The sequence below is a fragment of the Manihot esculenta genome, chromosome 13 (genome assembly GCF_001659605.2).
Source record: "Manihot esculenta cultivar AM560-2 chromosome 13, M.esculenta_v8, whole genome shotgun sequence".
NCBI classification, from domain to species: domain Eukaryota; kingdom Viridiplantae; phylum Streptophyta; class Magnoliopsida; order Malpighiales; family Euphorbiaceae; genus Manihot; species Manihot esculenta.
Genome location: NC_035173.2, coordinates 4,687,630 through 4,739,583, shown reverse-complemented (window position 1 = coordinate 4,739,583; position 51,954 = coordinate 4,687,630). Strand labels below are relative to the sequence as shown.

The window sequence follows — 51,954 nt, the reverse complement described above, 5'->3', positions numbered from 1 at the left end:
TTAAATCTAATATACTTGCATTACTTTTAAAACTATTATTAAGAAAATAATATTATTAAATACATTAATTATGAAATATTAAAAAAATAAAATAATATTTAATATAAATCAATTTAAAAATATTAAAAATAATAAAATACTTTTTTAAATTATTTTTTTAACTCTCAAATATAATATTAATTTATTTTTTTAAAACTATACTAATATTTAGAGTAAACTTCAAAATAATTAATAATCTATAAATTCAGTATTTGATAGTTTATAATTTTATGGCTAAAAGAATATATAATTCATCTGAAATTATAAATTCAATTTTTATTTCTTTATCTCTTAAAAAATATTAATAAAATAAATAATTATAAAAATTTTATATTTTTAATTTTTGATAATATGAAATCCAAAAACTAAAATTTTATAAGGATTTTGTAAATTTAAAAAAACTTGACCCTAGATAAAAATATTTCCTCCCTTTTATCCTCTTTCCTTTCTGTCACGCGAGATGATCTTTCTGCTATAGGACCACCTATCCCTGGTGCAGATCCGTACGTACGGACAATTCCAGAACCATCCCTGTGTTAAGTAAGCATTTAATTCCCTTTGAAGTGCGAGAGGATATGACTGTGAAATGACTGGACCGCAGTCTTTTCTTCTTGTGATCGAGTTTGAGAAAAAAAGAACCAGAATCTAGGAAATGACTGACTTTAAGGCTGAAATGGGCTGAGTCGATCTGATTGAGTGACTTAAATAGGAGTCTGATCGGGAGGATGGACGGGTTGGACCTGACTTATTTGGAGGCTTAGGAGCCTTCTGATTGTGAGCTGCTACTGTCGGTCCGGCTTCATAATGGGATGGAGAAATCCAGCGGTCATCAATTTTATTATAATTCAATTCTAATTTTTAAATTATTATTAATTTTATTTTAAAATTTATTCACGTAATATATTACACTAATAATTTTATTAGTGTATAAATAATAATAATTTTAAAAAATTTAAAAAATACAGATTATATTTATAATAAAATAAAAAATACAAACTTATTTTAGCCATTAATCCTAAAAATTATACGCACGTCTTTTGAAAAAAAAAAAATCAACTGGACTCATATTTATATGATAAAGTCGGTGGCTGTATTTCCTAGTCATTCAAAGACGTCTTGGAATAAAAAACTGGAAGAGGAGGAAAATATGGACACAAAAAGTAGAAATTCTTAGACTAGACTAGCTGGGATCAAACTAAATGTTTCTTTCCACGTTGTCCCATTTTAGAATACCAGCCCAATTTAATTTTAAAATCTTTTTATTTGTACTAATATATATAAAAATAGTAAACTGTGGATACATTTTTATAAGTAATTTAAATATGATCTTAATATATATAATATATTTTAATTAATTCAATATACATCTAAATACAGTATAAATCGAGATATCGACTCACACTTAGTTTAGTCATCTAAGTAAATTTGAGAGATCTCAAATTTTATTGTCTTAATTTTATTTTAAAAAAAATATAAATACAAATATAAATAAATCAAACTATATTAATTACTCAAAATTAAGTTTCATAAAAATTAGACATAACTTAACTTAATTTCTAAATAAGATATATTTAAATTTAATTTTTAGACTAATTTAATAAATAAGTTAAATTTAAATTCCTTAAAATTCATGAATTAAATAAATTCACGAGTAAAATGGTTAACAGACAGGTAAATAATCTCATTAAACAGAATAACATTAATATCATGAGAGAATTAAGTTCAAATCCTACATATATGTTTTACATGTCAAATCTAAATTTTATAAAGTTTAGGTTTATATGATTTAATTATATTATTAAATTTTACAGATATTTAGATTTTTAGAATTTAAGAGTTTATTCTATAATTTACGAGTTAATTTATATATATATTTATATAATTAAAATTACTTAATTTTAAATTAAAATTTATTACATATATAAATAAATTCGATAAAAAACTTGATCCATTTAAATTTATTTACTAAATAAATTAAATTTAAATTTATTAATACACCACTTAAATTTAAAATAAATAAAATTTTAACAAATTAAACTCGAATAAGAACACTCATATAAAACTATTATGCTATATTGTAAGTTTTTATTAAATCAGATTATTAACAGCTCTAGTTTATCTGTTTGTAGATCAACTAGAAAAGAGATTGGTGGGTGGACTATTCCTATACGGAATTTCAATTAAAAAAAAAAAAAGAAATTCAATCCTTCAAACCTAAGAAAATTTTCCTTTTAATACAATTGGAAGGCAGGAAGCTTAATCTAATTAATAATTGTTTGAAATAAGATATTATTTTATTAAAAAAAATGAAAAAGAAATTTTATTTTGTCAAAAGCCTACTTGGAAAATTTTAAATACTACTAATAATAGAAATTCACGTATTGTCCCATCAATACCAACTTGACTGTTACCCACCACTAAGCTCCTACCTCTGGCCATTTTTAAATAATAATAATAATAATAATAATAATAAATTAGGAGTGTTATTAAAATGGTAAGATTAAAAATTCAAAATAAATCTTTCAAAAGGTTTATACAATGAAATAATTTATATGTAAAAAAATTTAAAAATAAATATTTTTATTATTCAATTACAATATAAAAAAATGTATGATATTAATAAGATTAATGTATAAAAAGTTTATCCATATTGATAAAACTGTTCAAATTTAGAGAAATATTTCTTCCTTTTCTTATTTTTTTAAAAAATTTAATATCATTGTGAAAGCTGTATTTATATAATATTATAGCACTTGGTTGAAATATATAGATGAATTTAGACTATGTGATTTAATTTTATATTAATAAAGTATTTTATGATATTAATAAATAATTATAATTAATGATAATTTTTAGATTTTACATTAATATAAAACTCATATTATAAAATATTAGTTTGATATAAAATTAAATCACATAGGTTGAAATAAACTATAAATTTTGAAAAAATGAATGACGTTAAAAAATAAATTTTTTTCTGAATTTTAATATAATTAATAAATCAGTTTTTATATTTTTAAAATTAAATATTTAAATATTTATATAATCAATACGTTTAAATTGGATATTATTTCATTTATAATTTCATTAATTAATCGATTAAAGGGAAATAAATATTTAAAATATTTAAAATATTTTTATAAACACTTAAATTTTTTTAATATAAACGAAATATTTTATATTATATAAATTACACTATAATCTTAATATTTTAATATAATTAATGAATTAATTTTTATATTTTTAAAATAAAAATTTTAAATTCCTTATATTTAATTCGCCTAGATTTTCATCTATATAAATATTAGCTCAAAACTAATGGATGATCAAATATTTAAAAATATAATTTATTTTTAAATAAAAATTTATAAATTATTTAAAGTATTTTCTAAAAAATTTCAATTATAAATATTAAAATATTTTAATAAATAAAAATTAAATAATAAAAAGTGCTAAAATTTAATTAAATATGATATTATAAATAAAAATTAATAAAAATTTAAGTGTTTTTTTTAATAAAAGCTAAAAAATTTTAATATAAAATTTGATATTCCTCTCATAAATACTAGAAAATATAAGTATTTAAAAAAAATTAGATATTAAAATAGAGCAATAAATTTTATTTTTTAAAAAATAAGAATTTTATTAATAAATATAAATATTAAAGAAAAAGAATCCTTCCCTCCGGCCTTCATCCATTTTCCTCCTCTTACACACAGAGAGATTTCCAATAACCATGTAAGTGACTCGGTCTTCGATCCGACTCATGACTCACGTCTCTTTTCCTATTCTCTCATCCTTTAGTTGACCGCCGGCCTCTTTCTCGAGAAAATTCTCAGTTTTCCCGCAAACTTGGACCTTTTCATTGCCGCTTTTTCTTTCCCATTTTTTTTTATATAAATCTCTACCAACCTATCCGTAAGCGACAATTCCTTTACCAACTTACCCTTTTTCTCTTTTTTTCAACTTTCCCTTTTTCTCGTTTTTTTCTTCCTTTCTGTTTCTTAGTCCAAATCTTCACACGCCATCTTTTCCTTTTTAGTTGCGTTAAATCCAAATTAAATTTTCTCTTCTCCGATTACTAGAGGAGAGATCCGTCGTCCATTGTTCAGTCACAAAGTCGCCGTTTTTGGGTTTAACGGAGAGATATCCCGGAGATGGGAGCAGTAGACCAAGAAGGAATCGCTCGGCGTTTCTGGATCAAGTCGAAGAGCGATTGGACTTTTGCCATGTACAGTCCTTTCTTTGTTAGCTTGGCCTCTGGTAATTTGGATACTCACACTTTCCTCAATTGTATCTCCCAAGATGTCCATTTCTTCAAAGCATTCGCTCAGGCGTAAGGATGATCATTCTTCGTCGTCTTCTTTGTTTTTCATTTATCGATCATGATTTTAGTTTTGTAAATAATAAGATTCGAAGAGTTGCTTCATGTATTTTTGGTGGATTTTCTGATTGAGTTTTCCATTTTCAGATACGAACTGGCAGAAGAATGTGCAGATGATGATGAAGACAAGAGCGCAATTCGCAAGTTGAGAAAACGCGTCAAAGACAAGCTTAAAAACTACGAAGCCATTGTGCATGTACGATTCCTAATATCAATCCCCACCCTTTTGTTTTGCATCATCTTCTATTTTCTATGTTTTTTTTTCTGTAGTTCTAAGCTTTCTTCAATAGAGGTCTTATCTTTTACACTTAAGGATTTTAAAGTAATAATCACACTTTCTCATGTTAGGATCAGTTTTTGTCTTTTACAATGAGCATCCTTTGTATCTTTTTGTTGTACTGAAAGTGGCAATATCTGCCAGGATGGTCTGGCTTGTGATGAACAAGTGGATGGTTGTGTAATGAGTATGTAACCTTGTCTAGATGGGTGATTGTATTTGTTGAGTTTTGATTGGTCGCATCTCCATTTGGAACACTTTCAAGTTTGTTTGTTTGTCACGTACTTTGATAATTTCCAATAATTCAACGAGATTTAGTGGCAGAACCACATTTAAGGATTTCTCGTAGTTGAGCTTTTGGGTGGGTGCAACTGATAAAATGCAGTCCTTGTTGTCCTTTGTTTATGTTGAGAGACAGGCAAGCTTCTTATGTTGATGGAGAAACAGTGCTCATGGTTATTTAATAAAAAATGTGCCATCAAACCTGTGGATTTTTACTGGGTTCCTTTGTCACTGAGGCTAGTGATTGCTTAGATTACATAAATATTGAACTGTTAGTGTCTTCTAATTTCCCTTCATTATAGTATTCTAGTCAGTTTGCGTGATGTAGTCTCAAGCAAATTTGAAATTACCATACAGGAATGGGGCTTTGAATTTCCAGCAGAGGGCACTCCCATTGTTGCAACTGCCAAATATACGGATTTCTTGCTAGCAACAGCCTCGGGGAAAGTTGAAGGAGAAAAAGTTCCTGGTAAAATTGCAACACCTTTTGAGAGGATAAAACTTGCTGCCTACACACTTGGTGCTATGGCACCATGCATGAGAATCTTTGCTCATATATGCAAAGAGATACATCATCTTCTTGATCCAGACGATAGCAGTCACATTTACAAGAGGTGGATTGATAATTATTGCTCTGAAAACTTTGAGGTTTGTCAGATTACCGTGATATAGCTTTCTTCTTGGTTTTCTCTATAATTTTTCTGTCCTAAGGAGAGTACTTACTCTAGGTGATTGGGGAAAATTTTCCAACTACTTGCCCATTTTCTTTCTGAATTCAGGCATCAACTCTGCAAATAGAAGACATGCTGGATAAACTAAGCATCTCTTTGACAGGCGGAGAACTTGAGGTCTTAGAAAAGCTATATCTTCAAGCTGTGAAACTTAGAGTAGATTTTTTCTCTATTCAACCAATTGGCCAGCAAACAGTAATGCCTTTGTCTCGGGTGCAAAGTCCTGCTGTCCGCCTCACTATGTTTTGTGATTTTGACATGACATGCACTGCTGTTGATTCCTCTGCTGTTTTAGCTGAAATTGCAATAATAACAGCTTCAAAGGTGGATTTAAACGGATCTGAAACCAAACTCACTCAGATGTCATCAGCTGATTTGAGGAGTACATGGGGTGTTCTTTCAGCTCAATATGTTGAAGAACATGATCAATGCATAGAAAGCATCGTTTCTAGTGAAACAGGTTCGTCAGCTGTATGGCTTGATTATTTTAGTTTTATGCTTTGTGGATTGCACATGGTGCAGTACTGAGATCAACCTTTTCTTGGGTTGCTTTCTTTTTGTTTCAGTGGAAAAATTTAATTACGAAGATCTGTGTAAGGCTCTTGAACAACTTGCTGACTTTGAGAAAAGGGCAAATACAAGAGTGATTCAGTCAGGAGTATTGAAGGGTTTAAATCTGGAGGATATAAAACGTGCTGGTCAGCAACTGGTTTTTCAAGATGGTTGTCCAGGCTTTTTCCAAAAGATTGTGAGAAATGAAAATTCAAAAACTGATGTGCACATCCTTTCATACTGCTGGTGTGGTGATCTCATTAGATCAGCATTTTCATCAGGTATTCCTTCTTGAAACATCATTTTCCCCCCATGTCACTTGTGTTTAATCGTCATCAGTTTGTTTACAGGTGTTTGCAAATGTGTCAATTCTCAATCCATGTTTAAAAGTGAAAAACATATTTAAGTTTTCAACGGTTCTGATCAACTTCTGCATTTCCAAATCCTATATATTCATCCTTCTCACCGACACTAAGATGAATGCAATTCTATCCTAAAGCTGTAGATAAACTGTTGGACATAGCAAAAGGGCAAGGAGTTACTATGTGTTTTTTTTTGGGAATTGTTAGTTACATTTTAATTGTATATCAGATTTTAAGGTGGATAAGTCTAGCCAAAAAGCAATTGTTCAGGTAGTTATTTGCATTGCACTTCATATTGCTGTAGGTGATTTCCTTGGTTTGATCTCACTCGAAAATTAAGCATTCACCATAAGATAAGAAGAATTTTAAATATGGCATCTGCTCTAGTAAAATCAAAACTGATTCTAACACTGCTCTCGTCAACCCTTAGCTAACATGAACAGTTTGGCTCTGCCAAAAAAAAAACTCTACTCCTGAGTTTCAATTCTTGTTTCTGTATGATTTATAATTTATTCTTTGTTGTTTAATTGGTGATTTAACTGCAATCACATGCAGCGTATTTTTCTGTTTGCCCCTGTTCAAGATATCAGGTCTGACATGCTATATTTTTTAGCTACAATCCTATTTTATTATTTGCCAGAATTTTCCATGATTTCAGACTGTTTAGTTGAAGTTTATGCTATGTTTGGATAAAATTGTGGAGAGAAAGGAAACTAAAGGGAGGAAAATATATTTTCCTTTTTTATTTTCCCTTCTCATATTTGAATGCGTGGAAAATAAAAGATAATGAAAGGGAAATAGATTTATTTTTTTATTTGAAAATGAAAGAAAAGATAAAAGAAAACAAGTGAAAATACTAATATGCTCTTATTGTGTAAATTACATTTTTGCTAATAGTAATAGAATCTAATCTATTAAATAATAGTAAATTTCACTTAAATCATCCATTCATATCTTCTATAAGGTTGGAATAAATTATATACATATATATCTTTAACAAACAAACTTTATTTTTATTTTTATATCATTTTATTTTACGAAAAAATGTGGAATCCAACCATCCTTATATTTTTTTAACCTCAGAATATTATCATAAAATTGGACACAAATAAGTATGGTGTTATAAAGACAATCTAAAAAAAGACTTGTCTTGTATTAATTAATGGTAGGAAAATAAATTGAAATAGATAATAGGGGCATAAGGGTAATTTCACAGCAAACAGTAGACTCACATTTTTCTCACTTTATTTTCCTCCTGATATTTTTTCTTTCCTCTCCTCTTTCCACCAATCAAACAACCTGTTAAGGTCATAATGGCTCATAATTAGTAAAATGAGTTTATGTTGAGCTAGGTATCTTTGATTCTTTTTTCCCCTTGTGCTTTGTCTATAAATTAATTAGTAAAAGATAATGTTGATGCAATATTTGCTTTTCCCTAATTGTTTTTAAGGTAAAAATCTTTCTTTTAAACATAATCTTGAGTTTGTTTCCTATGAACAGGAGATCTAAATGTTCCCCAAATATATTCAAATGAGTTGGCTTATGAAGAAACTTTTTCAACGGGTGAAATTGTTAGGAGAGTGGAGTGCCCAATGGAAAAGCTTCAAGCTTTCAATGACATCTTGAAGGACCGGAATTCGGATGATGTTCAGCAGTTAACTGTCTATGTTGGAGGATCAGTGGGTGATTTGCTTTGCCTACTCAAGGCTGATATAGGTATTGTGATTGGTTCAAGCCCAAGCCTAAGGAGACTGGGAGATCATTTTGGCATCTCCTTTGTTCCATTATTCGCTGGTATGGTGAAGAAGCAGAAGGAACTTGTTGAAGGCGGCTCTCCTAATTGGAAGGGCCAGCCAGGCGTTCTATATACAGTATCTACTTGGGCTGAGATACATGCATTTATTTTGGGATCATAATTTATGATCTCTTTGTCATCGTCGCATTAGAATAAACACCAAGAAAAATGCATATACGTAGGATATAGACTACAGATGGTGGCTAAATTTTTTTACCACAGGGCCACGGGCGAAGCCCTTATATTTTTTCCACTTTAGGGATTGCCATCCAGATATACAGGTACGTTGTAGTTAGTTTCACAAGAGTCAGGTTGTTATAAGAAGCCCTCTCTTTCTAATGCCTTGTTACAATTTGCTTTTGAAGCTTCTAACCACTGAACTTCAAAATTCGAAGTTGTTCAGTCTGGGAGATTTTCACTGGTAAATTTTCATGGGGGGAAAGAGAAAGAGGTTGAATTGTCGTTGCAATCTTTGAAAGACACAAAAAAAAAAGATTGCAGAAGTTTATGGTTGTATTAGAAAGTTGATATATTAATGCAATATCTCTGTGTGTGTTTCTTGTGAATTGTATATGAACTCTGAAATTTTTTAGTTTTTAGAATTTTGTAAATTGTATATGAATATTATTACAAAAATGTGTATCATCATGTGAGAATGTTCAAATCAATAAATGAGTCTTCAGAAAAAAAGCAAATTTTTTGATGGCAAATGATAGATTTATGAATTAATAATCCATTGGTATTGTTTGTGGTCCTTAGGGTCCCATCTAAGAATGTTGTAATTTTTATTTTTCTAAAAATGAAAAAAAACATGAAAATTTGCTTCTTTTTAATATGTGTTATTTATTTTATAATAATACAATTTTTTTTATAATAATACAATTTTTTTTATCATTGTAAATACATATTTTGTTAAATAATCTGTCAATTCCAGGTTATAAATTTAGTTTGAGAAAAGTTATTATTTATTAAAAATAATTTTAAAAAAAGGGACACAAGAACTCTTAAGTTATTTTTGTCAATCAGTTTTGGTGAATAAACCTAATCTCTCAAAAATATTATAATAATTGTGATGAAAATATATAAACAAAAATTCATATATTAAAAATGTTTTAAGAGATTTGCCTTATTTATAAAGTGATTATACTTTTTTATTATTGATTATATATGTTCTGTGATTATTTCATTAGCTCATAGGGAAAGAAAATAATATAAAATAGAAGAAAATAAAAAGAAAATGAGAGACAAAGGAGTAAAGATTCAAAAAAAAGTTAGAGAAAAAAAAATCTAATTGATTTTTGTTTTAAGATAATTGATTTTTAAGATAATTATAAATTAAATATTAAAATATATAAAAATCTAATTAGCATTTAGATTACCAATAATGATATTTATTTTAAGATAATTGATTCTCTCTCTATTAAAATTAAATTAATTAACTTATCTCAATAATCAAACAATATTTTAATTAATTTCTCAAATTATTTTGTTTAAACTACACATTTTTATTTCCAATCCAATTAATATTGTCAATTTCCTATTCAGTTTTAAAATATTTTTTTAACTCAAATAAATTAAATTAAAGAGGATTAATAATTTAAGTTACATAATCAATAATTCAATTTAATAAGTCCTCTACTAAAAAAATTTAGTTCCTCATAATCAATAATTCAAAAATAAACTCAATTGATAAATTATACAGAATCATTTTAAATAATTATGAACACCAAATCCAAAAAATAAATGAAAAAAACTCTATGGATGTTAATTTTTCTTTTTAAATATTTCAAATCTTTCTTATTAAGTCTATTGTGATTGCTTCTACTGCGAGTGCTGTTGCGTAAAAAATTCTTAAATAATAGAATAGAATTAAAAATAAAAATTTAATAAATTTAAAAAAGTTAATGAAAATATATGAATATAATTATAAAAATATATGTATTTATAATTTATTATTAATTTTAAATAATAAACGGTTTATTTTTCTTTTGAAAATTGCCAATTGATTTCAAAATTTATTGATAAAGAAAAAAGGTGGGGTTCTTAAATAAAATAACGAGAATATTCATCTTAAATTTAGCAATAGATTTTAATTTATAAGTAAAAAAATTAACTACTAAAATCATTATTAAATTTTAAAATATGTTCATAATTTAACAATAATTTTTTTTCCATCTCACAAATTACCATTATAATAGAAGCTTATGATGGTAAGTGTTATGGTTGTGTTTATTCTGCATGAAGTAGAAGGGAAGGGAAGGGAAGACGCAATATTCTTAGTATACAGAAAATTCAATTTAAATAATAATAATAATAAAGAAGAGAAAATTCAATTTAAATAATAATAATAATAATAAAACATATGCATGCATGTGGAATCAAACCCTTGACTGATGGGAGGATGATTTGATTTTTTTTTTTTTTTTTTTTAGGGGTCGGCCATGTGGGCCACCTCATATATCCCAACATACCCTTGCCCTAAATGGTCAATTCTCTTTAATTTTTGTTTTTTTTCCTCTCTCTAATAATACAAATCCTGAAAGCAGTTCCTTAGGAAGCTGCCCTTTCACATGGCCCCCATCATCTTCTCTTCTATTAAGCAGAAAAATTGAAATTTTTTTTTTTAAAAAAAATGCAACCTTTCACATGAGTGCATGTGTATTTTTCTTTTAAATATTTCATATAAAAAATGTAAATGTTTTGGCCCATTTCCTCTTGTTTCCTCCCCTTATTTACTGAGAAATAGTTTTTCCTTTTTTTTCAAAGAAAAGGAAAATTAGGGCAATATAAATAATTTCAATGGACAATTACCTTAACTTAAAGGGTGCCCTACACATAAAAAATTGATCCAAAGATGAAGGAAAATGGAGAAGAACTTGGACTTGTTTGTGTTTTAGGGTTACCAAAGAACATGGAAAGATTCCATCTTACTCAATCATCATAACGAACAACTAATTACCTACTCTCTCACAATAATCCCCACTTAATTAATTTATTAATTATATTGTTGTCTGCCATCGTTTTTTTTCCTAAATTAGGGCAGACTAGACGCGAGTTGTATTTGATTTAAATCGAACAAATCGATATCATTAAATTAATTTGATATTTTAATTTTTTTTATTTATTTTAATTCAGTTCGATTTTTAATTTTAAAAATTTCAATTATTTTGATTCGATTCAATTTTAATAAAAAAAATAAAAAATTAAATCGAACCGATTAATAATAATAATATATTATTTTTAATAATACGAAGAGATTAAATTATATTAAAATTAAAATATTTTAATTAAATTTTAAAATATTAAAAATAAAGTATAAAAAATAAAAAATTTATTAAAAATTAAAATTAACCTACCTGCATATAATCAAATAAAATCAATTCGATTCAATTTAATTTCTAATTAAAATTAATTTATTTAATTTTTATAAATATTAAAATTTTAATTTTCAATTTATTCAGTAGCCGTGAACGGACTCTATATACCTACGGACTTTAGTGAAAATTGTCACAGCTACCAACGCCAATCTAATAACCCAAATTCTTGTCATATTTATTAAAAATTAAAGAAAAAAAAACATATTATCATGCTTAGAAGTTACCCTTCACTTCAGTATTTAATCCAAAAATAATAATTTTTCTATATATATATATATATATATACATGCAACTTCGGGTTCCTCGCTTATTCCATAGTTGTCAATCCAGATTTCTACATACATTCCATAATTTTTTGATAAATAAGGTAATTAAATTATATTTTTATTACATCATATAGAATGTAGCCTTAATACCATAAGAAAAAAGAAAATGAAGAATTATTATTTAGTAAAGAAAAAGAAAAGAATGGAATAAAATGGAGAATTACTATCTTAATTTTGAAAAAATTTATAATAATTTATCTAAAATGTCATATTTTTTTATGATTTGAAATATATAAAAATAAAATCTCTAAGAAACACATTACAGTAACAGAAGAAGTAGAAAGAATGGAAAAGTGAGTAATAAGAAACATTCTCTAGCCATGTTTAATGTCTAAGAAACTTCCAATGAGTCCAAAAGCTTCCCCTTCATTTGCTGCTGATTAACAGCTGAGCTGTTGCATTTGCAGAATCCAAGACCTCACGAGCTCTCCATAATTAATCTAATCATCATTTCTTTATTACTTATATACCTACTCTTCCTGCTTTCGCCATTCTTTTCTGTCGCTTGCTCTCTCTCTCTCTCGCTGTCTCTTTCCACTGAGAAAAACAATGGCAGATTACTGAGGGACTGAACTCAATACCCAATGAGGAAGAAGAACATGAAGTTGAAAATCTTGATTTTCTTCTTCTGTTGTTGCGTTGGTTTTCATTCTTTTGTTTCTGCTGCTTCGAATGAAGAAGTATCAGCTCTGCTATCCATTAAAGCTGGTCTTTTAGATCCCCTGAATAAGCTTCAAGATTGGAAATTGTCCAACAATACAACAGCTCACTGTAACTGGACTGGAGTGTGGTGCAATTCCCATGGAGCTGTTGAAAAGCTTGATCTCTCCCACATGAATCTCAGTGGTCGTGTATCAGATGATATTGGAAAGCTACAGAGTCTTACTTCTCTCAACTTGTGCTGCAATGGGTTGTCTTCTTCATTGACAAAAGCTTTATCAAATCTCACTTTGCTGATAAGCATTGATGTGAGCCAGAACCTTTTTGTTGGTAGCTTTCCTTTTGGTCTTGGAAGAGCAGCTGGTTTAACTTTGCTAAATGCTTCAAGCAATGACTTCTCAGGATTTATTCCGGAGGATATTGGCAATGCCACTTTGCTGCAGAAGCTTGATCTCAGAGGGAATTTTTTAGAAGGCTTCGTTCCGAAATCTTTCAAGAACTTGCAAAAGTTGAAGTTTCTTGGACTTTCTGGGAATAATCTCACCGGTGAAATACCGCCGGAGCTGGGGCAGCTTTCATCATTGGAGAGAATGATAATTGGATACAATGAGTTCGAAGGTGGGATTCCAGCAGAGTTTGGAAACCTCACCAATCTGAAGTATCTTGATTTGGCTGTTGGCAATCTTGGTGGTGAGGTTCCAGCTGAACTGGGGAGGCTTAGGGATCTTGAGACAGTGTTCTTGTATCAGAACGAGTTTGAAGGCGAGATTCCTGCTGCGATTGGCAACATGACTTCTCTGCAGCTGCTGGATCTCTCTGATAATATGTTATCAGGAGAAATTCCAGCGGCAATTACTGAGTTGAAAAATTTAAAGCTATTGAATCTGATGTGCAACCAGTTATCAGGTGCAGTTCCTGCTAGACTTGGAGGGCTTACTCAATTACAGATTCTTGAGCTGTGGAACAATTCACTAGCAGGGCCCTTGCCTATTGATCTGGGCAAGAATTCAGCATTACAGTGGTTGGATGTATCATCAAATTCATTCTCTGGTGAGATTCCAGCAGGCTTGTGCACTGTTGGCAATCTCACCAAGCTCATTCTCTTCAACAATGCCTTCTCAGGTCCAATCCCTCCCAGCTTGTCCACATGTCCTTCGCTGGTTCGTGTTCGTGTGCAGAACAATTTTCTTTCTGGGACAATTCCAGTAGGACTTGGGAAACTTGAGAAGCTTCAAAGATTAGAGTTGGCAAACAATAGCCTTACTGGTCAAATCCCTAGTGACCTTGCTTCATCTTTTTCGCTTTCTTTCATTGATCTCTCTAGAAACCACCTTAGATCTTCTCTTCCTTCCACAATTCTAGCGATTCCAAAACTTCAGAACTTTGTGGCCTCAAATAACAACTTAGATGGTGAAATCCCAGATCAATTCCAGGACTGTCCTTCACTTTCTGTGCTTGATCTCTCATCAAACCATTTCTCTGGAAGCATTCCAGCTAGCATTTCTTCATGTCAGAAATTGGTAAATTTGAATCTTAAGAACAATCATTTGACTGGAGAAATCCCAAAAGCAATTGCAATAATGCCCACATTGGCAATTCTTGATCTGTCTAATAACTCTTTAACTGGCCGAATACCCGAAAGTTTCGGTACCTCACCTGCCTTAGAAGTGCTAAATGTTTCATACAACAACCTAGAAGGTCCAATCCCTGCAAATGGTGTTTTGAAAACAATCAATCCAAATGATTTTATTGGCAATGCAGGTCTTTGTGGCGGTGTTCTTACTCCCTGCAGCCACAATTTACTTGCTGAAACAAAGCAGAAGAGCTTGCACACAAAGCGCATTGTTTCTAGGTGGATAATTGGAATTTCATCAGTTTTAGCAGTTATAATTGCGCTTATTGGCGCAAGATCTCTCTACAAGAGATGGTATTCAAATGGAAGTTGCTTTGAAGAAAGTTTCAAAACGGGCAATGGAGAATGGCCTTGGAGATTGATCGCATTCCAGAGGCTTGGTTTCACTAGTTCAGACATTCTAGCTTGTGTGAAGGAATCAAATGTGATTGGAATGGGAGCAACTGGGACTGTTTACAAGGCAGAGATGCCTTGGTTAAACACAGTTGTGGCAGTTAAGAAGTTATGGAGATCAGCAACAGACATTGAAACAGGAAGCAGTGATGATTTTGTTGGAGAAGTCAATCTCCTGGGGAAGCTAAGGCATCGAAATATCGTTCGATTACTAGGCTTTCTTTATAATGATACTGACATGATGATAGCATATGAATATATGCACAACGGCAACCTGGGAGATGCCTTGCATGGTAATCAAGCAGGTAGATTGCTGGTGGACTGGGTTTCTAGATATAATGTAGCAGTTGGAGTTGCACAAGGACTCGCTTATCTACACCATGATTGTCACCCTCTAGTCATTCATCGCGACATCAAGTCGAATAACATTCTGCTTGATGCAAACCTTGAGGCAAGAATTGCCGATTTTGGATTGGCAAGAATGATGATTCGGAAGAATGCAACAGTTTCCATGGTCGCCGGATCGTACGGGTACATTGCACCAGGTAATTTTCTAGCCAAAGCCTTCATTCATAAGATGTAGTTCTCTTTCACTTGCAGAACAATGTGCTATATTATCTGATATTAATTTGCCAAATCAAATCTCCTATAAAAGATGAGGATAAAGCACCTAGATCCTAGAAGTACCCAAGGAATAAGCAATTGCCACCTATGGGTTGATGCTTGAGATGCAGAGCAACCCCTTTTCTTTTTAATCCTAGTAGCTTGAACAAAGTCATTCTAGCACTTGGTCCATAGATCATGATGTTTTTGTTTCTATCATTTGGCAGAATGTGGATACTCATTGAAGGTGGACGAGAAGCTAGATGTTTACAGCTATGGTGTAGTTCTACTAGAACTTCTCACCGGAAAGCGACCGTTGGATCCTGAGTTTGGAGAATCTGTAGACATAGTTGAATGGATTCGAAGAAAGATTAGGGACAACAGACCTTTAGAAGAGGCACTAGACAACAGTGTAGGCAATTGCAGGCATGTCCAAGAAGAGATGCTGTTAGTCCTTAGGATAGCACTTCTTTGCACAGCTAAGCTCCCCAAGGACAGACCATCCATGAGAGATGTGTTAACAATGCTTGGAGAGGCTAAGCCTCGGAGAAAAAGTAGCAGCAACATAGAGAAACCTGTCTTTACCACCTCACCTGTAAATGGCCTTGTATAGGGACATAAAAGATGAGGTCCCTCGGCCATCATTTTGTCTAATTCTTCTTTTGTATGTAGTCTCTGTTCATGTTTCTAATCAATGGTTCTAAGCATTGTCCAAAAAATTAATGGGTATATGAAATTTGATTCACCAAGCATAAAATGCTCATTCTTCTGTTGTAAGTGATGCATTAGACATATCAAAATCTGCAGACATTAATATGAGATGATGTAGTAACAGATAGATTCAGCAAGTCCACAATAATAATAATGTGTGAATTTACATATTAATTCCAGGTGATCAAGGACAATTCGGCATGTATGGTTAAGCAAAGATCATTTTCATAGGAGTCAACTGGCAAATTAAGAACAATTAAGAACATCTACAGAACAAATAATTTCCTTTTTGCATTCACAAGGATGAAAAAGCAATTGAGCACTCTGGAATTTACAATATCTGTAGACAAACATGCACTGAACTATGCACGTATGGATGAGTATAATACACCCAACCTTAACGTAGTTGTATCATTCAAAAAAGTGGGGCGAGTATTTTCGAACATAAAACAAGAATGAACAAATATCACGATAAGAAAATATAGCAACCCAAAACCAACTCCATGCCGCAGAAAATCAGTCATTACTATTTCAAAATGCTTTCATTATTCTCTTTCTCCTTTGTATATCACTCTTCAAGCCATAGATTGTCTTCATCTTACTCAAGTTTAAGGGGAAAAGCCTATATAGGCTTGTTTCTTTGTCTCCCATTCCTTTCTTGCAACCTTGGAGCTACAAATTAGAAAATTAACCTAACATAATTAGTGCATTAAGTGCAGGTGCAGCTTCAGGGGTGAATCAGAATGTTGATTTCATGTTTGTTTACCAAGTCCAGTTGCTTCAGACCTCCTCATGATTCTAAGCCTCTTCACAGAGCTAAGGAACATCCTGAAAGCAAAATTCAAATTGAAAAAGAAAAAAAGATAATGTGAACATGCCAAACAAAATGTCTCGAACATAGATAAAATGCTAAAGCTTTAAACTGCCAAGAAAGCATGAGAAAGTAAAAGAGCATCAAAAGTATTAACCACTTCCTTTTCGTCCCTTATTCTTTTTCTTTTATTTATTCCTTTGCTATGCATTTCCTAATTCCTTGTGCAATTTTTCCCTATTGTAAACAAAATGAATCAAAAGAAGCTGAAAATGTAGAAGTACAAAAGCAAAATCAAAAGTAAGCAACTATATTCTTTATATTCTTCTCCCCTTTTCTTTTTCTTTCATCTATTCCTTTGTTCTGTGTCTCCCAATTCCATATTTCCCTGACTACTTTTCTCCATTGTGTGCCTCTTGCTCTCTCTGCTTTTTCCATCAAACATGTCTCCTTATAGCATCTTTGTTTTCATGGTACTGAGTCTAATGATGAATAGCACCTGCTCTACAAGTTGGTAACCAGAAAAATGTAATTTTCTGCCATCATAATCTGCAAACAATCGGAACCATCTACTAGCTCTAATTTTCTTGCTTGTGCACATGGCCTTAGCTTCCAGGCTTTGGAAATATATACAAGATTTTATTTTGTCATGTACTAGCATAAACACAGAGATGCACATGTTAAATGGATGATACATACCCCCAAGGAACATCTCCAACAAGCATCCAATCCCCATCCTTGTCCTCATAAGTGAGCACAAACTCAGATGAACCATCCAGCAATTTTGGGCATCTTGTTGCTTTTACCATCAGATTATGCTCTGGTACATTTGATCCTATTTACACATATAATGCCACCATCAGTTAAATTATAATTGTACTAGGGATAGATCATAGAACACAATGACAGGCCTCAGCCCCCGACTACTGACATCACGCCTGCAAACAATTAACACAACTGAATTCCAGGATACAGGATTTTTTTTTTTTTTTTTTTTAAAAGCTAAGGGTTTGTTTAAAAAATTTTACCAGAATACTAATATATTCATGCAATTCTCAAGAAACAATATTTTTACCGTGATTTTTGAGATCAGAAATTACAGAAGCTTATAAATGAAGATTAATCAATATTTTTACCAAGTACGAAAACTAATCAGATGGATCAGTTACAGTTCCTATAAATAATTATATCAAGAATTGCATTGTTATTTATCAAAACTATTATTAAAAATATCAAAGCATACAAATTTAAGAACATACAAAAACTTCTTGGAAGATAAAATGACACTAAGATCCCACTTGCATGGCCTATAAAACTCTTAAAACAATCCTAAAACAGGTCAACCACTTCGGGACTGAAGTGAAAAGATAGGAAAAAGCTTACGTAATGCATTGATTGTTGGGTTAGGTCGAAGGAACATGTCTTCCAAGGTTTGGGCTAAGGTCTCATAACATCCATGAGCATTGAGATCAACCTTTCTTCCTATAGCAATCCCATCCATATTCACCTTGACATAGAGCGAATTCCTGACCTTGGCATTATTGATTGTACTTCCATTGTTAGTCTTCTCCAGCACAGCAGTCTTGCTTTTATTTTTTCCAATTATTGAATTATATTCTTCAGTTGCCACCGATTTGGCCTGGTTGACCATACTGTTCATTCTATAAGCTCTTATTGGCGGCCAACCAACAACTTGACTGATTCAAGGTTGGAGACAAAAACAAAAAGAAGAAAAAAAAAATTCAATCCCATGAATGAAGGAAAGCATATTTCAAACGTTGACAATGAAACAATAAAGGCCACTTTACCAAAAAGAATGATCCTATATCATAAGGTCGCAAAATACCAGAATAAGAAGAAAAAACTTTTCATTCAACATTCATAGTCATGCCAAAGGCCTTAGCTCAGCTAATGAGGGGGGTGCAGTGGACTGAGGTTACACATAAATGCTATTCATAAAAAGGGAGAAAGAAGAGGAGGACAATAAAGAGGACTAATTACAAGGATCAACTTTTGGATTTCCTACAAATAATTGACAGTATTTAATCAAGCAATGCTCTCTATAGTGCAACATGAGGTATTTAACCGTGTGGAAGACTATAATAGGACCTCAAGTTACAACACATGTACAGAGAAGAATATAAAAGCAAAAAAATCAAGCAAAGTGTTACCACCTGAAAAAGGCCAACAAGCAATTATTGGTGGTCAGAAACTACAACAAACACCAACTTAGGTTATCAGTATTCAGTATCACCACAGCATAAGAACCTACTTCAAATAAGAGTGCAGCGCATTCTGTGAGAGGATAGGGATGGGGAAGCAAGAACAAATTCACATAGACAATCAATAAAGCTAGACCACTCTCGTTGTGAGATGGGACAAGATGTCATATGAACCACAAGTTCAGAATTTAGAATTGGTTTAAACAAATAACAAAGGATTTCCATGTTGTTGCCTAATGCAGGATGTTTTGCAGTTGTTGTTGCCTAATGCAGGATGTTTTGCAGTTGTTTATCATACCAGCATCAATTACCATCAGAAATTCAGAATACAGTAGAACTTTTGTTAATTTCTGGCTCTATGGTCCTATTAAACTATTTATCTAAGCCAGTAAGTAAAGAACTGCTCCAGAACAAAACTTTCACGATCATAGGCAGAGAGTAGATGGAACCTGGCAGTACTGGCACTTGAGTTTTTAAACATGGTCATGGTCATAGTCACAGAGAACAAAGAAAAAGAACAATCAAACAAACACACAGAATTTTGCATGAGTCGATAATATACCTATGTCCACGGGGCCGCTGAACTCTGTTTACTACTAGAAAAATCCAATTACATCATAGTAGTGTTACCTTTACATAGCTAGCATCTCTATTACCAAAATACAATAATGCCCCTGCCCCCATAATAAAATTATGGGCCAACTCAAAATATTGAACCGTACCAAAAGGCTTGCATGTCCTCTTCATTTCTTGGGTCTTTAAGCGTCTATTAATTTTCCTAATAATAATATGAGCCACTTTGACTCAAGAAACACCCCTCCCATCCTTCTGGTGACTGAAATTTCAGTGGTTCCATTTATAACTTACACAATTTATTGGATCATCCTGTCCACATCTAGGAGTGATACCTTTTCAGTTTATTGGGTTAAGGACCATAATAATAACCATTTCAATTGGGGATCTTATATTATCATCATTGGACTGATTCTAAATCTTGATAACCATCTCCATATTCAAACTTGTTATTGAAAAAAAGGGGGAATATGCTAACTTGCAATTCACCATTTACCAATCCTTCTAACATTGTAATATTTGTTTCTATATTTTGCTTTATATCTTTTTTTTGTTATATTATTGAATAAATTTTCATTTTTAATTCCATGATACTTAATTTACAATGTGATAATATCAGTAGACTTGTTTGAAATTATATAAACAAGAAAGGCAAACATTCCATTCAAGTTCTAGATCAGATAGTTAATTTATTTAAGGCGTCCTCCACATCAAATTAAATTAGTGATTTGCAGAACTATTCAGTTCTGCATTTGAAAGGGTCAGACTGAGCCTAGAGGAACTGGGGCGAGGCAGCTAAAGATTGCTTTTACATAATAGATCTCTTCAATTTCAAACTTATATCTACCATATATGATCTAATAGTTCTTCATTCAATTAGTTGGAACACAAAATGGAATAAATTGCAAACTGAAAGCATAAGAAAACCAAAGCATACATATTCAAGGGGCTTTGGCTAAAAACATAGATTTGAGCCATCATGGTGTTCTCACGTGCAAAGGGGTGAGAGGTAAAATATTCATATAAATATTTAATTGAAAGGCGGAGATAAGAGAGCCACAGAGGTAGGCACACCTTAAAAAAGCAAATAAAGAGGTTTCCCTGGTGGGTAAACACCCATTGAAAACTTGCTTTCTATTAATGATCATTTTTCATTTGGCATACAACTTCAGCTGTAGCTAATGATAAATCTCCACCATTTTTACAATTTTTTTAGGAGGAAATTCAGGAGATTGATTAGGTTAGATCCACCAAATACCAAAATTAGATCATCAAAACCTAACTGGCTTTGATTCATGCCAACAAGACGAGTGAAAGTAAACACATTAGTGAATGCATTTGTTTATTACCAAAATAATTAAGACAAAACAAGGGATCAATAGAAGCTATTATGATCAATTCGGGGATAAAAAGTCCTACAATATGAAAAAGAAACCCACAAAAATAAGAAAAAACAAGGGAAGCAGTTAAAAATAAAGATCGAGAATTGAAGGCGAAATGACCGTATTTATACCTGGAAGCACCATTAGTGGTGGAGACAGAATCAGCACTCCGCTTAGTCCCAGCCGTAGCGTTGGCTCTACTCAAAGTGGAAGAGAACGACGACGTAGAGGAAGAAGAAGAAGAAGCAGAAACACAAGAAGGCAAATCCTGGGCAGTCAAAATCCTAGCATAATGACTCTTAACTGCTATTTGCTTGCTCTTGAAACCACCACCAAGACTCAAGCCAAGACCAAGCTCGAGTTCAGCATCATCAGGGCTGGAAGAATCCTCAGATGACATAGCAGCGTTGTCATCCCTGGACACCGTCGACATGGCCTCAGTCGCACCACCACCAGCGCCGCCGCAGAAAACAAGTTGCATGAAAAAGGAATAAAGAGGAAGAAGACAAGGAGGAGGGTGGTTGATAATGGAGATGGTTGAGTTCGGTGGGTTCTGGGGAAAGTGCAGTAAATGGGAATGAGAAAGGAAGGATTCAGAAAAGAGAGAAAAGGATTTTGATGTGTGGATTGGGGCCCACCTGTCTGGTTCTTTTTCATGGTTTTGGTTTTGCCTTCTGATTTTCCAATATCTCTGCTTCTCTTCCCGATATTTTCAATTTCTTTTTTCTTTAAAAATGTATTATTATCTTCCTTTCATAATACCTATTCTTTAAAATTTATTTATTTAAATCTATAAAAATAATTAATATTTTAATTTTAAAAATATTTTTAATAATTTATCTAAAATATTCTTTAAGTTATTAATTTTTTATATATTAATATTAAAAAATTTAAAGACTAATAAAGTACATATAAAAATTAATAAACATTATTATTTTGAAATGATAAATAATATGAGATAAAAAATATTTAAAACCACAATTATTATAAGACATAAATAGTAATATTCGACATTAATATATATAATCTCGGGAGAAATATAAAAACAAGAGTGAAGAGAAGAGAAGAAACAGAAAAAGAAAAGTATTAAAAATAAAAAAACTGGAAACTTCCACGTTCAGAAGTGGGACCCAACTATTTGCCTTGGGTAAAGAAAAGGGGGTCCCATTACTACGAGGTCCAAACGACAAGCCGACAAGAGTGGGACCGGACATGACACGGGTGGGCAAGTAGGAGTTAGGAGCTAATGGGAGCCGCACAGGTGAGGTAATCAAGTATGCTTGTAATAACCGACCGGCATTGACCCTTCCTCCTCCATTTTAATGGTCACGCCAAATCAACCAACCCAAATTATATTATTCATTTATTCGGAGTCCGCAATTAATTCAGCGTTTTTGAGTTAATAGAAAAAATTAGGAAAAATAATTATTTAATTTTTCAAATTTAATTAAATTTATTAATTAATTTATTATTTTAACAAAATCATTAAAATATTTAAAAATATGAAAAAATTTACTGAATTTTTTTATTAACTTTACATATTAAATTTTATAATTTTATTATAAATAAAATTTATTAATTAATCTCTTAATTTTATAAAAATTAAATTAATTAGTCTTTTTAATTTATAATATTTTAAATTTTTTTAATATTTAATAATTAAAATTAATAAAATAATTCATTAGTAAATTATTTAATAATTAAAATATATTTTTAAAATAAAAAAAATTAATTAATAAATTTTATTATATTACAGAAACTAATTAATAATTCTCTTAAAAAATTAATATTATTCCATTTGATCATAATTTTTATCTATTTTTTTAATCATTTCAAAATTATCCTTCACTTTTATTTTTAAATATAATAATATATAAATTAACTATTTTATTTTATTTTTAAAAAATTTTGAAAATATTTTTAATATTTAATAAAATTTAATATATTTAAAATATATAATTAAAAATTAATAAAAAAAATATATTTTTTTATAAAAAATAAAGTGGATAAAAATTATAACAAGTTGAAAATATTTTTTTAATTTAAATTATATAAAAATTATGCGGATGGAAGAAAATTTAGAATAAAAATCAAAATATTTTTCTTTTATTTTATTTAGATTGGAGGAAAATAGATAGGAAGAAAAATAAGGGTAAAAAATAATATATTAAAATTATTATTTACTTTTTTAAAATTAGAGAGAAAATGAATGGAAAGTGAATATAATTATTTTTTATTTTAAAAATTATTTATTTTAATTATAAAAAAGTAAAATAATTATTTTATTATTAAAAAATTATTTTCCTTTCTTATTTTCACCTATAACATTCATTGAAAATGAGAAGAAAATTGTAATTTTTTATTTTCTATATCTAAACAAAGTGCTTAACATATCTTTTAAATTTTAATATTTAGCAATCTATTTTTTATTTTTACTTGTTTAATTGAAATCTTTCAATTTATGTTATTTCCTGTTTTTTATTTGCTATTTTAAGAGTTTTTTTTAGTAAGTATTTTTTTTATTTTAATATTTCATTATATATTTTTTCTTTAATAAGTGGGATATTTTAAAAATATTAATTAATTTTATTTAATTTATATAGGTTTCTTAATTGGAGGGTAATATAATTTTTTATTTATATTTTTATTGAAATATAATATATTTATTAATTTTAAAAATAATTAATAATAAAAAATACAAGTGAATAATATATTAAAAATACAATATATTTTAATAATACTAATTATATTTATATTAATATATAAAAAATAAATAAATTTATTTTCATAAAATGAAAGGAATATTCATATATTTGAAAATTTTTACTAAAATTAAATATAAAGATGAAAGTATTATTTTTTAAAAATTGAAAAAAACATATATAGATATATTATTTAGAATAAAAAATTATTAATCAAAAGAAAAAGAAAAAGAAAAAACAGGGAAATATTTCGGGTATGAGATGAGCTGCGCTTTCTTTTCTCGTGTGGCACGTGCACTAGACAGAGTTTCGACATGGACGGATTGTCCGGAGACGGGGGGACAGAGTCCGCGTTTGACGTCTTTTTCGTAATTAGAGAAAAATTGTGGGGGCAAAAATAGAATTTTGTATTTAGTGTAGGCGCTACGATTAGATACGGGCGAATCATTATATGTTTCCACGCTTCCTCTGCTGATTCGCTGACACATGACAGTTTCATGGTTTCCACCACTGTTGATTTTTCTTCACTTGGAAGCTTTTGTGCTTTTCTCTGGCTTCTGCCTGTCACAGTTTTTTTGCCGTCCTTCTTTAAAAATAAAATTTTCGTTTTTTACAAATTTTAAAAAATATAATAAATAATAAATTTTGGTAATTATTTTTTTAATTAATAATTACTATAAATTTAATAAAAAGATTATTTTATTAATAAAATAAAAATTTAAAGATTAAATTATTAACTATTAAAAAAATATGAATTAAAATGTAAATTTTACCTACATCCTTTTTCAAAACTTATTATTATACTAAAAAACATAATTAATATTTATTAAATTGTTTTTAAAATTAACAAATTTATTCATAAATAATCTAAAATAAATGGGAAAATTTTATTTTTACAAAATGCAAATAACAATTTATTATTATTATTTTTTACAATTTATAAATCAGTAAGTAGCCAGAAGAGAAGGGCACACAATTCATGAATACAATTTATTTTCACTCTGACCGTCCTTTCTCCCTGTGTTTAAAAATAAACTTTCCAAGCACTTCAAAATGCTGCAATGTCTGTATGTCTCTGCTTTTCCTTCTTCCATGGTCCTTTCAGATGATGCCATGATGATGACACTGATCTCTCTCCAATCCCAATAAAATTGGGAAAAATAAAATAAAATTAATGTTTAGGGTTTTCAACTTTTACCCATTTGACCATTTTTTTAAATGATTAAAAAAAAAAGAGCTTCTAAACTTCTCTCCCTGTGCTGCAACATCAAAATGTTCAGAGGCTTTTACATGGGGCTAACAGTGTTGAGCCCAAAAAGCAATTGATAAGGTACTCTGTAAGAAACAGGGTACTTCCTCAATTGCTTGATCTTCAATGTATCCAAACAACACTGCAAATTTAAACCCCATGACTAAAATGAATCTACCGGATTGGACGCCGGAGAACCTGGTCTCTTAATGCTGGAAGAAGAAGGACTTGTGTGGAATGCCAAACGAAAATCAAAAAGATGATCCGACATACTTGATCGTATGCAACTTTTCATTTGTTCTCCAGCTTTTAAGACTCTGGATATTGAATCGTATAAAGGTATTGTAGTTCGCTAATATTTGGAACGGTTCAATCTTATCTCATATGGATACTCCTTTTGTCACTTTCATTAGATACTCAACGTTTCTAACAACCGGTCTAAATTTATTCAAATAACTTTTGAATCAATTTTTCACTTACCTAATATAATTAAATCACATTAAATTATTTAATAATTTCATACTGATTATTATATATAATTTTAATTTTTTGTATTTCGTCAAATTTGGGACGTGAAAACAGCTCAATATCACAAGATAATTGGAGACATTACTTTTAGATCAATGCAAAATGATGGTGCTACCTATGGACCAAGTGGCCACTGCTTCCTTGGAGGTGGGGCTGAGGAATTAGGTTGCCCATCTTAGGGTGTGGACCAAAGGAGACATTCACATGCAAGAGAGAGGGTGGAAGGATGGAGATAAAATGAAAATCTGATCATACCAAGCCAAAGCTGTTACGAAGAAAGGCGACGAAAAAAGGAATTTACACATCAGCACATGTTTCTTTGAGAGGCTATAAATTTAAACCTAATTGATGTAGCAAATTTAGAGAGCTCAAAGAAGAAATGAAAGCATATAAAATTGCAATGAGTAGACAAATACACAAACCTCCATTACTGGCTTTTTCCATTGCTTTGCTGGAATCTGAAATGAATGATAAACTAGTTGACCATAATATTATCCTAACTAAAGAAAACGAAAGAAAGGTAGTCTTCGTTTTGGCTCTCTCTTTCTCAGATGTCTTCCACATGAATCCAGGAAGCATAAATCCAGGCAGGAAGAAGAAAAGGAAAAACATGCTTAGCTGATCATCCTGCCTCATTTCCTTGTGAGCATGACTAATACCTCCCATATACATCATAAATGATTATCTGCCAGTTTATCTAAGCAACCAGACTTGCAATACAGACTTATCAGCATCCTGTTAGTGTCTGAACGAGAACTTGTCCCCACAAGCTAGCTTTGAGGGGGATTAGCCGAGGCCCCATCTACCCACATCAAGTTCCAAATAACCAATTAATAATAATAAACTATAAAGTTAAATAAAATTCATTTCTTTTGCCTTCCCAACAACTATGTTACAAGTGAAGACATACACATATGACTAAAATCACTAATGGGGCTGAAAAACCAGCAACTAGATAAATAAATGGCTATCCAAGGATCTTCTTCAGCTTCCATATACTATCCAGCAACCATACATAATTTGCTACCTTCTTTTTCCTATCAGAAAGACCATTAGCTAGAAGGAAACCAATGCACTCATATCATAAACATTCCTATACAAGAATGAGACATGTACATATATTATACACACCGTGGAATTCAATGATTCCCTAACTGTGTAACATGAGCAGTGAAAGAACAAACCTACCCTCTTTCATCTCCCACCCAGTTATTCTTTTCCTTGGGTCCAGTAGGACCTTCTTCCCCATGAAGCTCCCCTGGAAGCTTAAAAAATATGTTTTCCACAGGATATCTAAGCATCATGGACAAACGGTTAATGATTTGATTCCTTGATTTGTAGACAATTCTTGGACCCCACTTCCTCATATATTGCAACCAAATAGGCTCAATGAAATTGCCACCTCCTATACACTCTGCTGCAATAATTTCATAATGGGTGCTTGAATCTATATATAAATTACTACGAGCCGCATCGTTCCTTATTCCAATCCCAAGTTTTGCAGATCCCTGGATGTAAGTCCCAGGATGAGGATAGCTTGCATGTCCACTTTTCGATGAATAAACAATAGGTTTGTTGCCCTCCATGTACTCCAAATCATAAGCTTCAATCCATTTGCCACCGCTGTGCTGAGAGAAATACACACTCCATAGCTCACCAGTACAGTTGCATACACGAAGAGTGAAATGCTCCCAGTCACACAGATGCTGCCCAATCTTGGTAAGGGCAACATTTACAGGTCCAACCTTAAGAGTAGCTGGTCCATTGAAAGGGAAAAATAACCACATTGCTATATCAGTGAAAGCCCCACCATGTGCAGGCTTCACATGAACATATAGTTTTGCACTTTCCAATTTTCCAAATTTGACGGTGTTTCTGTGGTCATCACTAGGCATGTCTATCCAAAATGCTTCGTCATTCATTTCCCCGACTGGCAAATTAGAGCCACCAACATCGATGGGTTCGCCAGTCGAGTCACCAGCTTTGTATAACTGTGCTCCATTTTTGAAAAACCATGAAACAGAAGATGGTAAGTAGACCTCATCAGGATGAAAGAAAACTCTTGGCCCATAGTGATTGATGAGTACATGGATCTGTTCAACATTTGGCATGCTGTGTAGTTCAGGATTTAAATTCCTCAAGCACACAATACTTAGTTCCTCTCCAGATGTCCAGTGGCTACTGCAGAAAAATGTGCCAACTGAAACACCTTTCCCCAGCATTCCTCGATGACTGGGTCTTGTGCTCCAAACTTGAAATGGAGAAGCTGAAAATTTAGAATAGCAAGTAAGAATCGGGCGATAAGCTTGACAGTCATCTGTCAGGTCTGCTCTAACACACCTCACTTCATCCAAACTTGGTTTGTCTGGGTTATCAGTAACTAAATAGCCCAAAGGCTTATAGCCTTCAGGAGGTTGGGATAGCCAGAAGAAACCACATCCATCATAGTTTTCCTTATTTATGTCATATGAAGACCAGACCAAGGTATAATCAAGGGGCTTTTTAAGTGCAGGTGAATTCACAGATCCACCAAAATTAATGGCTTCTGTCTCAGGAATAGCAACCTCCCTAGCTACAAGACAACCTCTCAAGGGTCGATTGTTAAATTGGCAGTAGTGACCAAGGCTACAAAATCCATCAGGCACTCCCACAGGTTTGTAGAATGAAACACCTTTCTTCTTGTCCTGTGAAAGATTGCAGCTCCAAACCAACTCAAACCTGGAAACTTTAACAACTTCAATTTCCCCTAGATTTATCCTTCCAGAAGCAAATCCTTGGCCTGTAGATAACAGATAATTAATTTTCAAAAATACAAGAAACTAAAACAAATAGCTAGAAGCAGAAACTAGCAAGTAAAAATATGTTTGAGACTCACAGGATCACTCTTCAACATTTTACTTCACCATTCTTCATTTTCAAATCTTAAGCATATAATACTGTGGAAGAATTTTGACAGTCCCATTATAAAAATAAAAGATATGAACTCTAAACATATATGAAAATAAAAGAATTAGTCTGCTCTGGTTTTGTTTCACATAACAATCGTAATTATTCAAGTTGGCGAGCATGATTATCAAATAGCACCATAACAAGAGAATATGAGTTTTTTTTTTTCATCTAATAAACAAGATTAAAAACAAACTGTCAAGACTGCCTGCTGTATCAATATCTCCAGCTCATATTTTTCCCAGAAGACCAAAGGACAATCTCTTGAATCTTAGAAGTCTGTAGATCCAGTTATCTCAAACAAATATGCATCAAGACAAACCACATTCAACTGTGATAGACCCTCCCACACATGACGAAAAAGTTCAAGAAATGAATTACAATAAAGATCTCTAACTCATATTTTTAACTAGAAGGAGAAGAAAATAAAATAGAGAAAAACATAACAGCAAAACCACGGAGCTTAGAAGTTACCATTCATGTTAACTAAACTTCACTACGAAATAAATCCAGATTGCAGAAACAAAACATCATTTTCTGGAGGCATCCTTTGCAGGAAAAAAAAAGGAGTAAAAAGAAGGAGAGAGAGAGAGAGAGAGAGAGAGAGAGAGCATAACAAGTAAAAAGCTATAAAGACCAGAAAGTGAATCTCCTAAAAAGAACAGCATAGGTTCTGCTTAACTAGCCACTTTATTCTGTGACAACTATGCGAATGAAAAACAAAATGGCATTTGATAATGCAGCAAAGTTTGAAACACATCAAATTCCATAAACTATGAGCCAAAAGAATCAAGAGAAATCACTGAGGACCTTTTTCCTTCATGGTTCCATCCACCTTAAAGAACTATTCAGTATGTACGTACGAAACCACCGAAAGCAAAAGACACTCAATCAAGGTGGGTAGTTTATTCAAAGTGTAGCAGCTGGCAATTGTACAAGAGCTATAATCAGCTTCTTTTAAAAAAGCCAACCTCCATCCACATAAAGAGGTCCTCTTGCACAAAGAGAAAAACGATAAAGCCAGCGCGCATTTTGTAGAGTCGTAAACATCAGTAATTAAGCACAAGATTGATCCAGAGCTTCAATTGAGTCATAACCCAAAAAGAAAAATACCTTCTAGTAATGCAACACAAATTTTCAACAAAACAAACAGATAACCCATGAGAAATCATTAGAAGTTGTACATGAAGAGAAGAAACTATAACTTAATCCATCCTGAAACGCAGAGGCTATAACATAATCCAAGAACCCACTAATCATAGTAAGGCAAAAATTGACAACCCATCACTAACCCATTAAGATTAAGATCAAAATACGATAAACTAAAATGAAAGAAGAAAGAAAAGAGCTTGCGGATGAAAATTGGTGTACCTGGAGGCCAATCTGGGAGAGGAGCAGGTAGAGAGAAGGAGTGAGGTTCAGGCGGCAACGAATTGTCGATCCTCTTCCAACAGAAACACTTGCCTCTGAACATCTCCACGTTCGTATCTCAGTATTGTCACAGAGAAAATGAATCATCCATAAAAAAGTCTGTAAATTGGAACGTTGTATCCATGGGTTGAGTGCCTGTGAAGAGACTGGACATGTGTGATTATGATCATGAACAGGTAACCTGTAAGCATAAAAAATCATATATTACAGGGTCCCAGGAATAGGAAAGGAGGATGGCTAGATCGATTTGTGGGCCTTCTTAGATCTTATTTGATCAATAATTCTGCAATTTGGTTGAAGTTGTTTATCAGTGATTATGAAGGTTCCACTCCAACTAGCTTTTCATTATTACAGTTTTAAATACATACACAAATACATAATTTTATAGAAAAATAAATTTACATCTTAACTTTTTATTATTAATTTTTAAACTGTAACTTTTACAAAAACATAACTATTTAACAGCTAAATTTTATAAATTACAATGTGAAGAATGAATTTTTTGAAGTAATCAATTTATTTAATAATAGGGTTGTGCTTAAAGAATTTAAAAGGTTTTATATTTCTTACTTTTTTATCCATAAAATTAATAGATTTATTTTTTTATTATTATTATTTTAGTTCAAAGAGAGAGACTTCAAATTAGGTCACTTCATGAAAATCCCATGTTTGTCTATAAAATGCTCAAATTTATTTTATTTTGTGTATACTTTCCTCTAAAGGTCACATAAATATTATTAAACATAAATTATAGAAATAAATAGTATCAAAATGAATAATATGATTAAACCTAATATTCGCTGCTTAGTTAATTGCAAAAATAAAAAAGAAACATATTCATCTTAAATCTTAAATTTAAAATATGGATATAAAATTTTAACATATGTATTCTCTATTTTGAAGGGAGTAAAATAAAGATTTTTCAAGTTAAAGTTATTTAAAATAATTTTTTTTTATGATTTTTAAATATCCGTAATGTTTTATTTGTTAGAAGTAATAGTAGGTTGTTTTCGGATATTTGAAAGTTTTAGAGACAACTTTTTTAACTTATTAAATCTGAGTTGGAAATTGAAATTTTTAAAATCCTTTCAAAAAATAACATACTCTCTCACATATGAATTTAGGGTTTTTTTTTTTTTTTTTATTGAGTAGAAAATAGGAGATATGGAGCTCGAAATTGTAGTATTTACCAAGTGATTTGATACATTTTTAACCATTGGTTTAATAAAGATTATGCATGAATTTAAGGTTTTTAAAACTTGAAAAAAAATATTATTACATTGGCAAACAGGTCTCCTTTTCATCACCAAAATCCGTCTCAATCTCACCATTAATGTCTCCTCAAAATCCTCTCCCATGTCTCCTTCTTTTGCTGAATTCTCTGACAATTCCCTCAAAGGTCATTGACGAGTTCTGTCCGAACTGAAGGCAACCTTGAAGGACTGCCTTATGTTTCTTGCAGTAATAATAATGAAGATTGCTCAAATCCAAACCTACCCAAGAAGGTTTCTTCAAGACAAAAGTGTTCGATGTTGATAACCATTCCCTCTTTTTCGCTCTGCAATTTCAGAGTTTGCTACGAAGAAGAGGTAGATAAGGCGATAATGGTATGGTGGTGACATAGCAGATGAAGAGAAAAAAAAAAAAAAAAAAAAAACAAGTGGATACATTTGCGCCAAGGGAAGATGGCCCCTTTGGCTTGAGTAGTAAGATGGAGAACATGGCTGTTAGTGAGCAAGTGGGAATTATGGATAGAAGTTTGAACGTGGGATTTGAAGATGAAAGAGGGTTGATCAGCAAAGAAATTTATCTTGCAAGAGGGGTAGGAATTGATGGCAGGGGTGGCTTAGGTAGCAGTGGTGGTGGTGGTGGTGAATATCACTGGGGAGGTGGAGATGGAGACATGGGTGGCACAAAGGAGTATTAAAAGGAGATGGTGCAGGAAAATCCCGGCAACCCGTTTGTTATTCAGTAAAAACAGAACTATTTTTCAGTCAAACGGAGATCTAGGAGTAGATCCTAAAGATGGCGAAGTTCTATCACAGTATGCAAAGTTAGCAAGGGAGCTACATCGTGATAGGCACATGTTCCTCAGATTTTTTTTCTTTTTTTTTTTCTAAATAACTTTTTAACTGTATTCGAGCTCGAGCTTTAAACGAGTTCTAATCCTTGTTTTACAGCCATGTATATGCAGCATATGCTATGCTTTCCTCTGGGAAACAGAGGAAGAAGATAATGAGTGCAATGTGCAAAAAGATTTGGACGCTATGCCCCTACATTTCAATCAAGAACTAATGGCTCTTACAGGTTCTTTTTGGGAAGACACGGACAACACAAACACTCGTTTGGGGGAAAACGTTGATGGAGACAATTGGGCAGCTATGTAAAACCCTTCCGGCGTGTCAAGGAACAAAGACGAGAGATATTTGCTTTCCCGATTGCGACAAATATAGTGTTTGTGAAAATTCCAAACTAAACTGAAGAGTACTTGCAGCTAAGCACACCAGCAAGTATAAATCAGAAAAACTTGTGATCAGTTCAATATTTGGAACAAACTTGATGGGCAAGTTATGCATGAGTTTTATGATTTGGCTAATTGTCACAAGTCACTTGTGTAACAATCACAAACTTCAGAATCTTGGAACTTTGGTGCAGAGTTTATCAGTATTCAAATATCATATGTTTATAATTATGAAGGATCATTTTTGAATTCTGAAATGGAAGTGACCAATCAGTAAGAGTCGAGCAAATCCAGATAGAAGAAAATCAGATTTAGAAATCAAAAAAAGCCCTTTCTAACCCATAAAACCAACACAACACATTCCCTCACGCTTAAAATTAACCAAAATCTCCCACTTGAATTGCATATAAAACCATTCAAGGGGATCAGAAATGTAATCAGAGGCAATAACATTTAAAAACACATCTCAAATACTCCACATGAGACACACCTCAAATAGTACATGTTGAAAGAAAATATCAGCCAGGAGCTAATAACTCAAAACCTTGTATGATCTCGAGATCAAAAACACCTGGTTTTAGGCCTGAGTGCTTCCTGCATCAGAACATCTTGTTCCTCAGTAACCTTTCTTTTATCGTGTGCCACGCTGATAGAAACCATTGCCTCTTGTTCTTGCATAGTCACCGCTTTCTTGATTGCTTCCCCTGCCCAAACTACGGGCACCAAATCGCCCCCTTGGTGCCTCTGTTTGGTAACCACCTCTGCCTCTTCCCCTTCCTGCTCACATAAATTCATATGGCAGCTCGGTCTCAACAAAGCACAAGATAAGCAAAACTTATTTTATACATTTATTTTGACTATAACATATCGTACATGATAGTATCCAAAGCAAACCATCAAATGCAGGGCAGGTGGACAGGGATAACATGAGTGATGCCTATCAAAGCAACTGGTAAAATGAAAGCCCCTTACTTATAGAAGCAAAATAATAATATGAATCTAAACCCAAGACTATTGGTTATTTTTTCTATACTAGTACAACTGGAAATCACTTTCCGCATAGTAGCTTCTAAAACTATGACCACCACCACTACCACCCTAGTAATAGAGGTTATGTACAGATATAAAATTATTTCCTCCATTACATTGTGATCCATCAGAGAGGTCACTGAATCAGAATTATACCACTAGCATAGGAACTTATGACTTCCACAGGACCTGTGTTTTTGGTAAATAGTCACCTGGGCCAGTCACTGTATTTTTGATAACCATTCTTGCAATCTTTTTTCGTGCAGTACATTCCATTTCTTCAAATTTTATTACCTTGGGTCATTTGATTCCCAACCTTTTATGACCTTAAAAGCTATAACATCAAAAACTCTAGAATGGTTGACCTAATCATAAGAAGGATATTGGACTGCACTCATATAAATGCATTTCATCAAAGAGTTTAGGTAAGTAACTAAGTATAAGTTCAGAAACGAATCATCATTAATACTTAACATAAATATCAGCCTGTCCTACAGATTACAAATGAAGAGAGAGAGAGAGAGAGAGAGAGAGAGAGAGAGGAGAACCCGCATGATTGATCTAAATGAACACTATATATTTACCTTACTTCTATAGCTACATTCATGGATCAGTATCAAATAACAAGCAAATGAACAGACTAACTGCATGCAACCTATATCCATATATAAGCCCTAGAGCTAATGTTATGTTTGGTATACCATAATATAATGTGATACAATCAAATTTTCTATTAAATCTCAATAGAAATTTTGATTGCATTACCGTGTGAACATAGCCTAAGTTCTTTATCATAGAATCACTCTTGATATTGCTTACTGGCATACCATTTCAAAAGTATCATCCACAAGGACAATAAAATTGATAAATTGAAAAGTCTATTACTAGCAAAGAAATTGTGGAAAAAAGTGCGCATCTAAATATGTCTCAGAAACAAAGAGAATTATGTGAATGCAAAAGTATTAAATCCATATTATTTATATATCAAAAGACAAAAAGAAACAATCATGAATAAGGAAAACACATTTGTGAACAACTGAACGTACTTCCTCCTCGAGAACCAATGCCACTATTTGGTCTTCGCTCCTCGATGTAGACTTGCCTTCCAGCAAGCAGTATCGGTGATGCCTACATGGGAAACAAGATTACATCAGATTGACATATATCCAAAATACCAGACTGATAATAAATCAAAAAACTTCATTAAAAATATAAGAAATGGTTAAAAAAGTAAAGAAAAGTATTGTAGGCTTGAGTATTATTACGAAGCCTTCCATATTTGTCCCATTAGTTTCTAAAAAAGTTTAATTAAAAATAGAAAATTCTGTAATCCATCTACCAAAAATAGAAGTCATAATACAAATGTGATCAGGATTTTTCTATTAAGCAATACAGCATATACATGGATTCAGTTTTATTTTTATTTAACCTTTAGAGATGGTTGGTTATCCATCTCTAACACATGCCAATAGCAAATCAAAATATCACAAAAATAACAATACCATTATCAACAGCATGATGCCAAAATCATCTTGACGAGGCCCAACTTACCAAAATAGCAATCAAGTGATTAAATAAAACCAGAAATGCAAGTCGAATCTAATGATATGAAAACAACACATAAAAGTTCATGGATACAGTAAAAACACTGCTAAATGCATATATGATCAGGGAGCATATATTAAGAGACATCATATAAATTCAGACCTTTATTGCATTTTGAACACTGGCAAGGTCTTCAAACTCAACAAAAGCATAGCACACACCAACCACGTCCTGTAAAAAATAAATAGCTATATCAGCTTATTTCAAGGTTGTGCAAGTACGAACTTAGCAAAAAGAGAAAACCAAAAGATTCACCTTTCGATTCCTGATGAACACACCATCAGGCTTGATTCTCCCAAAGTTCTTAAATTCCTGCTCAACTTCTTCAGCAGTAACATCGGAGGGCAAGTTTCTCACATACACAGATTTTGGTTCCCCTGAGCAAAACAAGAATCAAGAATAACTTGATGCTTCCAAGTACCATGAATATCTTATGATAATTGCAATAAATATCTTCTCTCAAGTTTTCAAGCATATATAAAACAAGTTCTCAAATAAGGACCAACATCATCGGTGAAAACAAAACATAAAAGAGACAGGAAACGCCTGTTTTTTTTCTGGGTTGCTTTGTGTGAGTGTGGGTCAGTGGGTGGGGACGGGATCAATGAAGGAAAAAATCACATATAGCAATCAACTACATACCCTCAGCAATTTACTATTGTTTAGAAACAGATCATGGCAGACATATTTACCATATGTTCACATATTGGGGGAATAATTCATAAGGAAACAGATGTTATCAAGATCGTGTATATATGACCTTGCTCATAAACTGAAGCCAAAACATTAGCCAGATTCTAGCATATGATAAGCTCAGAAATCAGATGTTCTATCCAAAATTAAACAGATAGAATGTACAGCCCATGCTAAAACACTCAAACAGCCAACCAATTTACAATAATAAACATATATTGCAAAGAAAAATCATGAGTCCAACCTTCGTCTTGTCCCAAACCTTCCTCTGTTGCCTCAAATCCAGATTCAGGCACATGAGACAACCCAGAGTCTGATTGCTGAGCAAGGGGTGGTGGTATATGATTCCAATCTGACATAGGTGGGACACTCTTGTTAGCAGATGACTGAGTAGCAACTGATGACTGCCCCTTCGCAACTCTTAACTGTCATGTTTAGAAAAATGCAGAAAAAAAAAATTAGTGTCCCAATTAATCTACAGCAATCAAAACACCACAAGAAACAAAAATTCCCTTGGGTCATGCATCCCTCTTCCTCAAATATTTTACCATCAAATACTCAGAAGCCAGACACATTTGTGTCCCACTGTCCCTTCTGTATCTCACATCTCATCTCACCTCATCACATCACATGAATGGAGTTGACAAGCAACTTTAGTGATTGAAGAGAACACAAATGCAAAAACACACTTAAAACCAAGAAAACCACATGCAAAAGCAATAGTATTGGGACATACAATAGAAGCATAAGTTTTCTTTGGAGGTTCTTCTACAGGTTCCTCCAGAGAAGAAGCTGGAGGTTCTTGTGCAACATTCACAGCACTTTGAAACGAAGCAGGTGTCTCCTCAACAGAAGCTTCTTCAACTACAACTTCAGTCTCAAAGTCCTGTTGCTGCTGTTGCTCTGGGAGACTGTAATTGTCTACTGGATCATCTTCTAAGTGAACTGAGTTCACATACTCCCGGGCCTCTTCCTCCAAAACATAGTCAGAAACTACAATTATGTAGCACCATATTAGAGGATTTGGGGTGAGAAAGGAATTCTCAAATTGCGAAAAACTATTTCTCAATCCATTAGCTCAAAATCCACAGTCAATAATCATAACAAATTCTGTAAATAAGTAGAGAAATAACCCTATTCATAGAGTTTACTAACCCTAATTATATTAGGACTAAGAACCGTAATTCCAAATCTATGTAGGAATTACAAATCAAACAAAAACAACTAAATAAAATAAACTACTTCCTACAATTTTTTTCCTTAAGTAGTCCTAATATCTTTAGATTTCCTGAATCTTACAAACTCAAAACACAACAGAAAATAATGCTCTGTATCATCAAAGATCCTGATAAATTAGACGCAAATGATGGTACAGAAAAATAAGTCTTGAAGACTGAAAAGTAGATTTTCAAGCAGGCGCTTTTAGAAACATGAGATTTCCTGCTCTTTTTAATTGGTAGATAAAAGCTTAAGAATTTCTCCCACCTCAGCCCTTTACCACATCAATCTAAAACCCAAAAGCCAGCATCCATGATTACATAGAGGGCTTCCATGCTAAGTTCAATAAACAAACTGGAAAAACAAAAAAGGAAGATGTGCCAGGCAATGAAGGGAAGAACAAAATTTACTTCATCAACCGAATAGTGTTCCAATATATTTGTGGTAACTAATGTTAAAATACCTAATGAAAACAACCCACAATAGCATAATTTTAGTCATAATTGCATTAGCTTTATTTTTTTTCAATTTGCACAATTGCTATCACATGGAAACCTTCTACCTATTACCAAAGGCTTGGACTACACTGCTAAAATCCATAATTCAACACAAAAACCTGTAAGGTTTGTGTTAAGTTACACAAAGCTTTAAGGCAAAATCAGTAGAAAAACTAACAATTCCTTGAGGCATCATTGACAAAATACCTGGTGGCTCTGGAGGACTAGAAGAATTCAGTTGAGCGTCATGAGCGTCCTCAGATGATACGGGAGTAGGATATTGCTGGTACAAATGTTCAGATGAGATGGAAGGTGGATGTTGCTGGTAAATAATTTCCTCATCAACGAACTGGAACATATCATTAAGAACAAAGTACCCCTTCTCCTGGGGAGCCAAGAAAAAGGTCTGCACAAATTTTCTCCTGCCACTAAATTCCTTTTTCTTAACAGAACCAGATACCAGCACCAAAACACCCCCATTCCAAGATTCAAGAGAATTGATGGTCTTGATCTCAATTGCAGTAAAATTTAAGGACATGACAAGAGTATGAATTTGCTGGAGAGAAACAAAAAGAGAAGAATGATGTAATAAATTAGCAATTACAAGAATAATAAAGGATAACACCAAAGTAAAGACAAAAGGTTATTTGGAAAGAGATTACCCCATTATTAGGGCCCAGAATCAGAAATGAATCAAGAGAGTCCTGTCACTAAATTATAGGTTCAAGTGCTAGGACCTATGAAGCAGAAATAGAACAGGAAAATCCTATAATGGCTGACAACGAAAATTAAATGAAGATGTGATGACAGGTGTTTGTGTACATATGCATACAAAGTACAAACCTTTTGCTAAGAAGTAAACAACCATCACCAAACAGTTCATGCTATATGTATACTATATAATAAATTTACAATTTTTTAGTATCGTTTAAGCCTCAAGGACACACCTACATGTCCAATGCATATCCTATGATTTCAATGCAAAACTATGACACCTCAAAAGCGAACACCCAAAAACTTCACAGATAATCCAACCCACTCACAGTTTACAAGGGGAGAGACAATTTTCCTACTCTTGGTTAATGCAAGTAAGCAAATCAAATCAGGTGTTGGAAGAAAAAAATGGACAAAAAATAACTACAAAAGAGATATGTTCATAACTCAAAGCAAAAACAAATAAATAAACTGAACGAATCACCGACTTCATAGTCCCAATCCATCCAAAGAAATCAGAGGAAAAGCAAAAAAAAAAAAAAACAAATCGTCATTGATTTATGTATGTCAAACCAAATCATGTTTTTTTTTTGTTGGTTGGGGGTGGGGGGGAATCCATCAATTGATTTCATTAATTAAAAAGGAAAAAAGGGTACCAGCATTGTCGAAGCAGTCTCGCTTGAATCCCCATCAACACGAATCATGGTGCTGGCATCAGCATAGAATTGATGAACGAGATCAGGATGCTGTTGAAGCACCTGATAGTACTGCCCTACAAAGTACGACCCCACCTGCCCAAAAAAAGAAAAGGTTTTTTTTCCTTTCAGCCTTTTTGGGTTTTTTCCATGAAACTAAATTCTAGTATATCCATATAGTTATCGATCATTCTACTGATCGAAAACGAATTACCTGAACAGCACTAACAGGTCCTGGATACGGACTAGCCATTATTTAAGAAAAACAAAATTTTCGATTTAATTTGCTGCACAAAAGCGCGCAGCCAAGGAGATCAAAAATTCAAAACAGCAGGCTTATCCTGGTGGTGATGAAGATGCTGATGAGGCCGCAGATCTAACAGTGTTTCTTGATTTTTTTTTAAAACCCCGAGAATAGGGTTTATGATAAATCTTGGGTTTATGAATTCAAACAGAACAAAATCGATTCTTGCAGATTTTCGAGCGCACAAACAGGGAGCTGGAGAGAAAGAGAGAAGGAAAAGATCATGAGATATAAGTGTGAAAGAGGGTTTTGCGCAGAGAGAGAGAGAAGAGAAGCAAAGGAAGTTGATAGATCTATGAAAGGGGAGAGTCTCTCTATGTGTTTGTGATTCGTTAATAGAAATGGTATGACTAGGAATGGCCGCATGAAATCATATGGCAGAGTGATTTGAGATCAGAACCGTTCATGAGACAGAAATTAGCGGTTCGAAATGGTGAGTCAAAACTGGAATTGTAATTAAGTCATCTAATCGAAGGGTTGAGAAAGTAGAAAAGTGGCAGATGAAAAGGAATCTGAGTGAGAGTATACTCTCTGCAGTCAGAGTAATCAAATTCAATGGGACACAAATGGAGAGAGAGAAAGGACTGTCCACGGAGAATTTTTTACAGGTCTTGAACAGGCAAGACAATTGACTAGGATTAAAGAAAACAGATCACCCAGTTTTTTTTATATTATTATTATTATTTTTAATCTTTTACTTATCTTTGAATCTTTATTTGAATAAAATGCGAGAGAAGGAAAATGAAAGGAAAAAAAATCTCTATTTTCTTTTTATGTTTGGAAAATTAAAAAAAAAAGAAAAATAAAGTTAATTTATCTAATTTGGAAAAGAAATGAATGAAAAGAAAATGCATTCAAGTATCATTTTACTTTTATTGTTTAACTTATATTTTATCTAATATTTAATATAATTTTCTATTTAGTTCTACGCTTCCCCATTTTGCTGCCAATTTTCTCTCTCTTTTGGGTGATAATACGCAGGAGAAAATAAGCAAAATTTTTCTTTCTCCATGAATTTCTCTTGTTAATTAAATGGGAGAAAATGTATTGTCATTTTTATACTCCACAAGTTATTTTCTTTTTATTTGCATGAAATTTTTTTTTTGTTTCAAAATAAAAATTAAGATAAATTATTTATTTTATTTCATAATATTTAATAAAAAATAAAAAAATTAATTTTAAATTTATTAACTTAAAAAAACTTAACTTTAAAAATTTTCTGTAATTATAATAACTTTTTAAATTAATTTTAATAAAATTTAAATTAACGTACATAATATTTATCACATAAATAATTTAATTAATTAGAATTAAATTTTAATTAAAATTTTAAATTTTTAATTATATGAAATTCTTAAATTATATAATTAAAATATTTAATTTTTTTCATATTTAAATAAAAATTTTAATCAAGAATTTTAAATAATTAGGAGTTTAAAGTTTTAAACAAAGTTTGATTAAGTTAATAAAATTATTTATGTGGGAAAAATAATAATACTGTGAGTTAATATCAAAATTAGTTTAAAAAATTATTATAATTATAATAAATTTAAAAATTGAAAACTTTTTATCCAAAATTAAAAAATTAAATTATAAATATAAAAACTCATAAGATTAAGATATATTTAAAATATATTTACACCAATTGAACTTGATTTTATAACTTGATTATCTATAGTAAACTTTCTTTCCAAGGCCTTTTATTTCTCTTTAATTTTAAAATGTAAATAACAAAATAAAAATAAAAATAAAAACAATGTGTCACATGCTTCCTTTATTATTACGAAATTCAGGAAATTTTTGGTTCAACCCACCAGGTAAAATAAAATGACCATTTAAAATAAATAAATGAATATAACTTTAGGTTAATTAATATAAAGAAAGAGTTCAAATTCTCATAATACTCCATTTATAAATTTGTAAGAAAATCTGACTAAACTTTTAAAACAAATAATCTGTTCCAAAAAGGAAATTAAAATTGCAAACCAGGCATTAGTCTTAAATGCCACTTCAAAAGTCATATTTATTTCAAACTTGGACCTAAAATATTACATTAATGTGGCATAGATCAAATTACAGTAAAAAATGAAATAATAAGAATTAGCTTCACTGCCGCTCACTCATATTTAGTATCAAGAGCAAACACAGCTAGAAAAATGACTTGGGATTTTAGGTTAACATCCATTTTACCACATTCCAAACAAGTTGCTATTCTTTTTTCCTTCAGTACATACATATTATCAACTCCAAAGCTATCCTAAGCAAAATCGTGCAAAATGTCAAGGTTCTCACAACCACAAAATTTTAAAAAAATAATAACAAAAACAAAAATACCTAAAAATTGCTGAGGATAACATGATGTTCCAACTACAATGCTACAGTAGCACCTAAAACGGATGAAATTTAACATCTTCCTATTCCCTTGTGTCATTTCAGCTACTGGACGCTTCATTTCCCTTGCATTTTAGCATGAAAAATGACTGGTAAGCCAACAAAGATTACAGGGGGAAAAAAAACACAAAAAACTAGATTCTCCCAATTCAGTAGTAACTTCCATAATATGGCTGTGGAACAGAAGCTGGCTGCTGAGCTGGGGCCAATGTGGCTGCTGCAGGTGGCTGTGCTTGTGGATAACCTTGTTGAGGGTAAGCCTGCTGAAATATGTAAATGCATATAAGCATTAAAAAGGAAAACATGTAAAGAAACTGGGTATACATTCCCATTGGCCAAACAAAATAAATAAATTATCATCTCATCATGAATCTTATAAGAAAAACAGTACAAATTGAAGCAAATTTAATCATTTTAGGATTTGAATTGACATTCTTAGATTTCAGAATTGACAACTATAACATTTAAACGGCAGGGTTATATTGCAATCGAACCCTTTGACCTATATATATATATATATTGCAACTGAACTAAAGTTTTTTTTTTTAAATGAACTTGCCAAAAAAGGCAATAGCACACAAGATATCAGCATTGCTTACAGGAAAAATAAACAAATCAAATTAAAACATTTTGTACCTGGACAGGATATGTTGGGGGATAAGCACCATATGCTGCTGTTTGTGGAACAGATGTGGGTGCTTGAGGGTTAGTATAGTTGCTTCCATAACCACCATATGTTCCATATGCAGTCTATCACAAGAAAAACTTGATCACTCTCACAGCACAAATCACAATACGCAACATAATTTTATATCATTTGGATTTGAAAGAGTAAGTAGCAACAGCGCAATGATCAAACTACAATTACTTTTTTAGTATCAGATACAACATCTAGAACATGATATTTGGAACTACTATCAAAGAAACCTTGATGGGTAGAAAAGAGAACTGATACACTATATTTTGTATGGCTCTCCAATAAACTAGAAAATACTTCTTTTTGTCTTAATAATTAAGGCAAGTATTTGTATCTGCAATATTGAATTTCTTCGTTGTTCTGGACAGGCAAAGCAGGAGCTTCATATCCTAGTAAGAAATAATTTTAGCAGATTCAACTAGTTCAGCACACAAATGTTAAGGCAGAACCATTGTGAAAGAAAGACCTACCTGTTGACCATAGCCAGGGGTCTGTGCTTGTGTAACAGGCGGCCAAGCTTGAGGCTGCAAGCCATAACCTGTCGCCCACTGGTTTTGCACATTTGGATATGCACCCATAAGTGACTGTGCTGATGAAGGGGCATCAGCATAAGATTTTGCTAATTTTGTCTTATCTGAAGCTAGATAATCCTCTGCATGACGTTTTTTGAACTCCGACTTGCTCCTATGGGGTAAAAAGAGCTTTGCATGCCTATCATCAGCCTTCTTAATAGATTGAGCATCTCCAAACATACCTAAAAACTGAAATATTTGAAAGAATGAGAAAAACAACTTCACATTCAACCCTTTCTAAACCTTGACCCAATACCATTCTTGGGTAGCACACTAGCAATTACACAAAATACGCAGTTAAAATCTGTCTCAACTCTCAAGAAAACAAAGATGCATCTTACTGTGCTTAAACTAGAAAATGAAAAGCCACATGCAAAAATCAGGTGAAGAACCCACTATAGAAGTATAAGACCCGTTTTGATGTGCCAAATGTTTACAAGGTCTAAGTGCATACAAGATCTATTACAGAAAGTTAGTTCAAATAGAATTAGTAAATAAAGGTATCTCCCCATTAAGTAGAAAGGGATTTTGGAAAAAAAAGGTTACCTCCAAGAAAATGCAAGATAGCTCCTCTCTTTCAGCAGCACTTGCCACATTGAGACTATCTGAGTTGGGCACTATAAGCTTCTCAACTAATGAATCTAAATAATCAATCCGCTTTGGCAGTGACTGAAATGATTCTAGATATATAAAGGCCTATACATGAATAAAACAAAGGGCAGAAAATATTAGCTAAAAGGAAATAACAAAGAGATAACAATTAGAAATTGGACTCCTTTTTTTGGGAGAGGGGGAGGGGGGAGGAGGAGAGAGAGTGGGCACAACCTCAAGCAGCGGTTTTGATAATGGGGCATTCTCAAGTGCTTCAACTAGAACCTCCCTAGCTTTTTCCACATTTCCCGCAACCTACCCAAAAGGCACTCAAAAAAAAAAAAGATGCTTTAGAAACAAAATGAATATCTGAAAACAACTACCAGTTGACAAAGGGCATTTAAAATATAAAGCACTTCGTAATAGTGAGAAAGCGTTAATAAAGTGTATGTTATAATTTAAAAGATAAAACTGAAACAGAAAATGCATAGCCCAAGGATGATTGAACCTTCAACAGATATTTCTCATCAATCTGAGAAGCTAGTCACTTGTAAAATATAGCACAACAGGAGCCATTATACTAAGGGCCCCACAATGGGACAATTAAGAAATCCCACCCTTAAAACATTTGGTGTTAACTGTCAAGTAGCTGCGCTAAGTCTCAAAATTGCAATTTTTTGGTGGCAAGGACACTTTTACCATTATAAAAAACCAGAAGAAGATGAATCCTTGAGTCCTAGTTTCAATTAATGTCATTTTTAAGACTCAAATACAAAAAGAAAAATTACTTAACTTATAGCCAGTCCATCATCATGCTGTATGTTTAGTTCATTTAACTCCATTAGTTTCATAAATTTTTTATCCAGATATTATCTTCAGAAGAAAATGGACATTCGATGATTAACACAAGAAGAAAAACCACATGCATGACTGACCATGGAATCAATTAGGATGTGTGGATAGCATCACAAAAAGAAAGAAAGAAAGAAGAAACTAAACATAAATCAGAAATGTAATTCTTAATTCTACATAAATCAAGAAAAGTCAAGGACAAAGGGCGCACAGATGGCATAACTGAACTTACCAAATACAGAAACCGAGAGTATTGTGCATACAGCATAGGCAACACCTGTGAATGCTCTTTTCCTTTTTCAATGGCTATGGTCTGTTCATACAAAGAAAAGGCATCTTTGAGGTTCCCCTGCAAAAACAGAATAATTGAACAAGTTAAAACATCCATCCATATGAAACTGATAAACCAATCAATATTCCATATGCGTGATGCTCATGCAGTAAAAGCCTGCTAACTTTATCTTACCAGCCGATGTTCCATGTTTGCATGCTTAACAACTGCTTCAAGAAGGCCAGGTGTGATTTCAGTGTGTACAAGTTGGTATGCAGCTCGGGCACCGGGTATATCTCCACTCTGCTCTCTAAATCGGGCAGCAAAGAGGTGAATCTCTGGTTGTCTCTGTTAAAATTTATGGAACAGAATTCAAAAGTGAGGACATAGCACCAGAAGGAAAATGGATAAGAGCACTGTGATTTCCCCTCAATCTTAAATCTCAGTAAAAATCTTTACAATGGCAGAGATGGTTCACAAGCATGTGACAATTCAAGAACTTGAATGGCCTAAAGACCCACCACACATGTATCTTTTCATTTCAAAGTTGGGGCATATAAATGAAAAAAGGTATAATAGAATGTAAAACATAAGACTTTCTGCACAACAACATAACTAGCAGAGCCATGCTCCTCCGTCTTAATCTCTTCCATTGCTGTTTGCTGAACCCAGCCCCTCGACCCGCCTTTATTCTCACAAAAACTTTCAGCCTCTTCTAGTGTTAGAACATAGCTCTAAATATATACTGTTTTACAAGTGAACTGACTGACTGACTACCATTACATTTGGTGATTTAAATTGAGATGTCCATATTCCTCTTTCTTTCTTTTTAACCCTGGTAGCTGGTGAGACCATTGTCTCTTATTCCACAGTCCCACTTTACCTTTTAGTTTCAAAAGACTGGTTCTCTTTCCCAATAAATCCTAGGAAATATGTTACAGAAATGAATACGAAATGCTGCAGCATTCTAATTTGTAAAACAAATTCGAACACTGAAGGTGTTTAGTTCAACTACTAGCTTCTAACTTTTGACTTCAAATGTACTTTTAACTTCTAAATCAATTTAACGTTAATTATTTGGTAAATTTACTTACAATGACTTGTTAGTAGTTTAAATGTTTGGTTAAAAAGGCAACTTAATTTGTTAAATGACCAAAAAGGATATGTAATTAAGTGTTACTTTTACTTTGTCTAAAAGAAGTTTTAAAATAAGTAGATGAGTCATATGTGATTTTTAACTTATTTTAAGTAGTTATTTTTAACTTATAAGTAGATTGACCAATTAGAAGCCAAACCAAAACAAATTCTACTAAAAATTAAAACCCAGCAAAAAAATACACCAGTTGGTTCTAGTTAACAAATTGCAATACAAGTAATGATAAAAATCCATAAACATTCCTGATATAGAACTTCAAACCTTGACAAACACTTGAGTGGCACGAGCAAGAGCATTATTAGCAAGATCCATACTTCCACAGTTTTCCATGCACAAGACATAACGCATCCAATACTCAGGATAATTGGCACAAGCAATTAGGCATCTTTCATATAACTTCACCACCTGAATCACAAAAACATGACCTTATAGACTGGAAAGCTCATGGATCCACCCATTTAATTACAAAAGGGAAAAACACAAAACACAAAAGAGATATGCATAAGAAATACTCCATTGGGGGAATAGAAAGGCCCCTCAAATACGAGAGGAGGGACCCTCCTTGCCTGACAGATAGATGGTTAGGAAGACAAGAAGATACCTGCATGCATAACATATGAATTTTAAGAAGAATAAAATCTCAACACATACATGAACCTAGAATGTCCACTGACAAATGAGGGTTTGAAGTACTTAGCCTTAAAGAAACCAAATCGAAGACCCATGCGTTAGTCTCAGTTCAATTTCCCGTTTAAAAAGTTGCTTCATCCAACGGTTTAGCCAATAAAGCATATGATGCAGCAGATATTATTTAACTGTGAGTCAATGTGTAACAAGGACAACTATAAACTACAAAGGAAAAAAAAAGAGCCAAGGATGGACAGTAAACAAAACCCAATACCTTGTTCAAATCATCTTCTCTTTCTATAAAATCCAGATAATTATGCCAATTTTCAAGCTCTGCAACATTGATGGGCCGCACATGAAAGTAAGGCCTCCTAATAGCATTTTCAAAATCAGATATCTTAGAATCGAACTCTTTAGCTTTCTTATACATCTCTTCTCTAATGGCGATATACTTCTCCAACTCCTCTGCTTCTGTTAAGCCAGCACTTACAGGTTTAGAGGATTGTTCAGCAGCATCAGCATGAACTTCTCCCATGTTTGCTTGATCACCACTCTCTGAAGGAGCGGGCACTGCAGCAGCAGCTTCCTCAGGAGTTGTTAATTCTGATAAAGGGTGAGTTGCAGCAAAAGCCTTAAATCTGTAAGCCCACCAATAACAGTATATGAGAAATTGCACATTCGCATCACAACCAAAAATAAAAGATGCATGATCGATAATGAAGGACCATAAGAGCAGAACATAAATAAAACTTTTACATTAATTAAACCATAAAGTTAAGCTATGGGAGAATGTAGGCCCAGTAAGTTTATAACAATTTGCTTTCTATGTCAAGTTTAATAATTTGAAGGCGAGGAAATCACCACAAGCAATTTGTTAGAAAAGAAAAAACATTCTGGTTGTGAAAGGGAGGATCTTTTGTGAACCAAAAAAATCCTTCCGAAATACAGATGCAGACACAATAGTCTGAAAGCCATGGCTTCTGCTCATGCAAACATCGTATATGGGCACTTTCAACACAAACTAAAAAGTCAAATGTCAATCAAGCACAGAATACCCAAGCTAGCAACAGAACATTTCACCACCTAAAGCCAGTGTGCCACACAACAAAACAAACTAGATCAGATCCAGATAATACATTGCACATTCAACAATATAAACAGAAAGTAATTAAATGCTGACAACATAATAAAAATCTTACCTGGTGAGATAATCATCCAAGCGTTTATTTGGAATCTCTAATATCCTCGTGTAAATCATGGCAACATGGCTCCACTGTGCATGCATTTCTTCATATTCAATGTACTTGTCCCAAAGGGAGTAAGATAGATAATCTGTTCCAACATAAGCCAATCCCCGTTCAAAAAGCCTGATGCACAAGAAAATTTGCATTACGACATCAATATAGACATTGACCCAGCCAATGCTGACACATCCATAAATGGGAGACACCCGGACTAATGTTGAAGAAGGAACAATTCACTCTAACAGCATGACACTTCCAAATGCTGCATTTACCTTCCTGATAAAAATCATACTATGTCTGAAATGGAGCAGTGAATGAGGTCACCTTAGCCCTTAACTGCACGAGATCTTCCCAGCAGCATTTTGCATATTGATGCACTTCAGTGTCAAAGGTAAAAGACAGCGATAATTCAAAAACAACTACATTACTATGACGCAGACCATTGGAGAAGGAAATGTGTATAATGACGGCAGAATAAAAGATTTGACATCCTAAAAGAAAAGCTACCCCTAGAGTAGCCTCAAAACCAAGGGTTTGCACATCAGATTAATGCATTTCTAAAGCATTCCCATCACACCTCTCGCCATAATGTGAGCAATCACTGTTGCAGGCATACTGAAATGATGTTAGAGAGCAACAAAATCACCAGATCCTTGTGACACAGGAAATCACGCCATCATGATTCCAATGTATAGCAACAATATGAAAGAGAATTTGAACAGCAATTACCTTCTAATGGTGTCTGGATCTTCATACGTGTTTATGGCAAATATGCAATAATGCAACCAAATATCCACCGAATACGTCACCCCCAGAACCGCTCGTTCATATACCTCGACAACTTTGTCCATAGATCCAACTCGTGCTTCATGATCTGCATACTTCTTCCAATACCCATAACACAATGGGAATTCAGCCAAAAAGGTATCATACACCTTTCGAATTTTCAATATGTTATCCTGCACCAGATTTAGACTAAAATCTCAGCCCCACAGGAAAAGAAAGAGACTATACTATAAATGCAGTTTGAAGCTATAGAAAATTGAAAACTCCAACATCTTAGTGCCGTTATTCAATCAGGATTTATTAGATACATCCATACATCTAATCAATTTGAATAAGTTTCCCATTAGATAACATGCACACATACTCCTTCTCCCTCTTTTTTTTTTTTCCAAATACAAGTAAGATGGAAAAACAAAATCTTAAACAAGTAGCTGTACATGTAATGCCATTTGCTTGTTCCTAAAATTATCTTAGTAATTCCTATTTTAATTGTATCAAGGATTGTCAGTTATTCAAATTCTCATTATCGTAATAACACAGTCAAATTAAAAGACAGCTGGCTTTGTGACTAAAAAGTACACCCCTCAAAACCTGCTAGTCATCTACTTCTCGAAAAAATATCTGGCTAAAAAGTATTAGCAGTTCATATATAACTGAAAAACCATACCCCTGCCACCTTCTCTGTCTCATCAATCAAGGCAGTCCATGCATCAAAATCCAGGGAATTAGCCCTCACAATACTCCACAATCGCTCTTCTTCGCCTGACATTGGTGGAACTACAAAGAAGACAAGATAAAACAAATAAAACACTTAAAAAATTGCTTGAGAGTCAGATTTGCATCAATTACTGTTGAAGAAAGACCAGAGGCAGAATGGCAATACAGAACTAGCAACAGGCCTAATAAATCAAACAAATATAACACATTAAAAAAACATTGATACATCAATCAAAATGAGAAATCCTGGTGAAATACTAGAAAAAAGAAAGCATCTAAGTCTAAGGTAAAGATGTTGAATTATGGGAAATCTGGACTTCAAATAGCTCCATCTTTTATTATATTAAAAACAATCTTCCATGTTCACCAAGATATAAGTACAGTAGTTACAGATAAAAAGGCCGTCACCAATTTATCGTCCCCCCAAACTAGAGTCCAACTGAACTTTAAATAACTTGTCTTTTAGACATATTGCAATTTCTCATGCATAAAGTTGATCATTTTTACCAATTTACCTACTCAATCAAACACATATAATGCGCCATGAAACTCATGAATTGTGGTTTTTTCATGAATGGGAAAAGGACTGAAGTGGTTCCCACATGTTTGGCTCAAAAGGGAGAGAGGGAGAAAGCGTGAGCATGGTCTTATATTTTCACTATGGAGTAATGAGAGCAAAATCATATAAAATGTGGACTTACACAAATATGGTAAATAAATTTACCTTGTCAAAAACTATGATACCATTAACTTTCTCACTTAGTTGCACAAAAAAATGAAGCAGGTATCAAATCCTAGCACTTCCAAGTTCCTTCCCATTCCATCAATAAGATTGTCCTCTCCTTCAAATGAGGAAGGGGGGAAATACTACTAGAAGATTATAAGTGTACATGGACATCCTAAGTGAAAAAATTAACCCATACTACTTCAATATAGCATCAAGGATCAAAACTAAAATATGTAAAAGAAAACATGCGGCTTATTGATGTCATGAAAGCTTTTATCTGCATTGCTTCAATAACAGCTATGTACATCCAGCTTTCCTGAGAGGACAACACTAGTCAACTTTATTTGGAAGTAACAAAGATGCGTGATCTTTGTTAGCAGAAGCGGGCCAAGAGTAAGTATCCATCAAAGAGACATATTCCCAAATTGCAAAACCTGATGCCAGAAGCTCTTAAGCTGCTAAAAGATCATATTATACTTTAATTTTAAATGGCTCAATTAAATGTAACATAAATCTTGCACTTGCTCATAACATATTTGTATCATAAGAAGGAATGAGTCATACCCAAACCATCCATAGTAGCAGCAGTAGCTCCCTCTGCAATATCCGCAGCAGTACCATTAGCTGAAGTAATGCTTCCTGCATCACCTCCAACGCTGCCATTTACAGAAGAGTCATAAGCAGCAACTTGAGATGCTGCTATCAATGCAGTCCCTGTAGCAACTAAATTCTCACTAGCACTTCCCTTTTCAACATCTGGCTTAGTCTCATATGTTGCATTAACATGGGCCTCTTGTATGACAGAATTAGCATCTGTACCATACATATTTCCATCAGCAAAACTAGGAGCAGGTGGTACAGTATAAGCTCCATCAGCAGAAGCCGCATAAACTCCAGTACCATCTGTGGGATAAACACTAGAATCGGTAACAACATTTGAACTAGTATCACCATAGCCAGTAGCAGCATATCCAGCCGAATCATACTCCGTGACTGCAGATGCTTCAGCAACTACCATCTCACTATCTCCCATAGTGAACAACTTCTACCTCTATTGTACAAGATGCAACGGCACAAAATAACACAAATGTTAAGCCAGGAATATATATATATAAATAGAAATTCTTCACAGCCACAAATATCAATCACTAGCGGCTCTATCTCCCTCTCAATCCCCATTTCTGAGTCCCTTGTTTCCCATTTTGCAAGAGAAAAAAAAAAATCAAGCTCACTATAGCAAGAGAATCGGGACAACTCACTACGAGGTGAGGGACTGATAACATAAGAATTAATTCCCCCACCATATAAATAATCGAAACAGAAGCAACCATGAAATTAATAATAATCTTCAGTCAGCTAGCGATTAAAGTGAATTGACGAATTAAATCTAGAAGACGACATTTGAACCAAAAATCAGATTCAAAATTCGAGGCAAATAACTTCACAGCTCCGAAAAATGAAATGCAGTGATAAAGAACAAACCCTAATTAAACCCTAAAAGGGAACCTGTGACTCCAAGCAGCTTAGGGGAAATGGAGAGAGAGCAATGGCTAGGAACTCACGAGTAGCAGGCGGGACAGAAGCGGCGTCGTTTAGGCTGCAGAGAGTAGTAGATTTGGCTTTGGCGTCTCCGAGATGGAGGAGGCGAGGAGCTTTTGGGGTTTCCCTTTGTTTTGAGTTTCGGTTTTTTGGTGGGTAACACAAAAACGCGAAAAGCCGAAAGTACAGTAATCTCCAAAGCTCTCACCTCGATCGCAGGTTTTTATACCGTATAATATTGTGCGTTTTGAATATAGATCTGGGCCGTCCAATCTTTAGTAAAACTGCTCGGCTTGGACGGTCAGATTATATGTCCTTAAATACATAATTTTGAAATAAATATGTAATTTCCTCTCAAATATTAAGAAATATCAAAAAATCATAGTTCAAATTAAAAATGGTATATACACTCTATTTTATTTAAATAAAAATAATATAAAAATTTTTATTAATTAAGTTGACTTCATTATTTATAATATTAAAACAATTAATGCATAAGTTATGATAATAGATTAAAAACACTTTTTTTTACAGTTTCTATAGTGACCTTTTTAATTATATTTATATTTTAATTTGCTAAATAAATTAATATAGTTTAT

At 32.7% G+C, this 51,954-nt stretch overlaps 6 protein-coding genes across 11 annotated transcripts; 2 read left to right on the top strand and 4 right to left on the bottom strand.

Annotated features, from left to right (window-relative positions):
- The first annotated feature begins 3,729 nt into the window (after positions 1–3,729).
- Positions 3,730–8,993, top strand: LOC110630194 (bifunctional TH2 protein, mitochondrial). Of its 2 annotated transcripts, XR_006348293.1 has the most exons (7): positions 3,730–4,375; positions 4,511–4,619; positions 5,340–5,630; positions 5,762–6,173; positions 6,280–6,546; positions 8,128–8,703; positions 8,788–8,993. XR_006348293.1 is itself a non-coding variant. In XM_021777555.2 (6 exons), exons 1-6 carry the CDS (start codon positions 4,197–4,199, stop codon positions 8,541–8,543), a joined length of 1,674 nt encoding a protein of 557 aa, XP_021633247.1. In that variant the 5' UTR covers positions 3,730–4,196; the 3' UTR covers positions 8,544–8,993. The 2 variants fall into 2 exon arrangements, 1 of the variants encoding a protein (XP_021633247.1); XM_021777555.2 differs by having other exon boundaries at positions 8,128–8,993.
- A 3,357-nt stretch (positions 8,994–12,350) lies between these two features.
- On the top strand, positions 12,351–16,388 carry LOC110630341 (MDIS1-interacting receptor like kinase 1). The gene is made up of 2 exons (XM_021777788.2): positions 12,351–15,356; positions 15,642–16,388. Exons 1-2 carry the CDS (start codon positions 12,710–12,712, stop codon positions 16,025–16,027), a joined length of 3,033 nt encoding a protein of 1,010 aa, XP_021633480.1. The 5' UTR covers positions 12,351–12,709; the 3' UTR covers positions 16,028–16,388.
- Positions 16,389–16,392: 4 nt separating this feature from the next.
- LOC110630342 (auxin-responsive protein IAA11) lies at positions 16,393–21,710 on the bottom strand. The gene is made up of 5 exons (XM_021777789.2): positions 21,245–21,710; positions 18,320–18,633; positions 17,636–17,771; positions 16,892–16,953; positions 16,393–16,797 (listed from the first exon to the last, which is right to left on the bottom strand). Exons 1-5 carry the CDS (start codon positions 21,592–21,594, stop codon positions 16,748–16,750), a joined length of 912 nt encoding a protein of 303 aa, XP_021633481.1. The 5' UTR covers positions 21,595–21,710; the 3' UTR covers positions 16,393–16,747.
- Positions 21,711–26,439: 4,729 nt separating this feature from the next.
- LOC110630281 lies at positions 26,440–30,256 on the bottom strand. Its single transcript, XM_021777690.2, has 2 exons — positions 29,910–30,256; positions 26,440–28,371 (listed from the first exon to the last, which is right to left on the bottom strand). The coding sequence occupies exons 1-2, from the start codon at positions 30,010–30,012 to the stop codon at positions 26,777–26,779; spliced, it is 1,698 nt and encodes a 565-aa protein (XP_021633382.1). The 5' UTR covers positions 30,013–30,256; the 3' UTR covers positions 26,440–26,776.
- Positions 30,257–32,725: 2,469 nt separating this feature from the next.
- On the bottom strand, positions 32,726–39,600 carry LOC110629946 (nuclear transport factor 2). 2 transcript variants are annotated; one of them, XM_021777165.2, is made up of 9 exons: positions 39,096–39,600; positions 38,843–38,977; positions 37,680–38,028; positions 36,494–36,750; positions 36,002–36,182; positions 35,320–35,441; positions 35,167–35,235; positions 34,506–34,587; positions 32,726–33,207 (listed from the first exon to the last, which is right to left on the bottom strand). In XM_021777165.2, the coding sequence occupies exons 1-9, from the start codon at positions 39,132–39,134 to the stop codon at positions 33,062–33,064; spliced, it is 1,380 nt and encodes a 459-aa protein (XP_021632857.1). In that variant the 5' UTR covers positions 39,135–39,600; the 3' UTR covers positions 32,726–33,061. The 2 variants fall into 2 exon arrangements, with proteins under 2 accessions (XP_021632857.1, XP_043805626.1); XM_043949691.1 differs by lacking the exon at positions 39,096–39,600 and adding an exon at positions 38,135–38,209 and having other exon boundaries at positions 38,843–38,969.
- A 1,734-nt stretch (positions 39,601–41,334) lies between these two features.
- On the bottom strand, positions 41,335–51,578 carry LOC110630181 (pre-mRNA-processing factor 39). Of its 4 annotated transcripts, none has more exons than XM_021777536.2 (14): positions 51,379–51,578; positions 50,381–50,867; positions 49,040–49,149; positions 48,316–48,545; positions 47,542–47,709; positions 46,617–46,980; positions 45,977–46,120; positions 44,755–44,907; positions 44,521–44,637; positions 43,671–43,751; positions 43,392–43,541; positions 42,744–43,034; positions 42,213–42,326; positions 41,335–41,839 (listed from the first exon to the last, which is right to left on the bottom strand). In XM_021777536.2, exons 2-14 carry the CDS (start codon positions 50,847–50,849, stop codon positions 41,726–41,728), a joined length of 2,505 nt encoding a protein of 834 aa, XP_021633228.1. In that variant the 5' UTR covers positions 50,850–50,867; positions 51,379–51,578; the 3' UTR covers positions 41,335–41,725. The 4 variants fall into 4 exon arrangements, with proteins under 4 accessions (XP_021633228.1, XP_021633230.1, XP_021633229.1 ...); XM_021777538.2 differs by having other exon boundaries at positions 41,335–41,836; XM_021777537.2 differs by having other exon boundaries at positions 51,299–51,556.
- Between the last annotated feature and the right edge of the window lie 376 nt (positions 51,579–51,954).

What these genes read in the sequence shown, in the direction of transcription:
- LOC110629946 (XM_021777165.2), bottom strand. Translation starts at nt 39,134, where the DNA reads ATGGCTAGTCCGTATCCAGGACCTGTTAGTGCTGTTCAG. An exon ending in AGAAAACTTATGCTTCTATT is followed by an intron (nt 36,183 to 36,493) that starts GTATGTCCCAAT and finishes TAAACATGACAG; the next exon opens with TTAAGAGTTGCGAAGGGGCA. An exon ending in AGGTTTGGGACAAGACGAAG is followed by an intron (nt 35,442 to 36,001) that starts GTTGGACTCATG and finishes TGTTTTGCTCAG; the next exon opens with GGGAACCAAAATCTGTGTAT.
- LOC110630181 (XM_021777536.2), bottom strand. Translation starts at nt 50,849, where the DNA reads ATGGGAGATAGTGAGATGGTAGTTGCTGAAGCATCTGCAGTCACGGAG. An exon ending in GAGAAGATGATTTGAACAAG is followed by an intron (nt 46,121 to 46,616) that starts GTATTGGGTTTT and finishes TTTGTGATTCAG; the next exon opens with GTGGTGAAGTTATATGAAAG. An exon ending in CAAACATGGAACATCGGCTG is followed by an intron (nt 44,638 to 44,754) that starts GTAAGATAAAGT and finishes CTGTTTTTGCAG; the next exon opens with GGGAACCTCAAAGATGCCTT.
- LOC110630341 (XM_021777788.2), top strand. Translation starts at nt 12,710, where the DNA reads ATGAGGAAGAAGAACATGAAGTTGAAAATCTTGATTTTCTTCTTCTGT. An exon ending in GTACGGGTACATTGCACCAG is followed by an intron (nt 15,357 to 15,641) that starts GTAATTTTCTAG and finishes ATCATTTGGCAG; the next exon opens with AATGTGGATACTCATTGAAG.
- LOC110630342 (XM_021777789.2), bottom strand. Translation starts at nt 21,594, where the DNA reads ATGCAACTTGTTTTCTGCGGCGGCGCTGGTGGTGGTGCGACTGAGGCC. An exon ending in ACCACTAATGGTGCTTCCAG is followed by an intron (nt 18,634 to 21,244) that starts GTATAAATACGG and finishes ACCTTGAATCAG; the next exon opens with TCAAGTTGTTGGTTGGCCGC. An exon ending in CCCAACAATCAATGCATTAC is followed by an intron (nt 17,772 to 18,319) that starts GTAAGCTTTTTC and finishes ATGTGTAAATAG; the next exon opens with GATCAAATGTACCAGAGCAT.
- LOC110630194 (XM_021777555.2), top strand. Translation starts at nt 4,197, where the DNA reads ATGGGAGCAGTAGACCAAGAAGGAATCGCTCGGCGTTTCTGGATCAAG. An exon ending in ACTACGAAGCCATTGTGCAT is followed by an intron (nt 4,620 to 5,339) that starts GTACGATTCCTA and finishes ATTACCATACAG; the next exon opens with GAATGGGGCTTTGAATTTCC. An exon ending in ATTGCTCTGAAAACTTTGAG is followed by an intron (nt 5,631 to 5,761) that starts GTTTGTCAGATT and finishes TTCTGAATTCAG; the next exon opens with GCATCAACTCTGCAAATAGA.
- LOC110630281 (XM_021777690.2), bottom strand. Translation starts at nt 30,012, where the DNA reads ATGTTCAGAGGCAAGTGTTTCTGTTGGAAGAGGATCGACAATTCGTTG. An exon ending in TCTCCCAGATTGGCCTCCAG is followed by an intron (nt 28,372 to 29,909) that starts GTACACCAATTT and finishes TGTTATCTACAG; the next exon opens with GCCAAGGATTTGCTTCTGGA.